The sequence below is a fragment of the Macaca mulatta genome, chromosome 17 (genome assembly GCF_049350105.2).
Source record: "Macaca mulatta isolate MMU2019108-1 chromosome 17, T2T-MMU8v2.0, whole genome shotgun sequence".
In the NCBI taxonomy this organism is placed as follows: domain Eukaryota; kingdom Metazoa; phylum Chordata; class Mammalia; order Primates; family Cercopithecidae; genus Macaca; species Macaca mulatta.
Window position 1 is genome coordinate 32,882,415 of NC_133422.1, and position 72,089 is coordinate 32,954,503.

Here is a 72,089-nt window from a genome sequence, read left to right on the forward strand (position 1 = left end):
TACTTATCTGCTTGTGTCTTATGTTCTATGGATTTGTAATGTTTTCATGTGTAGTGGGACCCTCTGACTCTTCTTATATATATTCAGCACCCACAATTACTGTGAAATTCAAATATCTCCCTTAAATATATTTGCATTGATTATTCATAGTTCTTCTGTTTCCTCAGTTAGCATCCCTTTAGGCACAAACCTGAGATGGCATACTCAGTCTAATATACTAATGGCCTTAGTGGTCGGATCTCAAAAGGAAGAAATGATCATAGTACTACTACTGTCCCCACCAACCAGCAAGACAACTACCAGCAGGACAACTACCATTTATTAGGCACTCTCAATGTGCCCATCATTATACAGGCACTTTATAAGCATTCTGTTTCTCAAATAACTCGACATGTGTAAATCACTTAGAACAGTGTCTGATAGTAAATTTTCCACAAATGTTTGCTTTTATCATCATCAACATAGTCTCATCATGATCTCAGTTAAGGCCTTCAATGATTGGTCAATGTAGATCTCATTATTCTCATTTGACAACTATGGAAACAGGTTCCTACAAGCTGAATTGCTTAACTGGTTAATAGATGGTAGAGACTGAATTTTGACACAGGTGTGTTTGACTTCTATAACTTTTTTTTTTTTTTGTCCCGCTCAGCTAGTCTATGTCCCACAGGTGGAAATAGCCACACACAAAAAATGTCTCCCCTCCCTCTAACCTTCACTAGCTGTGAGCTACTTCCTATCTTCCCTGGTGTAGCATGTCACTTCAGGAGACTAATCCAGAAACCATGGCTTATGTTTTCGCTACACAGTGTTGCTCAGAGAAGTCCCTGTGGCTTTGAAGGGAAGTGGCTGGGTTCCTAGGGGGCCCTCCTAATGTCTAAGATGTTTTGATTGCTCTGCTTATCCCAGGAAAGATAACCACTCACTCTTGTCTTCCCCAGGGCATTCTGATTTTCCACACAGAACTGGACTCTGGTTCTGTAAATGCTCATCTTGTCTTCTCCTTGTCGTTACTTCTTCTGAACCTGACACCAGCTGTATGCCGTCTATTAACCTGTCATATTCATTGATCTCCCTAAGAAATCAAACTGTCCTCCTAATTCCCCTGTCTGAGTTTTGCTTGCTGGAGTTTACTGACAAAATTGTCCCCTAGCAAAAGAAGAGTGTATTTGCTTTAGCTCTAATAGCCCCAAATGCTGTATATAGTCAATACAAGATTTTCTGTACATTTCAAACTTTATGACCTCTTTCAAAATGAAAACTGCTTGCAGATAACTCTGATTTGACCTCCAAAGGCTATAGGAAAATAGAGCTAAAGCAAGTGCTCAGATTAAGGAAGTTTATGAAGAAAAGTATAGGCTAGTCACAGTGGCTCATGCCTGTAATCCCAGCAGTTTGGGAGGGTGAGACAGGCAGACTGCTTGAGCCCAGGAGTTTGACACCACCCTGGGCAACACAGAGAGACCTCATTTCTAAAATTAATTTTAAAAAAATAGCTGGGTGTGATGGCACACACCTGTAGTTCTAGCTACTTGAAAGGGTTAGGTGGGAGGATTGCTTAAGCCTGGGTGGTAGAGGCTGTAGTGAGCTATGATTGCACCACTGCACTCCAGCCTGGGCAACAGAGCAAGACCTCCTCTAAAAAACGAACAAACAAACAAAGAACAACAACAACAACAACAACAAAAAGAAATAAAAGAAAAATGTAGAACCTTTCCACTGGCACTTGTATTTTCTTACATAAAATAAACAGGGTGTACTTTGTAACTCATAATACCTGAATTTAAACTGATTACTAATTTTCTCCCCTCTTATTTGTTGGAGAATGATGATGGAGGATTAGAAAATCGCCTGTGTAGCTTAATATACTTACGATAAAGCTCTGGTCATTCCATGTTTTGTTTAAGAATGTTGGGAAATTTTCCATTTTTCAGTGAAGTTGTTCTTCAAGCTTATGATGTCATTATAAATTTCTGACTTCTTCGCGAAACCTAGGCCTTAATTTTAGAATAAGTACATTCTCATTAATTTGTCATTTATCTGTTCATCTATTCATTCTTTCATCTATAAAATCTTTCATTATTTTGGACTGACACTGTGCTAGGAGCTTGTATTAGTCAATATTTAATCAAGATAACAGAAGTTCTTCTAGGCATTTCAAGCAGAGAGAATTCAACACAGGAAATTAGTTATACATATCAGAAGGTCAAAAGAGCAAAAGAAAAAAGCAAGTGGTTATTCAAAATTAGGAGCTGCAGCTGACCCTTGGCTGAAAGTTAGGGGCCAATGTTCAGGGGAGCTGGCCTTTGCTAGTACTGGCATCTCATTACTGCCATAGTAGGAAGCTAAGGAGCCTCCTCTCCCACTGATGCTTCTGAAACTGCTTCCAATGATGCTGGGGAGAGAAACCACTGGTAATGTCCCTACAAAGCTTTAGATGGCTATTTCCTGTGTCTGGAGGTCACTCTTCCTCCCTCTGCCTGCCACTTGACTTCATTGCCTCTCATTTGGCTAACTTTTCTATTTTTAAGAAAATCAGTTTGCTTTTTAACACCTAGTGCAAGATTGCTATATTGGAAAGTCTCTAACTTTGTCATTCCTTTCTCTGTCCCTTGCATTATATCTATTATTGCATGTGTCATGGTATATATCAATTTTTGTGTACCTTTTAGGCTATCCTATTAAGCTGAAAGTTTCACAATATCATATCTTTTTTTTGTTGTTATTATCTTCCCAATTAACACAGAATTTATTAATTCTCAACGAATGTTTGTCAAATTTATTGGAATTGAATTGAAATATGCAATGGGACAGACTTATGGTATATTTTGAAGCATCTAACATGCTGGATCAGGAATTAAAACGTTGTCATTCAGGTAATGGGTAGCCATTGGCACTTTGGAAGGCTTGCAGTGACATTATGTAATTTTGTGAGTCTGAGCTGGAGGAAGTAAGAAAAGGCGGTGTGGAGTGTGATTCCATGTCTGTTGTACACAATAGGAGCTGAGTGCATTGATTTTAGCCTGACTTTTCAGGAACTACTGTTCTTTTCTCATTTGAGATCTGGGAGTGTTATTTTACCTTCCTTTATTGTTGAGGTGATACTTTTTTTAAGATTATAAATTATTCCTTTTAGAGCTTTTGAAGGTGTCTGGCTGACAGGCTGGCTGAAGTTTTATAATCAACCATTTCTAATCATGAAATGTTCTAATTATAAAAAGTAATGTAGTCAGATATTCTAAATTATGTTCCCATTCACTTTGCCAAGTACCTTTCCAAAAAAACCTTTTTGCTCTGGCATTCTCTTTCTGCAACACAGAAAACTGAGGGGAATTCAACTTTGGAAACAAAATATTTTGGACCTAATTTAAAGGTGAGAGTGTAAGCAGTTCAGCATAAATCCCAATACAATACTCCTCCTCCCAAATATAAATGCCAATTTTTTTCCTGGAGACCCTTTTGGACACCAGAGCTGGATGGCATCTGGCTGACGGTAAAATAACCATGATGTCCCAGTTACCCTTCTGCTCCTCCCAAAAAGCCTCTTTATTTATTTTTATTTTTATTTGTTTATTTGTTCTTTCTTTTTGAGACGGAGTCTCGTTCTGACGCCCAGGCTGGAGTGCAGTGGTGCGATCTCAGCTCACTGCAAGCTCCGCCTCCCGGGTTCACACCATTCTCCTGCCTCAGCCTCCCGAGTAGCTGGGACTACAGGCGCCCGCCACGCCTGGCTAATTTTTTTTGGTATTTTTAGTAGAGACGGGGTTTCACCGTGTTAGCCAGGATGGTCTCGATCTCCTGACCTCATGATCCACCCGCCTCGGTCTCCCAAAGTGCTGGGATTACAGGCGTGAGCCACTGCGTCCGGCTTTTATTTTTATTTTTTGAGAAGGAGTCTCACTCGGTCACCCAGACTGGAGTGCAGAGGCACGATCTTGGCTCACTGCAAGCTCCGCCTCCCGGGTTCACGCCATTCTCCTGCCTCAGCCTCCCAAGTAGCTGGGACTACAGGCGCCCGCCACCACGCCCTGCTAATTTTTTTTTCGTATTTTTAGTAGAGACCGGGTTTCACCGTGTTAGCCAGGATGGTCTTGATCTCCTGACCTCATGATCCTCCCGCCTCGGCCTCCCAAAGTGCTGGGATTACAGACGTGAGCCACCGCGCCCGGCCTATTTATTTGTTTATTTATTTATTTATTTAAGACAGGGTCTCACTCTGTCATCCAGGCTGGAGTGCAGCAACCTTGACCTCCTGGGCTCAAGTGATCCTCCCACTTCCATTCCCAGTGTAGCTGGGACTACATTTGCTTACATTTTTATTTTATTTCAATTAATTATTTATTTATTTTAGAGATGGAGTCTCTCTGTGTTGCTAGGCTGGTCTCAAACTCCTGAGCTCAAGTGATCCTCCAGCCCCAGTCTCCCAAAGTGTTGGGATTACAGGTGTGAGAGCCACCACTCCCAGCCAAATATGTCACTATTGATAAACTTTTGGGTGCTCACGGGGATGGTTAATTTTATCTGTCAAGTTGACTGGCCTATAGGGTGCCCAGATAGCTGGTCAAATATGACTCTGGGTGTTTCTGTGAGGGTGTTTTTGGATAAGAGTAACATTAAAATTCTTTAACTTGAGTAAAGCAGATAACCTCCTTAATATGAGTTAGCCTCATTTAGTCAGTTGAAAGCCTGATAGAGCAAAAGGTTGACCCTCCTTTTATTTAGGGAATTCTCCTGCCTTTTGATGGCTTTTAATGTGGGACATTGACTTTTCCTGTTTCTACAGCAGTTCTCACCTTCTTACTTGAACTGGGACATCAGCTCTGCAGGTTTTGGACTTGCCAGCCTCCACTCCATAATCACATGAGCCATTTCCTTACAATAAATCTTTCTCTAAACTCTAAGTTATTTCTAGAATGTATATCTAGAATGTGTGTGTTTGTGTGTGTGTGTGTAGTTGGTTGTGTTTCTCTGGAGAATTATAACAAATATACCTACTGAGGTTATTTTGAAATATGTTCATAAATTATTTGACTTTCTTCCTTCCAAAAGGTAGAGCCTAGTTCCCCTCTTCCTTGAATGTGGGCTGGATGAATTCAGTGATTTCTTTTGGTGAATAGAACACAGTGGAATGACAGCATGTGGCAAGATCATAAAATGGCATTGTGTCTTCCTTCTGGTTTTCTCTATGAGATCACTTTCTTGAGGCCAAGTGAACTTCCATGTCATGAGGACACTTAAGTAGCCCTATAAAGAAGTCCAAATAATGGGGAACTGAAGCCTTCAGCTAACAGTCATGTGAGCCATCTTGGAGGTGCACTCTTCAGTTCCTGTTGAGCCTTCAGAATTCTGTAGTCCTAGCAGACATCTTGACAGCAACTTCATGAGTGATACTAAGCAAGACCTACCCAATTAAGCTGATCACAGATTTCTGACCCATAGAAATTGTGTGATACAATAAATATTCTTTCAAGCCGCTATTTTTTTAAAAAAAAATTTATTTATTATTATTATTATACTTTAAGTTCTAGGGTACATGTGCATAACGTGCAGGTTTGTTACATATGTATACTTGTGCCATGTTGCTGTGCTGCACCCATCAACTCATCAGCACCCATCAACTCGTCATTTACATCAGGTATAACTCCCAATGCAATCCCTCCCCCCTCCCCCCTCCCCATGATAGGCCCCGGTGTGTGATGTTCCCCTTCCCGAGTCCAAGTGATCTCATTGTTTAGTTCCCACCTATGAGTGAGAACATGTGGTGTTTGGTTTTCTGTTCTTGTGATAGTTTGCTAAGAATGATGGTTTCCAGCTGCATCCATGTCCCTACAAAAGACACAAACTCATCCTTTTTTATAGCTGCATAGTATTCCATGGTATATATGTGCCACATTTTCTTAATCCAGTCTGTCACTGATGGACATTTGGGTTGATTCCAAGTCTTTGCTATTGTGAATAGTGCCGCAATAAACATACGTGTGCATGTGTCTTTATAGCAGCATGATTTATAATCCTTTGGGTATATACCCAGTAATGGGATGGCTGGGTCATATGGTACATCTAGTTCTAGATCCTTGAGGAATCACCATACTGTTTTCCATAATGGTTGAACTCAGAGTCCTCATAAATAATACCACACATCTACAGCCATCTGATCTTTGACAAACCTGAGAGAAACAAGAAATGGGGAAAGGATTCCCTATTTAATAAATGGTGCTGGGAAAATTGGCTAGCCATAAGTAGAAAGCTGAAACTGGATCCTTTCCTTACTCCTTATATGAAAATTAATTCAAGATGGATTAGAGACTTAAATGTTAGACCTAATACCATAAAAACCCTAGAGGAAAGCCTAGGTAGTACCATTCAGGACATAGGCATGGGCAAAGACTTCATGTCTAAAACACCAAAAGCAACGGCAGCAAAAGCCAAAATTGACAAATGGGATCTCATTAAACTAAAGAGCTTCTGCACAGCAAAAGAAACTACCATCAGAGTGAACAGGCAACTTACAGAATGGGAGAAAATTTTTGCAATCTACTCATCTGACAAAGGGCTAATATCCAGAACCTACAAAGAACTCAAACAAATTTACAAGAAAAAAACAAACAACCCCATCAAAAAGTGGGCAAAGGATATGAACAGACATTTCTCAAAAGAAGACATGCATACAGCCAACAGACACATGAAAAAATGCTCATCATCACTGGCCATCAGAGAAATGCAAATCAAAACCACAGTGAGATACTGTCTCACATCAGTTACAATGGCGATCATTAAAAGGTCAGGAAACAACAGGTGCTGGAGAGGATGTGGAGAAATAGGAACACTTTTACACTGTTGGTGGGATTGTAACCTAGTTCAAGCCGCTATGTTTTAAGATAATTTTGGAGCAATATTTAACAAATACATCTACTATGTTGAAAACATTGCCTTAGGCCCTCTATTCCTGGACTCAGGATTGTGAATGGTTACCGGGCGAGGTAGAGAGTCAGTAAGAAAAAATTTCATTACATTGTTTTATTTGCTCAAAGATGTGGGAGATTAGCCAACATCCAGAAAGCCTAGATCAAAATTGAAATGCCCTTGTTGATCTGGGCAGGCAGTCAAGACAACCTAACTGAGGGGTCAGTGAGGGCAATGACAGAGTAGTGGACCTTGGAAGAAAAAGCAAACCCTTCATCAGTACAATGGAGAATAATTTGCTGTGTTAAAATGAAGGTCAGACTCTGTGTACACTTAAAACAGGTGTTCAATACATATGCATTGATTGATGTTGGTTGATTTATTTTGAATGCCAGACAGATTGTGAGTCATCAGTGTTACAATGTAGCTTAAATAAATGTGAGCTGTGCTTGGAAAATAGCAATACAACAATGAGAACCAAAAAGCACCATTCAGCCTCTCACTGTGCAGCCTTATTTGTCCCACCTGCCACAAGACTCTGATTACTGAGAGGGAGGGACTTCCCAGTTACATGATAAATAATTCTTTGGGGGAGAAATAAAGGGGAATCTTCAATATGAAAGACTTTGGCAGTGGGACCTGACCAATTTATTTCAGTGAAGGCCTGGATTGATTTCTTATGGGTAGACTAGTGGTGTCATTTGCAAAGATGCTGAGAAAGACCTTCCCCACAGAAGGTATTTGGTACAAGAGAACAGGGTGGGAGAGGGTGATTGCAAGTGGACAGTGGAAGAAAAATTTGATATAGTAGTTGGTCATAAGTGTATACCAAGATGTGGCTTAATTTTGTTTTATTACTTCCTTGATGAAAACCTCACCATCTGTAGGATACAGTGAAACAAATACGACTGAGGATTATTTTCTGGGTCATGTTTCTGTTTTGGAAATCAGGGCCTACGCGCAGTATTGAAGTTCATGCTATCATAGTGCTCTTATGTTTTGGTTTCCCTGGGGAGAAATTTCTGTACATGTGATGGTCTCAGTCTTATCATTATAGTACCGTATTTACTCAAAAGGATCCTGATTTTGACAATGAGTTATATGGCTAGTGAGTGGTGGAGTCTTGGTAGTGGAGTAGAGTGATTACAAATATGAACTCTAGCATAAAATTCTCAGAGAATAAATTTGAGCTCTGCCACTTTTTAGTCATGTAACCTTGATATCTCTCTACTGTGGTTACTGTAAAGCAGGAATAATAATAACATCTATTAAGGTGGTTGGGGTGAAAATTAAATGAGTTATTATGCATAAAGCCCTTCAAAGAGTGCCTAACACGTGAAAGCTCTATGCAAGCTTTATCTTGTATACTATTTAATCCTCACAAAACTCTTGTAATGAAGGTGTTATGATGCCCCTTCGTAAATGAGTACACTGAAGTATCAAAAGGTTTAGAAACTTTACATAAGGAAAAACAGCTAAGGGGTAGTAGTTGGAGTATTTGGTCATGACTTTGACCTCAAATGATTCATTATTCCACAAAGTAGTTTAACCTCAACACCTCTTTATGCCCTTTCTTCATTTTCTAGAATAAGTCAGAATAAGGAGCTATGTGTTCATTCTTATGCTCATTCAATTCTGTATTAATTTCTGGTTAAAACTCTCTCACCAGAGCAGATATTTCTCTGGGGGGCTGAGAGTGGAGGGGGGCAGATGATAGGATGCCATTCTTATCATGAGATGGTGTCTTGCACTCATCTTGCTTAACACATCTCTTTATAGGGTTCAAGAGGGTAGGGCCAGGCCAGCTGTATACCCATTAAGCTACTGGTTTTCCCTAAATCATGACTTGTTAACAGAACTCACAGATAAGTAGAGAGTCTAGGATCATTCTCACAGTGGAACCTAGAAGAAATGTCTATGGGGAGCCGTGGAAGCAGATCACAGAGCCTCCGCAACATGAGAAGAGAGGAAGGATGTTCTCGCTTCACCCAAGAGAGAACAAACATGGCTCAAACAGCCAACAGACCCTGGCTGTACAGACCAATCGGTTAAAGCACGTGCCTGTGTTCCCAGTGGCCAAAGGCCAAAGGGAATGGACATGCTTATTAATGCCAACCTGCATGAATTATCCACCAATGGCCAGGCCACACCCCTCCCTGTTAGTCCTTCTCACTGTAGATGCCTCTTTCCCAGCTCTTAAATGAAACTCTGCCCAATGGACAGGAATTTGGTACCAGAAAAATATAATATTTCTCCAATTTTAATAAAAATTTAGCTCAGTTTTGAAAAAAATACAATTTCAAAGCTTACATTCTTTGGTTTATAGACTTAAGATTTACAGATGTGTCATGCTACACCATCCTGAGAGACAACCTTATTGCAATTTTTGCAACTCCACTTCTTCCTGGCTTTGTTTTCTGTCTGTGAAGCTTAATTCCTCAAGCTGAACTTTTTAAAAAGATATCAAACTCTCGCTTAAACTCTGTATCCCATCTGTCAAATGAGAATAATAACATATATTAGGGTTATTGTGAGGATAAGATATAGTTTATGTAATGTGCCTGCTCTATAGGGCCTGAGACAGCATGTGCCCAAATACTGCTACTACTACTATGGTCATGCCTAATGGTAGTAACAGTAAATATCGTAATAACGGGCAGACCTGTTCTAATAGCATGGCCACTTTAATTTGTCAGGCTGGTATATTCTATTACATCAGCATTTATAGTATCTATACTAAGTTATTGAGGTTATCAGGTTAATGTATATACTTAGGACACATAATGCTTTTTCCACAATGGTAGGCCCCTTCCTTTATGCAAAGGAGCTTACCTTGTTCCTCCCTGAAAGGATGTGTTTCTCTTATATAGACAAGCATGCAGAGAACATTTTACTTTTTAAAAGAGCACATTTCCATACTTATCAAGGAAATGAGAGCTTTTCAAGCAAATTCCTGTGAGAAGTCTAAGACTATTAAAAGAATAATTATTGAGGCAAAAAGAAACAAAACATTTCACCTTTTTTCCTGTAGAAGCCAGACTGTGCTTCTTACAAAAGCCTCTGCAACCTCCAATTTTATTCAAGAGCTAAAGAAACTAGCAGTCCCCAAGGCTCCAAGATTCAATTTCCATTGCATAGGATGCCCCTCACATCAGAATTAATCAGTTCTCATTTCCACTGTCCCATTTCCCTTCAGGAATCCTGTGGTGTAAACCTCGAAGGTAAACACAAATATTCATCTACTCAACCTGTTTTGAAGAGTTAAACATTCAGGGCCACAAATCACTGGCAGCGATCGGTGCACACTGATTTGGGCACAATTCATCTCCTCTGTCTAAATGTAGAGAGTCTGCTTCGTTTCTCCCATGCTCATAAGAGCCAGGGCTTTGCTCCAAGATATCAGGCCAAATGATTGGACATTTATGGTGTTCGCTGCCTGTACACAGATGGAACACATGTTGATTTTGTTTCTTTTTTTAGGAGGAAAACAATCAGATGTATGAAATGGCTTTTAGCCTCTTATTTGCTGTTGGTCGCTTTCGTAACATTATCTACGTATTTAGTTTTGCTACTTCTATAAACCTTCATTTGTTTTACTTCATTTGTTGATATCCTGGAATTTTAAGAAAATCATTTCCGAGGTTGTAATTTCCTGTTAACAATGTGAACATTTGTGGACCTATCTTCTTTGTTTATCTCTTTGTTTGTAGAAGTTTCGGGTATTCTCAAAAGCAAAGTAAATGTCAGTGCCAGCTCCAGGACTGTGCCATGTTTACAGAATTGGGTACTTGTTTGTTTGTGAAAAGATGGGCCTGGTGTTGTGTATCCACAGTGGCTCAGATTTAGTCTTATGTGTGTGTGTTTATTTCCTATACTTGCTGTGGTACGCTTCACGGATAAAGGATGGGGCTTCCCAGAGTGACTTTTGTAGCAATAAAGGACTTAACGGTCTGCTTATCCTTTCTCTGTTTCTTGCTATTCCAACCCTTAGCAAATTCTTGCAGTTGTTCCAGTTCAAAAAGTGGACAAAGGATAGGGCAGTACTCATTTTCAAATCCCTCTTTTTGGAGAGATTGGAGGAAAGCAGAGAGGATGAAATGTAGCTTTAGAACCTTTCCTTCCCCAAGATAATTAGCATTCTCTTAAAATTCATTGGTCTCTGGGGGATTTGCTCTACCTTTAAGTTGGCTCCAAACTAAATACAGGTATTACAGGCAGAGAAGCTCGAGGGAGTTCAAGATGTGCCTTCAGAGCATAATAAATATCTTACTTAGAGAGTGTTTACTTAGTCCTAAAGGATTCACCAAGTTTTTGAAGTCATAAATTACTTCTCTTCAAATTTGGTTGTGCAAATAATATATTCCTTATAGATATTTTTTAAAGTTCATTTTGGATGTACAATTTAGAAATAATAGTACAGTTGTTTGTCTTTTTATTATTGAGTGTTGGCAAACCCAGGGAGGAAAATATCATATATGGTTCATTGCTGGAGACTAGTTTCAGGAAGAACCTAAATCAGCTACAGAAGTTAATTCTAACTTTGGTAGTGTCAGATAACAGGACTCCAACATGCACTGAAGTTGCTGGTTTTTCTAGGTGTTGCTGTTCCTGACACTTAAGTCTGCATAAATCCTAGAGACAGTAATCTGCCCAGCAAACACAGACTTCTGTGGAACAAGCTGTTGTATCTAGGGACCAACCAACTCTTCTCACGTAGGTGTGTCTAACTAAAATAAAACCACTGAGGAAAATGGCTTGATACTAAACTTCCCTAAACCAGGTAGGTGTGTTTTTTGTCCTTATACAGTAATTGTATTAACCTCTCCAAAATTTCTCTGGAAACACGGCCTTGAAATTGTTTGTATTCTTGCTTGTCTCCAACTGCACTGTAAGCTCTCTAAGGATTGTATTCACTGGTTAATACCTGGGGCATGACATTCCAATGTCTGAATGGGAGTAAGCCTTTGAAATATTAATGCATTTATTAATAAATAGGACTCCTTGTGTTAAAGCAAAACCTGACTCTCAAATACAGCTGACACTTTTCTAAATTGTTAAAATGATCAACAACAATAGCATTCAGTTATTTATTATGTGTCTGACACTGTGCTAAGTACTTTTCATACCATCTCTTTAAATTCTTACAACTGGTTAAACTAATGAGGCTCTGGCATCAGAGAAACCTAGGTTTAAACTTGTGGTCCGCCTCTTATTAGCTCCCTGCAATTGGTAGATCTATGTAACATACCAATCTTAATTAGCAAATAGGGCTAATCATAACTTTATCAAAGAAGGCTGGGAATAACATTTATGTTTGCCTAGCATGTAGCTTGCACCCGCTAATTGTTATTTCTATGTTTAAGATCATTACATTCGTGGAGTCAGTGAATACCAGAAAATAATTTTTCCATAGAAAAGGAAAGAAATCTTTCCTTTTACTCCTCTAGTATCTTATTCTTATGTTTATCTAAATATCCATCTACTTATTCTAATATTGGTATAACTTAGCAGCTTTTAATCAGTTTGAATCTACTATATACGACCTCAGTTTCATAAAACTATTTAATAATTACCCTTGAACAGAATCCCTTCTAATTGTCATTGGCTGTTCATTCTACCCAAGATCTTTTGCCAGTTTTCTGATACCTCCTTGTTTCAGTATGCTGTGAGTTTTAGATGGAATGTTGTTGCATGAGATCCTGCCATTATGTGTACATAACCCTGACTGTCCTACAAAGAATATGAAAAAAATGCACTGTGATAACAGAGACAACAGACAGTATGGGTGAATAACCAGTCAGAAGAAATGCCAGACAAACAACTGGTGCCTGTAATACAAGTAATGTAGCCATACAAAACCGGGACATTTGTATGTCTGTGCCAGCCTAGTGTCAGGCTAATGGTCAGTCACCTCTTTGACTTTCCCTGATCTATGTATAAACAGGCAGAATTTATTAACAACTGTGACAAACTCTACTCAGACACTCTTCCCAATGGGGCTTTCTGATTATATTTTTATACCACTTAAAATATTTTTTGCTAGGAGCCAGAACTTAAGCAGAAACCAGAAAGTACAGAATCACTATAGAAAATATATTAACCATAAAAATATTGCAACTGCTGCATTAAAACTAAAGTTTTCTTGCCATTAAAAATGTCTTATTAGGACCGGGCATGGTGGCTCATGCCTGTAATTCCAGCACTTTGGGAGGCTGAGGTGGGCGGATCACGAGGTCAGGAGATCAAGACCATCCTTGCTAACACGGTGAAACCCGGTCTCTACTAAAAATACAAACAATTAGCTGGGCGTGGTGGCGGGCGCCTGTAGTCCCAGCTAATTGGGAGGCTGAGGCAGGAGAATGGCGTGAACCACGGAGGCAGAACTTGCAGTGAACCGAGATCGCGCCACTGCACTCCAGTATGGGTGACACAGCGAGACTCCGTCTCAAAAAAAAGTCTTATTAGTATCCTATATGGGGATTAAACAATATAAACAACGAAAGAATAAAGCAACATTGTGGCCCAAACATTTGGGTCAACACCTCCTTATGAACAAATTTAAAAAATCTATGATCCTTGAGGAAAGTAGGTGCATCAGATATCTATAAATGGCTGGACTATGGTATTCAAAAAGTGTGAAGGGTCTCCGTTTCTACCCTGCTTGCAAGTTGACAAGGTAGCCTGCCACAGCGTTATAGAAAATGGTAGAAAATATGAGACTCGTGGGTCAGAGACAAAAGGCTTTGCTACTCATGTCACATCAAGCAGTACAAGCTTCATGTTCCCACTGGTTCCTCGTGATCTCCAGATCCCGCAGGGCGATACAGGTGGATATAGATGAATGCTGTGCAGGCAATATGTTTCTGTCTCAACTAAGGTACCCCAAACTGGGGAAACCCCACTCTTTTATAATGAGCCACAGGAAACCTGCTTAAACTTTAGCCCAGTACTCTTGTCAGTACTCTTGTCAGTAAACACACCTACCTTCTGCTCTGGAGGAAGACAGTTCTGTATCTCCCATGGCTGTTCTCTATATAAACATCCTCGAAAAGATAGCCCAGTACAAAACTTGTCAGTGCATCTGCTTGCAAGATGTGCACAAATGTGAGAAACCCTTGGAGAATTCTCTCTCAACATACAAGAGCCCAAGGAATCATCTGGCTGTGAACTAATACTGAAAAGAAGATTTGAGCTTTTCCCTATCAAATCAGACCACTTAGCATCCTCTCTTTTTCTCTCTCTCTTTTAATGTACTGATGAATTTTTTTTTTCTGGAAAGAATCAGTGCCAATGGCCCTTCTGATGGAAACTGAATCGTTGAGATGCCAATTAACATTGCATTGCTGAGAGTAGTCGATTCTTTATTTGTTTTTCCAGCCAAGTTTCTGCATTTGAGCTTTAAAGGTTTTGTTTTCATGGTCTATAGCACAGGGGGAAAATGACAAAACCAACTAAATCCTCTATAAGCACCAGAGAAAGAAAAGCAAAAGCTTGTTGCTGAACCAATTTTATCTCCTGTTTTTGTTTTCCAATCCCTGATTATTTATAGCTATTGTAGAAATCGGTAAAAGAGACAAATAAGACTAATAATAGGTAAAAAAAACAAAAAAAGCTGGAATGACACCAATGGGATAAAAAGAGAACTGAATTGTGTCAATGCAAAATGCATTTTGAAAGAACTTCAGAGAATCAAGTAGAGAAAAGGTCAGGATATGGTATTTCTGAGACCAGAAGTGAGCCATTGATGTGTCTTTATTACATTTGTATTTGTGAAGCATTTCTCACTACTTCTTAATCATTTGTTTTTCATTTAGAAACTTGGTTTTATTATTTCAGCAAACTTTATATCACACTACTGTTTCAAATGAGAAATATATTAATCTTAAATGTAGACTTTGGCACAAGAGCTCATTATATTTGAGCCATGCCAAATGTTAAGCTAACAGAGGAGAAAGAAGCTTGGTGTGACCAGGTTAATTTAATTAGCCAGTTTCTTTCTTGAATTTTATAATCCCTGTGGAAGCATATAACATTCTATCTATATATGCAGAAATCTTTTGCGTAAGTTATTTGAAATATTTTAAAAGAAATCCTTGTAATGTCAATGTATTGGGAGCCCTTTTGGAAGATATACATATATTGATATTTTCACTTTTAATACATATTAAGAAATAAAGAAAATATAGTTAGTAAAGACCTTATATAGTGTTCTGGAATGAAAAGATCATCTATGGGTAATGCATTGGCAATTCAGACGTAAATCCCAGATAATTTCTCACCTAGGTGTCATAAAGTTAAGTTTGTCCTAAAGCTCCCTCCTTGTACGTTCAGTCTAAAGGTTTATCCATACATAAAGAACTGTAACCTAACTGTATGTGTAAACAGACTGTAACCTACTCTTGTAACAAGTAGCTGGGCCTCAGCCTGTCACAGAAGCCATACTGCAACCACTCACAGGCGGCCAACTGTTCAAACCGCGTTCAGTAAGGCACACATGAGCTGTAATCAATGCCGCTGTTTCTGTGCCACTGTTTCCGTTTTCAGTCCCTAAATCCTCTCTGATCACATAGCAATGCTGGAGTCTCTGAAACTATTCATTCAAGAATTGTTCTTTTATCAATTAAACTGTGTTAACTTTGTCTAAAGTTTTCTTTTATCACTATGAATAAAAGATCTTTAATTATTGACCAATTTATCCATCCAACGTCAGCTGTTACGCTTTGTTTGCTTTTTGAGGCAGGTATCACTCTGTTGCCCAGGCTGAAGTGCAGCGACGTGATCGTGACTCATTGCAGTTTTGTCCTCCTGGGCTTAAGTGATTCTCCCACCTCAGCCTCTGAAGTAGTGGGGACTACAGGTGCATGCCACCATGTCCTGTTAATTATTGTATTTTTTCTAGAGACAGGGTTTTGCTATGTTACTGAGGCTGATCTCAAACTCCTGGACTTGAGTGATCCACCAGCCTCAGCTTCCCAAAGTGCCATGATTACAGGTGTGAGTCACTGCACCTGGCCTCAAAGTGAGCTCTTACACTAACAGCTTGTTTTCATGTAGCTGTTACATAAACAGTGTTTTCATATACATGGAAGACACTGATAGTCTCATCTGTTTTTATATCTAACGTTAATCAGAGTTAAATAAATGTTATTTCTGATTTTGTTTCAACTCTATTTTTCATATTGCTTTAAAGCAAGAGAAAAAGATAAAAATTTTAAAATTCTTTTTTCCAGTTAAATGCAGATAATGCCCTGACCATTAAAAATATTTTTACATCCTATAATTTAGGATGTATGTCTTTGTGTAAAGGGATGCTAAATGGCAACCAAAGTACTACAGATTGAATAAACTACTTTGCAATTTTATAGCAAAGAGTGTGGTACATCTAAATGATTTTCAAATTGTGCTTTCAGGGACCAGAACAGATATGCTTTCAAAATGAAGGTAGCTTTAAAAAGCAGTGTGTAAACCTTGCTGGTCTACCAAAGGAGCCAGTTAAGGTCCCTTTGAGGACACTTAAAAAGATTTTAAGAAAAAACAGCAATTAATTATAGAAAATTGTACACCTAAAAACTCTAGCTTCAAAGGACAAATAGCTCAGATTAAGGCAGGCAGGTAACAAAGTGATTCCCTTCTAATTAGGAGAAAACACAGGTGTAGCAGTTCTAATGGCATGTAAAGGGCAAGTAGAATTTTGAACAGATTTCTGTTCTTGCCCTGGTTTGAAAGGAAAAGAGAGATAGATGCACATTCCTGAAAACACCAAGTAGGCAAAGATTCAGGAAAGGTTGTGAAAATTATTCTTAGAAATAAAAATATTGGTGAATCAAATTCTCTCATTGGAGAGCAAAGACTTCAGGGATCTTTAGACCCTGTAGAACAGACTATGAATCTTAAGACAACTTCTGAGCAGCCTAGAAAAAGACTCCAGCTTAGAAAAGCATTTCAGGATTTCTCAAATGTTAATGCACATTTGAATCACCTGGGGATTTTCTTAGATGCAGATTCTGACTTTGTTGTTCTGGGGTTGGGCCCGTGATGCTGCATTTCTGACAAGCTCTGATGTCACAGGTTGATGCCAACAGTGTTAATGTGAGGACCCACTTTGAGTAGAAAAAAAATTAGATAACGGCTGAAAGTCAATTGACCTTAGATGTGTGAATCTCCTTCTGAACTCTATATTCTATTAATCTATATGCAGTATCTATCATTCTTCTGATCATATGAACTCAGTTACGAGCTTTACTAAAATCAGATACTATAGATCTTCAAACTTATCAAAAGTTTTTCCTTTTAAAATGGTTTCAATTATTCTAGAATGTTTGTATTTATATGTGAATTTTATACTGAGCTTGCTGATTGGTTTCTACTGCAAAATTTCCTCTGGTTTAATTATAATGGTCTTAAAATCTGTAGGTCAATTTGGAGTTAATGAAATTTCAATTTGGCTTAAATTTACATTTCCCCAAAGACTAATGATGTTGGACATCTTTGAATATGCTTTTTGTCATTTATACATCTTTTTCTAAAATGTTCATTCAAAATTTTCCCACTAAAATTAGTTGTTTTTTGTATATTATCATATTGTGAATATCTTTATTCTGGATACAAGTCTTTTGGAAGATATATATTTTGAATACATTTTCTAATATGTGATATGCCTATGAACTCCTTTAATAGTATCCTTTAAATAGCTAATTTTTAATTGATAATATAACCAATATAAAGTGTGTTCATGCTCTTGGAATTTTATCTCAGAAATTTCAAGGTTAAGAAAATTTTTCGTATTTATTCTTCAAAAAGATGTATGGCTTTACCATTTATATTTAAAACTATTATGACTTTGGATTGATTTTTACATACACAATGAGGTAAGGGTCAATACATTTTTTTCCATGTGAAATATAAACACCCAGTTGTTCCAACCTCATTTGTTTAAAGGATCACACTTCCCTAAATAAATTATCTTTAGCATAATTATAAAAAAATCCATTATATGTATGTTTATATCTATTTCAGGACCAAATATTTGGACTTAAGGTTAGATTAACATTTTAAAAAGTAACTAAATCAGTTCACCATATTAATACTAAAAGAGAAGAAAATATGATCATCTCAATAGTTGCAAAAGTATTATTGATCAAAACTCAGTATCCATCTGTGATAGAACTCTCAGCAAATTAGGAATAGATAAATCTTATAAAGATCACCTATAAACACTGTACAGCTAACATTATATTTAATGATGAAAGACTGATTCTTCCTAAAATTAGGAAAAAGATGTCTACTTTAATCATTTCTATTCATTATTGTATGTTCTAGCCTGTGTTTTAATAAAGAAAAAAATAATAAGAGGTATCCAGAATGGAAAGAAAAAAGTAAAACCCTGTTTATTTCCATTTGACATGATTATATATGTAGAAAATCCAATGGAATATACAAAAATAATATTAGAATTAACTAACGAGTTTAGTAAGTTTTCAGGATACAAGATGTATGCACCAAAATCAATAGAATTTGTATATACAAGCAGCAAACAATTTGAAGTAAAAAAAAATTATAAAGCAGAGAAAAGAAAGATAGATTTGTAGATATAAAAGATCTATACATAGAAAACAACAAAACGCTGTTGAAAAAATTAAAGAACTAAAGAAATGGATAGCTCTATTGTATTCATTGGTCAGAACCCTCATTGCTATTAAAATATCAATTCTTCCCAAATTGACCTGTACATTCGATGATATCCAACCATAGTCTTAACAGGCTTTTGGATGGAAATATACAAACTTATTTAAATGTTTGTAAATAACTCAATCTAACTTATTTATATTTAAATGCACAGGACCTAGAATAATCACACCACACCGAAAACAACAAAATTGGAGGAATAGCACTACATAACTTATGAATTACTATAAAGCTACAGTAATCAATAATGTCTGCTGGGGGTCTCAAGAATGACAAACAGATCAATGGAACAAAATGAAGAACTTTGAGATGTAGTAACATACATACGGTCATTAATTTTGACAAACGTTAAAAGGCCATTCCATGGAGAAAATTACTCTTTTCAACAAATGGAGCCAGAAGAATTAGACATGTATATACAAAAAAACTAATCTCTTCATGTAAGTCACACAATATAGGAAAAAAAAAAAAAAAGCTCTCAAAATTGGTAGACCTAAATGAAATCCCAAAGCTATAACACTTCTAGGGGAAATATGGAAAATAATTTTGTAAACATGGGTTAAGATTTCTTAGACACTCTTCAAACATGATAAAGAAAAAATTGATAAATTAGACTGTATCAAAAATAAAAGCTTTGTTTTCAAAAGATAACATTAAGAGAATCAAAAGACAAGCATGGGAAATTATTTGGAAACAATCTATTTGTAAAATAATTTGTATGCAAAATATATAAATAATAATCAAAACTCAGTAATAACAAAATAAACAATCCAATAATAATGGGCCAAAAAATTGAATACAAGGAAGAGATATTAATGGCAAGTAATAAATATTAAAACTTTTTCAACAATACTAGTTATTGGGGAAATGCAAATTAAAACCACAATGAAATAACAGTACATCAGAAGAGCTAAAATTCAAAAAACAGAAACAAAAACAGACTATATAAAGTATTGAAAAGGACATGAAGCAACTGGAACTCTTATACAATGCTTCTGGGAATGTAATGTAAAAGGTACAACCACTTTGCAGTTTGGTTGTTTAAAGCTGAGCATACATCTACAGTTTGACCCACCTATTCCAATTGTAGGTATTTATTCTAAAGAAGTGATAGTATAAGTTCAAATAAGGGTATGTACATCAATGTTCATAGCAACTTTATTTGTAATCATTAAAAACTGGAAACAGCCCAACTGTCCATCAATAGGTGAATGGATCATCAAACTGTATACCAATTTAATGGAATATTAGTTTGGCATAAAAAGGAGTGAATTATTGATATATAATATAATAAAGATGAACTCAGTATTCTGAGGGTTCATGAAAGAAGTCATACTAAAAGGAGTACTTTCTGTATCAATCCATGTATACAAATTTCTTGTAAGTACAAACAAATTAGTATTGGTGGAACCAAGATCAGTTGCTTGTGAACCACGGACAGGACAAAGAGGAAGGGCCAGAGGAAGAGGTTACAAGGGACATGGGGAATCATTTAGGATGACATCTGTGTTAATTATCTTAATTATAGTGATGCTTTTTATGGGTATATACGTATTAGAACTTACCACATTTTTCACTTTTGATATGTGCATTTTGTGTCATTTATATGTTAATAAAGCTATTAAAATAAAAATTAAGTCCTTGAAATTATATCAAATCACAGTACTTTCCCCATGTGTCTTATTTTGATCATTATCATTGCAGCTACAAATTGTATTTTAAAATACCAGCTATGAAGAGTAAAATCTGTAAGGTAACATACCACTTGCATTTTTAAAAAGGGTCAGAGAGAATAATCTCTGCTCTTAAATTTACAAAAGAACATCAGATTTACATTTAGAATTTCTGAATGAATTTTTAGAAATCAACAACTAGAATCAGAAGGAAATAACTCAATGTGGAACAAATTCAGTACCTGAGGGGATGCAGGTTTTAATGGTAATCAGCTGAGTTAAGGTTTTTCTGAGGAGGCTTTCGGGAGTGGATTTCCCTCTTGCCACAGGTTTCTTGTTTACCTTCAGACTTTCAAGCTGCGAACAAGTATTGCACACAAAGAAAGAAACTTACCGCAGCACTTGAGAGGGAATTAAGTAAACACTTTGGATTGACACCCATTCTGCACCAAAGTACATACATGCCATTTCCAAGCATCCTTCTATGTAAGCCTTTATATTAGATAGAAGAAGATACAGGATAGCTAGTTATCCTTAAAATGAGTTTTATTTTTCCTAAATGAGTCATAGTCTTGGTATGCAAAATGACAGCACTTTATTGCTTTATGTAGTCCTTTAGAAGCTAAAAATCAGAAATTCTACAGTTGTTTTGAGTTTAATAACAATAACTAATATGTATTGAATACTTTTTATGTACCAACCATTTCTCATGTATTATTTCTTAATTGAGCCTCATATTACTTTTGCCCCAATTGTTAGGGATTGTGATATTTGTATATATATTTTTATCTTTATTTATGCATGGTGTTTTCATTTCATTTTCTTCCATACGTCAAGGGCAAATGCATTCTTTATCCATAGAGAGAACAGAAGCATTTTTGTCATATGGAAATGTATTGTGATATAATAATAAATTTGTATACCCCAGTGAGATAAATTCGAACTCATAGTCACCCCATACCAGAATCAAAATACTAAATGTGTGAAGCTTGTTTATTCTTACATGTCAATGTGTGCCAGAGTATCCTACACAAACTATGTAAAATTCATTTGCACAAGAACCATCAGATTCAGAATAAACAGTTTCAAAATGCATTAGGGTTAACACAGCAAAGAATTTGGTACTCAGTAGAGATGAACAGCATTGAAATGCCTGTTAACTGTCTCTTTACTGAGGAAGCACTATGCACGTGCTATTTGGATGCTTTTTAGCATAGTAAATCTATTTCTATGCTTCAAACAACGCAACAAGAAAGACAACATGCTCTACTCTTAACTTAAGAAAACATATGGGCATGATGCTGAGTTTTGATGATCCATTCAACCTGGAATTTAGCCTAGACATGATTCACTAAATCTTAGATTGAAAAGAAACAAAACAAACCTCATCCTCCACAGACTTGTGTTAAGTTTTGCTTTAGAAACAGATGGCAAAGTAGAAAAGCTGGCTGGAAATTGATTGAATTTGAAAAATCAGATGTGGAAAAATCAAGTAATTCACCAGTCCAATAGACTGTTTTGAGGTTTCAGGACTATTCTTCACAGAATACTCTCAAGAGAGTTTTGGCCTCTATGTAATTAGGAAAAACAAGTGATTATTATTATTTCTTTATCCTTTCTTTGGGGAATCTTTCTTTCTTATTCTGAAGGTCTCCACTCTCCAAAGTACTTCCAGAAAGAAACTATATATTTTATTGTCTCTTTCATGCCTTGAATTCTACTTGGAAATTATTCTGACTCCTTAATGTGCATGCCTTACAACATTTGCAGATAGTTATGTCTGTCAACTTTAATCACTGCATAGCCAGACTGCATACACACACATGCATGTGTGCATGTGTGTGCATACACACACACATGCATGTGTGCATGTGTGTGCATACACACACACACAAACACTATGTCACTTCTGAGAGGGGTTTATAAATGAAACATATTTGTGTAATCTTTCTTTTTTCCCTTACTGAATTCATTTTAGCTTTCATTCTTAGATTTTACATTCTATGACTGTCTACCTCTTTTCAGACTAGCTTTCTGGGCATCTTCCAATTCAATTTGAGGAAAACTTGTAAATTTTAAGATAAGAGAGATTCAGATGGAAGCCAAAAGATATAATTTGGAAAATGTCAAAACCAATTTAAAAAGTAAAATAAAAGTATAAAAAATGTATGTTTATGCTAAGTCAAAAAATCAGGGAGTATTTCAGCTCACGAGTGGCCAGAATGACATATTAAAATCAATTCAGCCAGGCGCGGTGGCTCAAGCCTGTAATCCCAGCACTTTGGGAGGCCGAGACGGGCGGATCACGAGGTCAGGAGATCGAGACCATCCTGGCTAACACAGTGAAACCCCATCTCTACTAAAAAATACAAAAAACTAGCCGGGCGAGGTGGCGGGCGCCTGTAGTCCCAGCTACTCGGGGGGCTGAGGCAGGAGAATGGCGTAGACCCGGGAGGCGGAGCTTGCAGTGAGCCATAGCACTCCAGCCTGGGCGACAGAGCAAGACTCGTCTCCAAAAAAAAAAAAAAAAAAAAAAAAACAATTCATTTTTTTCTTGTACCATATGGAAAAACATTCATTGCTAGACCAATCTGTACAGTCCTTATGTCAACTTTGTGTCTGTCAGGAGTAGAAAAGCAGCATGGTGGCCCCTCGAAAGGACACATTTCCATAGACAGTCAACGGATTTGGCTATCACTTCTTGGTCACCGATGATCCCTGACAGACTCTTCTGGGGAAGTGATTGAGAAAAGAGCTAAAGGAATGGCCTCCAAAATGAAGAAAAGCATGTACAAAATATTCTGCTAGGGGGACACTAAAAGAGTACTAGAACTTACACATGTTTATTTGATCTACAAATTAGAAAACAAATTACATTTGACCATTATTCGATACTATGAGAACATATATGCAAACTCTAAATCAGTTTCTAAGTTAGACCTGAGCAATGTTAAAAACTTGAGATGTCCTGAAGGAAAAAGGGAAGTTTCAAGCTGAGAGGTCTATAGTGGTGTGTTCAGTTCTCTGCTCTTGGCATATTGAGGTAGATAATGATACATGTTTTACCCAGGTCCTGTCATGTAAGGTTATATTATCAACTAAATTAGTCCTCAGAAAATGAAGGTGTTGCTTGCAAAAAAGCAACTACATGGAAATTCCAGACTGAAGAACACACTAGTAATGCAAGGACAGTGAATAAGAAAATGGCAGAGCTGACTTATCCATTCTTTGAACTCTTCCTAGGCCACCTTATGAGATAAAGCATTTATCATCTACTCAGAGTGTATAAAGCACCTTGAAAAATTAGTTAATGGGCCCTACAAACCCAGAACAATTGAATCTTATAATATTTTCAACTATGTTTAACGTTTCTTGATACCCAACCTAGTATGCTATAAGTCTTCACTAAGCATAGGGATATGTGATTAAAAAGTTTGAGATTTCCCCTTTATTAACGTAATTCAGAATGCCCCTTGGATTATATAACAGAAATAGATGAAATAAACATGGAGAACAGTAAGATACAAGCTAAAACACAGTCTTTCCTCCATATCCTTGGGTTTTGCATCCTTGGATTAAACTGATTGTGTCTCAAAAATATTTGTAAAATAAATACGACAATAAAAATAATACAAATAAGCAATATAACAATTATTTACATAGCTTTACATTGTATTAGTATTGTAAGTGCATCTAGAGATGATTTAAAGCATACAGGAGGATATGCATAGGTTATATGCAAATACTACACTATTTTATATTAGGGACTTGAGCATCCATTAATTTTGGTATCCATGGACATCCTGGAATCAGTCTCCCACGGATAGCAAAGGATGACTACATCACTTTCCCAGTAAAAACAGACATAGAGGAAATATTGTTTAATATTGGAAGAAACAAGTACTAGAACAAATTCACTATGTGGGATATTTGTCATGCAGTTGGATAAAGGAAGAGATGTTTCCAATGCCAGAACTTATGGTATTTTCAAAATTCTGTTTTAATAATAAAATATAAAATTATTTTGTGAACTACACTACTAAAAAGCTGTACCAGACTTAAAACTTTTTAATTAAAACATTCTATAGACAAACAGTATAGGTATAAACTCATGTGGTGGCAGCTTGGCTGAAATTTATGAGTATGGGGCAAAAGGAAACAGAGTTAGCATCCTGTTTACAATATTTTCATTGCATGATAATTTATAGCAAAGCAGAGAAATTGAGGACAGAAGTACACAAAATGTTATGGTATGTCTCCAAACATATCAATACAACAACAATGATACCTGGCATTTAAAAAACACTACTTCATGCCAGGCTCTGTCCTAAGTGACTTGATTTATTTATTTATTTTTAGACAGAATCTCGCTCTGTTGCCCAGGCTGGAGTGCAATGGCATGGTCTTGGCTCACTACAACCTCCGCCCCCCTGGTTCAAGCAATTCTTCTGCCTCAGCCTCCCGAGTAGCTGGGACTACAGGTGCATGCCACTACGCCCAGCTAATTTTTTGTAATTTTAGTAGAGACAGGGTTTCACTGTGTTAGCCAGGATGGTCTTGATCTTCTGACCTCATGATCCACCCGCCTCAGCCTCCTAAAGTGCAGGGATTACAGGCGTGAGCCACTGCGCCCGGCCCTTAGTGACTTTCACACATTCACTCATTTAGTCATCACGACTCTGTGGAGGATGATTCAGTTATCATGTTCATTTTTCAGATGTGGACACTGAGACACAGAAAAGTTAGAAATCTCCCAAATATCACACAGAATGTGGTCAAACCAGGCCAATCTGGTCAGTCTGGCTCTAGAGCTAATTACTAAATTTTACTGCTGCTCTTATCGAGTTACCTTTGTGAGGCATCTTTTTTTTTTTTAAAGTCATAACAGCCATTAATATTAAAAATCAAAGTAAATAGACTTTATAAGCAAACTTTGAAATCACTGCATATTTAATCATATTTTCTAAAATATTTAAAACATTTTTAGCAAAGAAAGGAGCTACTTAATCATTAATGATTACAACCGACAAATAGAGTATTTTAGATTTCATCTTTAGGATGTCCTTAAAATTTTCTATTTTTTGTATTTTTCATCACATACATAGCATATTTGTACCCATATATAATATGCATGTTCAAATGTATCTCTGTATACACTTTTATTAGGCTATGCATACGAAAGGTATACTGATGGGGGTACAATAAAAAAAAGTCTAAGGATTGGTGAACTAAAGAAATAATTTGTACCAAATAAGAAAAGGGATTGTAAAAAGCAGGCGAGATAGAGGGATGAGGATTCTAAAGACTCTGAGGAGCAGGGGGAATCAGTAGAAATATTAGGAGATTGTGCCTGAAACATGGAGAGGAAGAAAAGAATGATGGGTGTGGTGTGAGATGAGGCCGGAAAAGGTGTCAGGGTGGATTAGAGGACAGGTGGGAGAAAGGTTTGTACCAAGGCGATGGCAAAATAAGGTCATTGGGAAAAGGTGAACTTTGGACTAGATAGCTGTCATTGAAATGAAGCGAAGATATATGGAGAAAAATGTATACTGAGATAGTCTATTTCTCTTTCGTCTATCTAAGAGAAAATGGTAGTCACAGTGATGAAAGCTGAGTCTATGAAAGGTAAAAAGGGGGAGGATTCAACATTTTGACAAAATAGGTTTTTTGTTAAATACAGTAAAGAAAAAATGGATATGTAAATGTTCATTTACTATAATTTTAAATTTGTCTTATAATTTCTGAGAATCAAGAGTGACTTCAAATACTTCAGCATTTTGTTTCTCATTGTATAAAGTTCTTAACAATCTCTAAACAAGCATTTAAAAGGGGTTATGATTTTTATCTTTTTAATAGAATGAGGAATCATTTTGTAACCGGAATTATTCTGTTCTCCAAATTATGAACCTATGGCTTTGCAAGAGATGTTAAGTTCTTTTTAATCCTATAAAAACTCTATCCCATTCAGAGATGCATCTCAGTTCACACACAAACACAATTTTCAAAATTCCTTCTAAATGAGGGCTTTTTTGTTTGTTTTTGGTTTTTTCTTTTTTTAAATCTTTTTCATCTGACTTCTGAGATTTGGGCCTTACGTCCTATCCCCACACTCACAAAAGTGAAGGAAAAAGCACTTCTCTTTTTGAAGTGGGAAAAAGGACTCTGTGGCTGAGGTTTCCTGGTGAAAGGTCACCCCAGAATGTTCAGCTGTCTCCCCTAGAGTGTTGATGGGTGACTCTGAAGCTCCAGAACGCTGACATTGGAAGTGCGGCCAAAGAAATATTCTTAACGACTAAAGAGTTATGTCCCTTATCAATGTTGCATTGTGAACATTCTGGAAGATTGCCAAAGCTTTGTAAAACACCCATAATAATTTAAATCTCAGACACATTGAGATCAAAAGTTAATAGAAAGTCTTCAGTTAAAAAAAAAGTAACTAAATAAGTATATAAATGAATAAACCAGAAAATCATAGTAAAAGAGAGTTTTATAAGCTTTGCAGTAGTGGAAGAAAGTAAAATTGTGCTTTGCAGTAGAAGATATTTAATTGATTGAAAGTTTAAAATAACAGGAGTTCTGTGAATTTTATGAGGACTGTGTACAATGAGTTTGTCCATGTACTTAACAAAAAACTTTTCTTAAACTTTCTGTATTCAATATGAACTTTAAAAATCAGCTTTTGAAGATAATTTTGGAAATGCACAGTATATTGACATATCCTAGGGAAGCAGACGGTGCAGGATCCATTAGTTCAAATCTGTTCTTTTGACTTGATGTGTTAATACAAAACATAATAGAAATAATAGTAGCTTCTCCAGATCTGGCATATCTGGGTGTTAAGAGTCCTTAAACCACCTCTGTCCCTCTAATGGGACAATGTGAGATGAAGGCACAAGAGTGTAAAGAGTGAAAAGATGTGAGGGTCATTATTCTTTCCTATGAATCTCTGCAACCCAATAGCAGATAGCTAATTAGGATAAGATTTTTTTTTCAGCTAGGTATCGGCCATTTTGAAGTGCCCACTGTCCCGTTTCCTTTATCTTTTCTACCTTATATCTGTGGATTTTCATGCTAAACTTATTTTAAGGGCCTGGCAGGGTGAAAATGGAGTTATTATCTTGAAACAAAACTTAGGTTCATCCCAGAATCGTGACTTACTACATTTTAAGTTTCAAGGATTTTTTCTTCTCACTTATGCCTCTCATTAGTGATTCATGAATAAAGACTTTTCATAGTGTAATACACTTTTTTCATATCTGGATTAGGTGATTAGATATAGTTCAACAGTGTCAAGAAAAAGGCACCAATTTAGGTGCAAGAAAAGGTAGAAGTTACTTCAGGCATTAAAAATTAATCATAGCTTTTCTTTGTTCTTGGCATGCAAGCATCACCCAAATATGAATGGAGGACTTAGTGTGCTTCAATCACTGTAGAATTGTAGGGCTGAATAGCACACGTGAGAGATGGCAAATAGGTGAAAATATGTTATTCACGTCAACTCCTCTCTCCTAGGGAAGTGGTGGTCATTGCTAATAAGGTCTTGACTTTCTTTCCTGCTGAACTGCAGTCTCCTTAACACAGAAACTAGGAATAATTGAGAGCTGGCATATAAATGACAACTCACCTTCCATTTCTTTGTTTCCAATAGGAAGTTTATAGTCTAAACTTTTGTAAGAAAGAGAAAGGGGTAAGAATATACATAAATACTGATTAGATGTACTTGTAACAGATGTGTGGTGCTAGGGCGATGAAGCCATTTGACTTACATCTGCTAATCCAGTGATTCCATCAATCTGACTGCTTTTCTTTCTCAGTTTCTTTTTTCTTTCTTTCTTTCTTTTTTTTTTTAAGTTCAGGGGTACATGCACAGGTTTGTTATATAGGTAAATTTGTATTATGGGGGTTTCTTGTACAGATTATTTCACCAACCAGGTATTAAGCCTAGTACCCATTGGTTGTTTTTTTCCTGATCTTCTCCTCCCACCCTCTGGGAGGCAGCAGTGTGTGTTGTTCCCCTGGATATGTCCATGTGTTCTCGTCATTTGCTCCCACTTATGAGTGAAAACGTGGTATTTGGTTTTCTGTTCCTGAGTTAGTTCGCTAAGAATAATGGCCTCCAGCTCCATCCATGTCCCTGCAAAGGACATGATCTCATTTTTTTTATGGCTGCATAGAATTCCATAGTTTATATGTACCACATTTTCTGTATCCAGTCTATCACTGATCGGCATTTAGGCTGATTCCATGTGTGTGTTATTGTGAATAGTGCTGCAATGAACACTTGAGTGCATTTATCTTTAAAACAGAACAATGTATATTCCTTTGAGTATATACCCAGTGATGGAATTGCTGGGTTGAATGATATTTCTGTCTTCAGGTCTTTGAAGGAATCCACCACACACTGTCTTCCACAATGGTTGAACTAATTTATACTCCCACCAACAGTGTATAAGTGTCCCTTTTTCTTCACAACCTGGCCAGCATCTTTTATTTTTTTACTTTTTAGTAATAGCCATTCTGACTGGTGTTAGATGGTATCTCACTGTGGTTTCAATTTGCATTTCTCTAGTGGTAAGTGATATATAGCTTTTTTTCATGATTGTTAGCCATGTGCATGTCTTCTTTAGAGAAGTGTCGGTTCATGTTCTTTGCTTACTTTTTTTTCTTTTGAGGTGGAGTCATGCTCTGTCACCAGGTTGGAGTGCAGTGGCATGATCTCAGCTCACTGCAACCTCCCCCTCCTGGGTTCAAGTGATTCTCCTGCCTCAGCCTCCCAAGTAGCTGGGATTACAAGCATGTGCCGCCATGCTCAGCTAATTTTTGTATTTTTAGTAGGGACAGGGTTTCACCATGTTGGCCAGGATGGTCTCGATCTCCTGACCTCGTGATTCACCAACCTCGGTCTCCCAAAGTGCTGGTATTACAGGTGTGAGCCATCGCACCCAGCCCTTTGCATACTTTTTAATGGTGGTGTTTTTCTCTTGCAAACTTGTTTAAATCCCATATAGATTAACTATTAGACTTTTGGATGGACTATTAGACTATTAAACATACAGATGGCTATTAGACTTTTATCACATACACGGTTTGCAAACCTCCCATTCTGGAGGTTGTCTGTTTACTTTGTTGATAGTTTATTTTGCTGGCAGAAGCTCTTTAGTTTAATTAGATCCCATTTTCAATTTTTCATTTTGTTGCAATTGCTTTTGGTGTCTTCATCATAAGATCTTTGCCCGTGTGTATGTCCTGAATGGTATTGCCTAGGTTGTCTTCTAGGGTTTTTATAGTTTGGGGTTTCACATTTAAGTCTTTAATCCATCTTGTGTTAATTTTTGTATATGGTTTAAAAAAGGGGTCCAGTTTCAATCTTCTTCATATGGCTAGCCAGCTATCTCAGCACCATCTTTTGAATAGGGAATCATTTCCGTGTTCCTTGTTTTGGTCAGGTTTGTTGATGATCAGATAGTTGTAGCCATATGGCCTTATTTCTGGGTTCTCTATTCTGTTTCATTGGTCTATGTGTCTGTTTTCGTACCAGTACTCTTCTGTTTTGGTTACTGTAGCCCTGTAGTATTGTTTGAAGGCTTTTGATAAAATTTGACACCCCTTCCTGTTAAAAACCCTCAATAACTAGGTATTAAGCTAACATACTTCAAAATAATAAGAGCCATATATGACAAACCCACAGCCAAAACCATACTGGATGGCCCAAAACTGGAAGCATCACCCTTGAAAACTGGCACAAGACAAGGATGCCCTCTCTCACTACTTCTACTATTCAACATAGTATTGGAAATCCTGACCAGAGTGATCAGGTAAGAAAAGAAAAAAGGGGCATCCAAGTAGGAAAAGAGGAAGTCAAACTATCCCTGTTTGCAGACGACAGATTCCTTTACCTAGAAAACCCCATAGTAGCGGCCCAAAAGCTCCTTAAATTGATAAACAACTTCAGCAAAGTCTTGGAATACAAAATCCATGTGCAAAAATCACTCATATTCCTATACACTGACAACAGTCAAGCTGAGAGCCAAATCAGGAATGCGATCCTATTCACAACTGCCACAAAAATAAATAAATAAATAAATAAATAAATAAATAAAATACCTAGGAATACAGCTAACCAGGGAGGTGAAAGATCTCTACAAGGATAACTTCAAACCACTGCTCAAAGAAATCAGATATGGCACAAACAGAAAAACATTCCATTCTTATGCAAAGGAAGAATCAATATCCTTAAAATGGTCATACTACCTAAAGTAATTTATATATTCACTGCTATTCCTATTAAACTACCATTGAACTATCACAGAACTAGAGAAAACTATTTTAAAATTCACATGGAACCACAAAATAACCTAAATATCCAAGTCGATCCTAACCAAAAGGAACAAAATTGGAGGCATTTTTTCATTTTCTATTAAACCTTGATCAGGGAATAGGAAAGGCTGATGAGGAAACTTGATTTGGAATCTGAGAAGATCTTTCGAGGGAAGAGATTCCATTCAGGGATCACCACTGATATTGTTTGGATTACATGAGTTTCTTCATGTTTTCTATAAATATTAATTTGCTTATTGATTTAAATCATAGATATCTTTTTTTTCTTTAAAACTTGCCATGTAATATTAAAATATCACGTAGTTAGGTAAAAGATTCTGAGTGGGTAAAAAGAGTAAAAATAAAATCATTGCCAAATAATGTTAGCAATTATTAAATGGTTTGTTAAAAATACAATAAGAACAGAATTAAGGCAGGAGAATTGCTTGAACCCAGGTGTTTGAGATCAGCCTAAGACCCTATCTCTGCAAAAAATTTTAATAATTAGCTGGGTGTGGATGTGTGTGCTCATATTCACAGCTACTGGGGATGCTGAGGCAAGAGGATTGCTTGAGCTCGGGAGCTTGAGGCTGCAGTGAGCTATGATCATACCGTTGCACTCATTCTAGCCTGGGCAACAAAGCCAGATTGTTTCTCAGAGGAAAAAAAAACAAAAACAAAAAAACACCCCAGAAAAACAAAACAAAATAAAAGACAACAAGTAATTTGGGAGCATTAGCTTGTTTGTAAAATCACTGTAAAGGACAATAAAATGGTGAAATGGTGAATTTCCACATGCTAGAATTAATGCCCTCCCAAAATCGTGGACAGATGTTCACAATACGGGGAAATTCCTACAGATTCAGAAACAAAGTAGTTAGTCAATGATTCATGAATAATCGTGTTAAGAGACAGTGCGGATTCCCTGGGAACTCTCTACATGCGAGTGTCCCAACAGGCTTCCATCACCATGATTATGGAAAGCAAAACAAGGAAATTCCCTGATTGTTTTCATATCACTTGGGCTTTAAGTCCTCCCTTAGCTATATTTCTTCTCCTTCACGTTGTCTTTGATTATGATTTTAACCAAGTGTTACCTGTATGCAAATATTTTGTACTAATATTTCCACTGAAGAGACAAAATAAAAGTTTTTCCAGATAAAAAATTTCATAGGATTGGCCCAAAATGGATAACATTTTTATTTATCTCGAGACAGGGGCTCACTCTGTCACCTAGGCTGGAGTGCAGTGGTGATCACAGCTCACTGAAACCTCCGCCTTCTGGGCTCAAGGGATCCTACCTCTCAGCTTCCTGAGTAGCTGGGGCTACAGGTGCCTGCCACCTTGTGCCTGGCTATCCTTTTTTTTTTTTTTTTTTTTTTTTTTTTGTAGAAACAGAGTTTCACCATGTTGCCCAAGCTGGACTTGTACACCTAGGATCAAGCAACCCACAGGCCTCCACCTTCCAGAGTGCCAGGATTATAGGCATGAGCCACTGTGCCTGTGTAACATTTTAGATGGTATATTATTTACCTATTGCAGTGTAAAAATTACTCCAAAGCATACTGGCTTAAAATAACAAATATTTATTATGTCAAAGTAAGTAAAAAATCTTGGTGTATTTCAGCAGAGTGTTTGTGGTTCAGAGTTTTTCACAAGGTGTTGCCTGAGATGCAGTCATCTCAAGGCTCAACACGGGGAAGTTCCGGTTTCACATTCATTCAAGTGGCTTTTGACTGGCCTCAGGTCCTCACTAGCTATTGGCCAGTTCCTTTCCATGTGGGTCTTTCCATAGGCAGCTTACAATATGGTAGCTGGCTTCTCTCAGAGCACGTCAGCAGAAAGAGTGAAATAGAGCAAGCAAGATGGAAGCCAAATTGATCAAAATCTAATTTCAGAAGTGCCATCCTGTCACTTTTGCTGTATTATATCCACTAGAAGTCACTAGATCCAGTCTACAATCAGAGGAAAAAATTACACACAGCCAAAAATTGATAAATGAAGGCCATCTTAGAAGTTGTCTACCACAGGAGGTATGAAATGCATACAAGGTTTAAAATGTATTATATTTATTAATTTATTTAGATATTTTATTCTAATAGTTTATTTTTCAACATTATCAGAAATTAATCATCCTTTAATTATTTTGTTTATTAAAGCTAATTGGAGCCATTGGGAAGTAAATTATCTAATTTAACAATTAATTTGGGATATATGAGAAACATTTTTACTAAGTGCAGTCAGGAGGAAAAAAACCACTACCAAAGTTTTCCTTAAAATAATATTAAATGAGGTTGTCTTCATAGAAAAAATGAGTTTATTGATTTTAGAATTTGTATTCTAGGTAACTATACAAATTTTAAGATTTTAATATCTCGAAATAGATTCACCGAGGTAATGTGAAATTTTGTTAGCTATCTTCTCTTATAACCTCTATCAGATTTTCCTTTTCTCTATTCAATCTCTAGAAAAGAGATTTTCTTTTTCATTTTTAAATAATTTCTCAGTTTAGATTAAAATTGCTCAAAGATAACTATTATTTGTACTTCTGCATAAGAAACTGCGTAACCATAATTCCGAAAGAATAAACAATGATGAATACATGTTTGACGGTAAAAATTTTTATATTTTGAGAGTAGATTATCCTTCAAAAAATTAGCATAATGCAATAGTCCAAGAATACTATATACTACATCACTTATTTCATTAGCCATTATTCAGTATAACATCTAAAACATACCTGTAGTTTTGCTCTAATATCTTTACCAGATACCTCAAAGTCTTCAGAGTCCTCAAGACATATAGAGGAAAACATTGTTTTCCTCTATACTCCTAGGTTCTCTGGCAGGACTCTGAACATTAACTGACAAAAGACAAATTAACAAAATGAAAACAAACAGTTATTAACATGTGCAGCACAAATTCCTGTGGGAGAAACTCGGTGATGAGTAACTCAAAGGAGTGATTAGAACATGAGCTTCTATAGCATCTTAACAAAAGAACAGCACATTTGTGGAAAAGTAATCAGACAAAAGAAAAGGGCTTTAAGGCTTTTCGGGGCCAGGAACTGTGGAGTGTTAAATATAGGGGGCAAATCTAATGGGTTATTTTAGCAAGGTCCGTTTGTGCAAGTCCATCTCCCTGCCGTCTTGTTTTCAGTGATGTTCTTTTTGGTATGCGGAAAGAATGGGAAAACACCTTCACAAAGGGAAATTATGTTCCATTTTTAGGCAGATTGGGAAAGGGTAGAAATCTCATCTGCTTTTTCTCAACTGCATTTAACTCAAAATAATTCTAATGCCAGAGTAGCCTGTTTTGGTATAATATACTCTGAATGTCTTTAACTTCAATAATTTTTAATGTTCCATATTTTAAAAAAATTATATCCAACTATGTTCCATTTGATAACTTCAACTGTCTTCTGAGACGTATTTCATAAGAAGTTCTTTTTCTGTTTCAGTAATACTACTTTCATGATCAGACATATTTTGGCTGTGAAATTTGCATTTAGCACTGATACCTGTTTTGTCTACATTGAGTGGAAAATTATTAATATATTTCTAGTTTTTAGTCAATTTATATTCTCTACATCATTTCCTCACTAGTTCTCGAATTAGCAGAAGCTATATTTGGAAATTAATTTCTCCAAACTAAAGAAATTATCTGCTAAAATTCTCTATTTTTCCCGTAATCCTAGCTTTTAATTACCTCACATTCTCCTCATTGATAATAATTTTTTATCCTCCTCATCTTCCTAGTTATTTATTTGAAACCGATTTCTTTTCTAAGAAAATAAAGGCTTGAGTCTATTTAAATCTGGATGTGTTTTGATATCTAATTTAAATTTAATTATGTAAAAACAAAATATAATTATCATTCCTACCCAGTGTTCTGTCTTTTGGAAACTTCATTCATATAATTATCATAAATCTGGAAGGAAATCTGAAAATTGAAAATTGTGTTGCTAAATTTGGTATTTGATTTTGATATAAAACAATATTAATCCAAGGATCGTTCAAAAGACTATAAGGCGGTAAGTCCATTCTTCAAGATTTTTATCAATATTTAATTTAGGACCAAGCTAACCAGATGCAGCAGCATTTCTAGCAAAATAGAGCTCGAGAAAGAGAAATCACCTGTTTTACTAAGGTAGAAAAAGGTCCAAGGTCTTCAATACTTTCATAAAAGCAGGATTTAAAAATAACCACTGAAAATACAGTAAACTTTGTCAAAAAACTTTGATTTAGCAGTTTCTTACGTCTGAAATTGCCTTGAAATGTATTACCATACCCACAACAAGGTCTTATTTAAGTTAAAATGGAATCAAATAATATGAGGACCGAGAGCATACCTCACCATGATCTTGTAGGGTAAGTGTGTTTTATCAAGATACAGGTGCTACGGTCACTGGGGAATCTCTACCAGACTCCCTGGGGGATGTTGGAGTGATTACCAGTCCGATGATGAGGAGTGGGAGTCTGCACACAGGTAGGCTTGTTCTGAGACTCCTGATGAGGCAGCAAGCATGGTCAGCAGCCTCAATTTTCTCTTCTCTGAATCCCAAGACCAGAAGAAAGCCACAGGGCTAAGTTGTCTCTGAAATGCTTTTGTGTGCTTTTATGCAACCTCATAAATTTCCAAATGTGTTGTGCTCAAACCAAACAGAATATATTTCTAATTTACAATTGCTGCTCTGTGAGATGGTGGCCAGTTTTCTGTGCAATAAAATGGTACATCAAGATTTGTAGGCAGTTCTCATTGTGAACATAGTGCATTGGGACAAACATAAATGATACCATTAAAGATTCATTCCACAACCCTCACTAGAGTTTTATACAGCTACATGGCATTACTTTTAATACAGATTTAGAATATATTTTTTCTTTCCTCTCATTTTACAGCTTAAATATTTGTGGTTTGTTTTGGTTTAGTACCTGTTTCTATGTTAATCTTTCAAGATGGAATACCTCCCATTAAGGTTTCTTCTTAGCCATTTTCTCAAGACCCTCATTAAGAGAAATGTTTGTGAGAGTTCCCTTAAAAGTAAGTGCAGCTCGTCTCTTCTACACAGGACCTTTGCAGAGACTGAGCTCAAACACAAGGCTAAGCTGAGCTGCCTTCTTTCAAACTATTCCTCAAGTAAGCAAATTTGCTTAATATTCTCAGTCTACTTTTGGTTGAGATACAAAGTCATGTGTAAAAATAGAAACAAAAAGAAAGGGAGAGAAAGGGTCAGAAATCATGATATTAATATTAAATTTCTTTTTGTCAAAAATAAGGGTCTGTAGTCAAGGCATATGTAATTTGCCTGGCACTTCGTGTGCTAGCAAATAAGCCAGAAAACTAGATTTACTCCACTCTAACTTAGCTATCCCAGAACTAAATGAAGATTGCCTGAATATATTCAGTGCAATACACTTTAGGGTCTTTCAAAGCTTCTGTTTTTTTAGATGTAAATATAATTTCATCAGTTTGAACTACTTATTAGCTTCTCTCTTGATTTTATCGTTAAAGATTCTATTGAACAGTTTTGGGTCACAGAACTCCATGATTACTTGATTAATCCACTCATTCAATCAATTTTCAAACATATATATCAGAGAACTTTGAAATCTGTTTTCCAGAAATACTAATTTGCACACGATCGTATATATACAGTAGTTGTCTACAGCTTGTAGAATTTATGGATCCCCTACAGACCATCTAGACATTTCTCAGATTAAAAACACTTTTTATATTTCTTCTTTCTTGTCAGCATGTAAATATATCCTGGAGTGAATTTCCCCTAGTTAAAACAAACAAAAACACAAAAGTATTTCTTAATTTGAATGTTTTAGCCTCCCCCATAGCTAAAGTAGGCATTCCTCTTTGAACATACATTGTCTTCTAGGTAACATTCTGCTCCTCTTCCTCCCTTCTACAGTGTAATCATTATATCTGGTTTCCTACCTCCCATCTATTCTTCAGTCCGTTGCCTTCTGGCTTCTGTTCCACTGAAACTGCTTTTGTTCAGATCACCATAACTTCTTAGTTTTTGACACTAATGGGCACTTCAAAAATCTTTATTATACTTTTTCAGTATTGAACTTTTACATAGGAACAAAGAACAGGAGAAAATAAAATACTTTCTAGGTCATCTCAACTGCTCCTTCTTGATTTCCTTTATATTTCCTGATCATCTTGACACAGTATTTCCTGGCATCTCATCAACATTTTTTGCCACTTATATTTCCTGGGTGAATGCAGATAGGCTGATGGGCTGATTATATCTCTATTCCTCACCAAGACTGCTCGGAGTACTAAACTGTGAAGTCTAAAAATTACTGTGCATTTTCTCTTGGCAGTCTCACAGATACCTCAAAATCAAAATTTCAAAATTAAACCTATCTTCTCTGAAAAACATTTTCTCCTTTGTATTCTGTGTCTCAATCAAAGACATTGCTACAGACTCAGTTATCCAGTGGAAAATTCTGGAGCCATTCCATATTCCTTTTACCTCATCCTACACATCTATCTGGTGAGCAAGTCTTATATACTCAAACTCTGTGTGTCTTTCACCTGTCCCTCTTATCTTCATTTCAGAGTCATTTGTAAAGTAGAATTGATTGATTGGATAAGGAAATGCAAGAGAAAGACTTCCCAAATCTTATATGTATATGTATTCGTGTGTGTGCATGTGTGTGTATATGTGTGTAGTCTTGTGGCAGAATTTCTTTTCCAGAAAAATTCAGTTTTTGCTCAAGGTCTTTCAACTAATTGGATGAGACCCAGTCACTTCATGGAGTATAATTTCCTTTACTTGAAGTCAACTAATGCTAGATGGTAACCACATCTGCAAAATACCTTCATAACAATACCCATATTCGTGTTTGATTAAATACTATTGCCTAGTCAAGTCGACACATAAAACTTATCATCACAAGTTAGAAGAGTTTTCCAGCTTCCAGAGCAGATTTGACCTACATGGGTTGTTATATTATCATGTTATCATTTCCAGTGGATTCTTATTAGTTTTCCTTGGGGACGGAGGTGAAAGGAGAGGAGATAGAACTGGGTTGAAGGTGTCGTTCCTATAAATGGTCTGTGACGTTTTGCTTTCCTTGTCATTGCAATCCCAGAAAAAAGCAAACTGATTAATGACTTCACATGAAATTACTTTTGTGCCTGTATAAGTTTTTTTTCCTCTCAAGTGTGTTCAAAAAGTGAAAGACTAGCAGAAAACAAAGAAGAATCCTGAATATAAGAATGGAACACTTTAATAATAGACTGCACTGCTTATATCACAGCATGTGGCCATCTACTCTGCCTACATATGTGGCTGAGCCAGTAGGGTACACTCATCTCCTCTTCAGGCCTGACAAAGCTCAAAGGAGCAGCTCAATGTCTTCGTGGGAAAGAAGATAACCCAAAGACTTTTAATTAATAATGATATAGTCATTGAAATCAAAGGTAAATAAATAGTAGGTCATCAGCATGCTACAGGTAAAGAAGGAACTCCAATAAAATAAATGTATAGCTTGAAGGATGTGGTGATGATTACGTTCAGCCGATGATTTTTTTTGTCAATTTGTTTGACTTCTCCTTTTTCCCCCTGGTAGTTGAATTGTCTGCTTTTTTCCTTGAAGCTGTTAAGGCTTGAGAAAGAAAACAACATAGGCATTTTAATTAACTTAGATGCAGTGTTTGCTTGAAAAGTAGTCACTCTGAAATAACGTGGTCTCCTCTGCACTGGCAGCAGCTGTTTCAAAGGGTGTACTGGAAGAATAAGGGAGGCTTAAGTTTAAACTAAAAGTAACACGACAGTTACAAGCTCTGCATTCATGCTGTGTTCAAAAGCTTCCTCTATTTCAATTTCCCTTCCTTTTAGAATAAGTAGGGAGGAAAAGAATAAATAATATCTTCTAGAAGGTTTCCTCCTGTGGGACTCCATCTTTCTGCAGTGAGCTACTACACATTCCCTACTCAAAGAACATTAATGCAGACCTCCAGGGGAATTTTAAAGAAAAAGATCACCAGAAAGGTGACACTTCTAGAAATAGTATCATGGTGTTCGCTCATTAGCCTTGGCTGGTGCAGAGCTGTTCCTCTCAAAGAATTCCTCTTAAAATGCTACACTTCTAAACTTGGCAGCATAAAGGAAAGTGGAAACTCCTCACTCAAAAACAATTTATATTCTCTTGCTATCTGACCTGCATTAGGAATAAAGGATCTGGAAAGCACTGAATCTAATTTACTCACTCTATATTCTTAGATGTTCTTTCCTAGTCACTTTCTACTGATCTATGTGTTAGTGCCTCTTGGATAATCCTTAATGATCCTGTTTCCTAGGATCAACACCCTTAGGTATTTCCCTTCCCTTATGTGTAGGCTGGATCTTATGACCCTTTTCCAGTGAAAAGAATGTGGCAAAAATGATGGGATGTCACTTCCAAGACTGGGTTACAAAAAGACTGTGGTTTCCATCTTAAATACCCTTTCTTGCTTTTCACTGGTTCACTTTGAGGGAAACCAGCTGCTGAGCTCTGAGCTGTTCTATGAAGAAGATGATGCAGCAAAAAAAGTATGTCTCTGGTCATCAGTCAGCAAAGACTTGAACCTCTCAACAGCCTCATGAGTGAGGTCAGAACTGTGTCCTACTCCTCATCAAGTCTTGAGATGGCTGCAGCCTGAACAACATATGGACTGCAGCCTTGTGAGATATTGTGATCGAAAGACCCTGCTAAGCAGTGCATGAACTCCTAAACAACAGAGAATTTAAGAAAATACGTATGTGTTGTTTTAAGCTGCTATATTTGGAGGTAGTTTTTTTTCAGCAGTAGGATGAACAATATGTATAATATAGTATATTATTGTTAAGCACCAAATATGTTTGCTTCTACCTGGCACAATAAGGAAGAGGATGGGCGGATATCTAGATAATCTGATCAATTTAAATAGACCAGTTTTACTGTTTTCGTTCACTAAGTTTACTTAATGATAGCCCAATTATTTGCTTTACTTTTTTTTCTGGCCTATGTAAAGAGGCTATATAATCCAAGACACCGACAGAATGTTTTTTTGCTATTCTTATTTACTTAGAAAAAAGCAGAAGGTGTCAACACTGGTAAAGACTGTATAAAAGGGTATTGAGAAACATGCTAATGTCACTGATTTTTTTTTAAATAAAACATATTTGAATATGAAAACACACAGCAGAAAAACTTCCAAAGGTAAAGACTCCAGGGAGTAGAGTTTCCAAGAGAGTCATTTGTGTAAACAGATGTTAATTAGAAGAAGCTTGAGATGGGATATATAATCGTGCAAGTGGGTAGAAAGGACAATTGTACTGTTATATAAGTTATCACCATCATGGCTGCTAAGTGATGGAATCCGCTGAAGAAGTTAGTAATATTTACACAGCATAGTTAATAATAACAACTAACATTCTGAACACTTATTATATCCTAATCGTTGTCATAGTTAATCTGTAAAATACACCTTTGAGACAGGTACTATTATCATCTTAATCTTACAGATGAGGAAATAGAGGTTAGGAAAGGTGAAGTGACTTGTGTAAAATCAAGCAGTGAATGTCAGAAAAGGGACTGTAACCTATTTTTCCTGCTGTCTTGGGGTATATGAAAGCTAGAGTGCAAATAAATTGAATTCAATAGTAACTGGAATCTTCTATAATTGTTTACAGATAGGTCTGTGATCCGGTCTTAATTTCCACATTTGTCCATTCCTAACTTCACTTATTCCAGATGAGATGAGCCCATCAAATGAGATTTCTGTTGGCCAATGATATCTTTACATCTGACAAAGGGCCCGTCTAATTTCCTTCTGAATAGAAGGTAAAAGTGACTGATAATTATGTGCTTTGAGACCAGGGAGGATATAGCATGTGTAATTCCATCCATCTTTTAAGACAACATTTCAAAACCAGAATTATTTTTAAAAATAAAATTATATGCCTTTTTAAAAGCCTAGCAAACTTATCCAACCACATATGTCAATTCAGAGAGCACTAACCCCTTTCTTTCTCTAAGTTTTCTCATCCTAGTGATGAGAACACTTTACTCAATGCTTAAAGCTTCATCAGTAGGGGCAGGTGCCAAGTCTTCTGTTGGAAAATACTTAGATTAAAACAAAATATGTGAGTTTGATATCTGGCTTATTTTGAATGCTCTTGTATACTCTTAGGCAAGTCACTTAGACTCTTTTCCATACAATGAAGATTATGCTTAGGGTACGTGGTCATTGTGAGGTTTAAATAAAGTAAGGAAATAGAAGTCCTTATAACCTGTTCTGTACTATAAAAATCTGAATTATTATACTTATAACTTTATGAGTATGATTAAAATCCTTCTCAAATGCCTAAAATTTCTTTCCAAAAAGTTTTGGAATCAGAACATACAAAGTGAAAATTCTGCTGTTCTGGTTCACTCTACTCTTTGATCCCAAAGTATGTTTCTTTAACATTTCAGGGAAATTTTTAGTCGAGTAGAACACATCTTTTAAAAGATAATAGAAACATACCTAAAAGTAGTTTGTCCACATAGATATAGATTGCAAAATTGTGACTGGGTAAAATGATACAAAATTCAGTGTGATGGACTTGTGATGTTTTAGTTCAGTGGTTCTTGACTACAGGTGATTTTTACTCCCCAGGGACATTCAGCTGTGTCTGGAGACATTTTTGACTTATCACAACTAGAGGGGTTGGGCCTAGGGATGCTGCTAAATATTCTGTAGTGAACAGGGCAGTCCCACAACGTAGAATTACCCAGCCCCACATGTCAGCATGCTGCTGTTGAGAAACCCTGCCTTAGATGACACTAGGCAACCTGTGCTCTTTCAGGTTCAACCGCTAGGGCTCCTAACCATTAAGAGGCTATTATGACTACTATGGAGACCCTGTTATTTGCTCCTTTCTCCTTTTGCTGTCTAACTTAAGGGCCTTATCTTCATCATCCTAAAAGGCTATTTCATCCTTTTATGTCTCAAGTCAAAATTTATGTGGAACCTCTATGGAAACTCATGGGACACCATGGACTGTGGAGGCATTAATATACTACTGACACCAGCTGTAAATCTTCATCTCATCTGCTGCTGTCAATGCTATCTCAAATATTTCAAAGAGCCTGAAAGAAGTAGACTCCAGAGTAAAAACAACAACAACAACAACAACAACAAAGAAACAAAAAAACAGCTGTCCTATGATCAACCTAAGTCATATAGAGGTAGTGCTGCCCGGCAGGGAAGGTGTTTTGAGAGCTTATCTACTGCTGATGTCACCCATGGTTGAAGTTTATGCTGTCCTTTTTCTTCCCAGATTTCTTCCACTTATTTCTCTCTCAAGATTTACCACCACATATGATGGATTTGTTCTATTATAAAGGCCATTATAAAGCTACAACAACGTTGCATGCTTTGTTGGTGGTTTCAAGACTGGCTATTTCCCTGAAGTTAAACTACCTGGGGTCATGGAGAGATTTTTAACCAATGACAATTATGGCAAGTCTGGAACCTTGAAATGGAAGTCCAGTGAAATGCAACTTTTTGAATTTCAATTTTTATCCATATAGCCTAACCCTTGAATGAACTTGATTCAAAGGATGCCACAGTTAGATATTGTGTTACAGGAAAGATGGCGAATTAAGAAAGAAAAACTTTGTCTGAGGAATGAGAGTGCTCTTTAATTATCCGGCCCAGAAAGGTATTGACATGCAATAGTAGTCACTTCTTGCTCCCCAGCTGAGGTACATATTTACCTCTTGAAGCTACTGGCTATGTGGGTTCTCGGATAACTGATGCCAAGTAGCCATAAAATTCCATACTATAGACACCATAACTTATACCCTATAATTCAATAATGATAGCCGGTTATAACCAATGTAAACCAGTGAGAATTCCTGACAACTTTGTATCAGCCCACACCTTGTTCCCTTTTTGCCTTTAAAAACCTGCTTGTAACAAAGACTAAACTGTGTACTTCCCAAGGCAAATTGGAAGCCTGTTCTGGGCTGCAGTCCTCAATCCTGGCCCAAACAAACTCTCTGTGTTAATTTCGAATCAGTTTCTGTCTTAGGTCAATAGGATGAATGCATGTGGAAAGTCTACATGTATGACTCAATTTTTAAATCCCTCTCACACTTTACAGAATGGTTTAAAGGGAGCAGTCAGTGATTATTTTCCTTATTATGTTCTTTTGATGAGGTTGTTATTCAAAGCATTCATTCAACAACTTGACCAGTTGTATGGTAGTTCTTGGAATGTCAAAGAAATCTGAGGAAGAAAATTAGTATTTTTTTAAAAAAGACTACTTTAATCAATTTAAATGAGAAAGAGACATTTTGGCAACTTCATCTACTTCTGAAATTTACATTTAAAGGGTGTACTGTGAAATCAGAATTCTAACAAGGAGTCAACATCATTTTCCCAGTGAAAAAATGACTTTTTAAAAATTTGTTTGCTGAAGCTGAACAGCTTTCAAAGAAGATGAAAAGGTAGCCAATAAATTCAGTGTCTCACTGAGAGACTCAGCAAACACTGAATATCACTATCCTAACAAATCTTAATGAAAAGCCAAATCTACCTGTGAACAGAGGGAATTGATTGGGAATAAATTTACTTCATACAGACTAAAATCAAGTGGTCATACAGTACTGGTTTGTCAAGTTTGGAAAAGCTTTCTCATTAAAGAGAAGAGAGCTCTGTTGTACTTTATCTTCAGTGTTGCATGAGGGTCCTGAAAAGATTTTGTTACCAGCAGCATGACCCAATGTCAGCAACTAGAGAAAAGGCAGGAGTAATTGAGACTTGGAGCTAAACACATCTCACCTTTCTCACAAAAGTTGATGGTATAAATAAAAATGGTCCCGAGAGTCTTCCCTCACTACATTGCCCCCAAAGAATTAATTATAGTGTCTGGTTTAAGGATGTCTTTGGGAAGGGAAAGTGCATTCTTTCAGACCTGTGTGGTCTCAAAAGCATATTAGTGCTTGCAGTGGCAGATGGAGAAATTTGAACCACTCCATTTTAGAAAAATTGTGCACTGGACTCAAAGATAATTTAGCAAATAATTTAGCATCTTTTCTAGGCTAAAGAGTAAATTGTTGATCCAAAGGTTGATGTTAAGTCACCTGAAGTTCAAAGGCTTATATATAGTTACAATTCAAAATATTATTAAATTGAGCTCTGTGTATCTAAGTTTATAAGTATCGTTATTACCTTCAATACAAGATAAATACTTTTTTGTGGACCTACACTTTAAAAAATGTATCTGGGTATTAGGATACTTTTAGAAACCTTTGTCACACCTAAAACTTGTAGTTATATAAACTGAGAGCCACCAGATGAAAATTAAATGGGCAAAAATGAAAACCAGGTTAAGATTGTTAATAATTTAGCACGCGTAGGACATGAGATATCCAAAGAATGGGCTAACAAATTGTATATTCATTTCCACCCAGTTTAGGAGCAAGTTCAGAAATAAGAAGCAAATAAAGATAAAACAACAAATTTCCCATTAGTAAAGTGGATTTCTAATTAAAAACTCCCATAGTTTGGCACACTGACACCCCACACTCCTAGATAAGCAGATCAAAAGCTTAGACACGGAGGCAGCATTACTCCCAAAAGAATGAAAGACAATACTAAATTGCGTATGCCCAAATAACTACTCTTTCTACATTTACCAATCAAAAAGACCACTTCCCTAGGAGTAGGATCAGTCAATGGACCAAGAGAAGCCTTGAATGTGCTTAGACAAATGTCCCCAAACCAAAGTGGATATCTTTCACAATTCAATTTTTGACTTGGTGTTTATATGTCAAGATATTTGAGTTTGCAATCTTTACCTACATTCAAATGAGGTTTTTTGCTAGGAATTGATGTGAGGGAAGTGAGACTTTAAAAAAGAGTTAAACTATAAAAATCAATGCCAGATCAGAGTAGAAAAATGTAAAATTTCCATTATGAGACTTAGTTATAAATAGAGTTGCATATTTCAATACAAATAAAAAAAGAATATGTCCATGAGTAGGAGGTTCACCTGAGGAAGGAAAGATGAAGAGAAAGGCAGAGCAGCCCCCATTTCCTCTGCTGGGGTCATTAAAGCACTGTTGAGGGAGAGGAAACCTTAGTCAGCAGATGCAGAAAATCCGACCCCATTGATGTGGGTCCTATTAATCATTTGGTTAATCTCTGGTCCTATTAATCATTTGATTTCTCTGACACTGATTGCAGGTCTCTTGGCTGTTGAGCTGCCTTCGACTGCAGTGTTGCTGCTGACATAGGTTCATAGGTTTGCTGAGGGAGATAATATCCCATTCATGGAGATTCAAGTTGGTTCAGTACCTGCAAAAATAATGTTTCAATGGCCTCTGATTTTCTCTTCCCTACATACTTTGTCAACCAGAGAATGTAATGATCACATTAATGTCAGTGTCCTGATCCATGTAATAGTTATATTTTCTTTGGAAATTAGTAAATTATCTCTCCAGTTTTACACACCCATTCTTTGAGCCTGATTGAGGAGATTCTACCTCGGGTTGATGTGAATCTACATCCACTATTAGTATGCTGATCGAAGGAACTTTCTGTGCATGTGTGCATGCAAGGCTAAAGGAGAAAGTGGTAGCAAAGTAGGTCACATGATTGGAGCAGATATTAGACTACGAAAAAATGAGGTGTAAAAGATCAAATTATACAATGATTGCAGGAATATAGCTGCATAATTACATGGGCACAATTCCATAAAATGTACTAAAACTTCTAAAACATTCACCAAATGTTGTTGCTACAACAAATTAGAGAAACATAAGGAAGCATGGTCTGGTCATGCAAATTAGAGGAACATAAGGACATCAGTTAAAAATTCAAAGACCTAGAGACCATTCCCAGGTGCCTCAGAATTATTGAGAAGGCTAAGCAGACATCATATCTCTATATTAATGGAAGTTTAATGCTTAATAGTACTTTCTATGGAGTTTCATTAAAAAACGGTCTGAATTTGTTACTGAATGCTTCAGTGTTTTTGGTTGGAAACATTTATTAACAGAAAAAGTAGACATAGCAACAAGGAGACATTATTATTGAGATAACACAGAATATGAAATATGGTAGCGAAGAAAAAATGGGTTGTAGAATATAAAACATGGTAAGGAAGAAGAAATAAAGTGCGATTAAAAAACAAACAGAAGGGCCAGGCACAGTGGTTCAGGCCTATTATCCCAGTGCTTTGGGAGGCTGAGGTTGGAGGATTGCTTGAGGCCAGGATTTCAAAAAACAAATATAAGTATGTGATTGTGAGAGCAATTCATTATATCCATGTAAAATGGATATCAGTGATATTAATGGATAATACTTGATATTTATTGAACTCTTATTTATGGCAGACAATATAATAATTTTCTTATATGTCTTATTTAACACTCAGAATTTTATGAGTTAAATGTTAGTATTAGCTCCATTTTATAGACAAGGGAATGATGGCTTAGAAGGGATATCATTTGACCAAAGTCACATTACTAAAAAATGGAACTGTTGTTTGGACCCAGGTTTCTAACTCAAGAGCTCAGGAGCTTAGCATTATATTTTCTGACAAAAAACAGTAATAAAGTATATAGAGAAATATACTAGTATTTGTGTTTTATGGGGCAATGTATCAAATTCATTTTTATGCAAGAAAGTTGATGTGGAAGACAGACTGATAACTGGATTTTGAGCAATACTTTGAAAGATGAAGCTATGCAATTTAGTAGATAAAAGAAAATAGTATTTTCTTTGTTTTGTAAGTATGGGCGATTTATCAGAGGCTTTTCAAGGAAAAGCAAAATTTAGCAAATAAATTGCACCGATAATTTTGAGTCTTGTGTCTGTCCTTTAAAACCATACAGAGGTCACCAAGACAACATAGAGAGAGAAAGAAAGAAACAAACAAAAATTTATGGTGCATTCTTATAATTCTATAGTGCTTCATAGTTTTCAATGCATCTTAATATATGTTTTCTAAGTAGATTCTGCTGAAGCAGATAGCTTGGATATATTATTCCCATTAACTTTTGATTACACTGATACTCAGAGAGATTAAATGACTTGTGTAAGGTCACACAGCCCCTAAGAGACAGACCTAGGGCTATTGCTAAAAGATTAATTCTCAAGCAAAGTGCTGAATTACTGAGTCATTGCTTTACATGAGTCCACAATTTAGTGCAGAGAAATAAGGTTAGACATAGATGTAAAACCAATTAGGCAAAATTATCACATCTGAGAATATAAAGCAGAAAACATAGATAACTGAGGGTGGTTGGAGAAAAGCTGATTGTCCTTGTGACCTAGACTCAGACATTGGCTTCTTCTCATGGTTACTACTCACTTTGTTTCCCCTTATTTTCTGAAGACAAGGTGCTTTCTAAAGGTTATTTTTACTCATAGGCCTATGGGGGCTCAATGGGGTGAGTTAGGGACACAGCAGCGTCTATTTTTCTAGGAACACTTTTAAAATATAGTGTTCTAGCATTGTACAGTTATTAATATTGAGAGCATTGTCTGGTTGAATAACAACTCTACTACAAATTGTTTCTGGGGAAGGTACAAAAGCTTTCTAAGCTTCACTTTTCTCATAAGTAATACAAGTATAAAATACTAACATAATTGTGCTGCAAGGATTGCAAAGCACGCTTAGTATGATGTATGCAAAGTGCTTAGCCCAATAACTACTATGAGAAAGTGCTCAATAAAATGTAACTATTAATACTATTTCTTTTACTAGAAGATGAACATGGCACATCAGAGCTTCACTGAGTCCTAGGAGCCCTAGGATATATCTAAGAACTTGCCTACCAAAATATTTCCATATAGGTTTTCCAAAGGTGCATCAAACTTGACATTTCTAAGACTGAACACATCTTTCCCCCTCAAGCCTGCTATGTGTCCTCCATTCGCTAATTTATAAATGGCATGACTGCTCATCTGATTGTCCAAATCAGGTAAATGGCTGTAGCAAATAATGCTTCATTTCCTTCACTCATAATTTAGAGATCTCACTGTTTATAGTTCTACTTCCAAAATGTTGAATGGAATCCAAACTCTCTTCTCCATGCTCTCATCTTCATTGAAGTGCTCAACATTTCTTGCTTAAACTATAGCAATGTTCTTCACCTGATCACATTGCATCCAGTCTCCCTTTCCTCCTAACTGCTCTATGTGCTACTTTAAAAGTGATTTTTCTAATATAAAATTTGATAACATCATTCTTTCCTCTTGAATAGCTCTCTATAGGCAGGTGAATAAATTTGAGTTTCAAAGCCCAACATATAAAAGCTTTCCTGATCTGATCTACTTTTACCTCTCCAATTTCATTTCACTTCATGGCCTCTCTGTTTCACTGCATCACACTCGTTTGTGATTCTGTGTCTTAGGTCATGCCATTCCCATTGTTCATCCCCATCTTTTTGGCAAATTCATTCTAATCCTCCAGGACCACTTCAAGCATCCCCTTCTTATGAAAGCCTTGTTCAGGTTGCCTCAGAACTGTCCACCTCTCAGTTCCTGCAGGCTTTTTATAATAAAACTGATTTCAATAGATTAGCTATATTTGACCTCTACCAATAGACTGTGAGTGACCTGAAGGCAAGGGTTTATTCCTATATGAATTCACAAATTAATACCTGATAACCAGTAAATCCTCAATAAATATGTTAAATAAATGTATTGATTATCAGGACTCTTTCATTAGATAGTTGCTTCTTCTGAGTTGGTTACATTAATGCAATTGTTTTAAGAGAAATACGTGCCCAGTAACTTTTAAAAACATGGGTATATTTAAAATATAATTAAAATACAGAAAAGTGAATCATTTGAAAAGTTTTGACATATACACACATCCATAAAACAATTACCCCAATCTAGAAAATGAATGTATTCGTGCTCAATAGTTTTTTAACCCTTGGTAATGCTGTCATCCTACCTTTAAAACTCTCCAATTTCCTACCAATCAATGATCTGATTACTGTCACTATAGATTGGTTTGCATTTTCTAGAATTTTATATAAATGAACTCACACAATATGAATGCTTTTTTGTCCCTCTTCTTCCACTAAGTGTATGGACTTTCTGAGTAATTTATGTTTGTTATGTGTATTATTATTCCTTTGTTTTGATTAAGTTGTATTCCATGTATGGAATATACATATATAACAAAATTTGTTTATCCCTCCACCTATTGATGAATGTTTGTATTATTTCCAGTTCTTTGGCTATTACAAAGAAGGCAGTTTTGAACATTTGTATTCAAGTCTTTGTATGAAGATATACTTTTGTTTATCATTGTTAAATATCTAGAAGTTGAATGACTGAATCATAAAATAATTGTGTTTCACATTTTAAGATAGTGTCAAATGTTTTGCCCAAGTGGTTGTACCATTTACCTTGTAACATAAACGCCAACAGTGTATGAGAGCTCCAGTTTTTCTCCCTTAACATTTACTAACCATTGGTATAGTCGGTCTTTTTAGTCTTGGACGTTCTAATAAATTGCAGAAGTATCCCATTAAGATTATGATTTGCATTTCCCTAATGGCTGATGATGTTGCACATATTTTCAATGTTCTTTTATGCCATCAATATTTTTTCTGGTGAAGTAGTTTAAATATTTTGCCCATTAAAAATGTGTTTGTTTGCTTATTATTGAGCTTTGAAAATATTTCGTGTATTCTAAATTCAAGTCTTTTATCAGATACGTGATTTGCAAATGTTTTCTCCCAATTTGTAAAGTATCTGTTCACTCTCTCAATACGATCCGTCAAAGAATAGAAGTTCTTAATTTTGATAAAGTTCAATTTATCAGTTTTTTTTATTTTATGGATTATCCTTTGGTTTCTATCTATTAAATGTTTGCCTAGCCCAAGTCACAAAGGTATTATCATATGTATTCTTTCTTCAGGTTTTATAGATTTAGAGTTTGCATTTAGGACTATAACACTTTTTTAAAGTTTATTTTGGGATATGGTACAAAATATGGATCAAAGATTTTTTTTATACAGATAGTCATTTTTTCCAACACTGTTGAAAATATTATCTTATTTTTACTCAATTGTATTTCCATCATGGTTGAAAATACAAATTTTTGAATGTTGAACTAATTTTGCATTCCAGCTATAAATCCTATTTGGTTATAATGTAATATCCTTTTATGTTTTAAAAGTCAACTTACTATTTTTTTTCTAGAGATGGGCGTCTTCCAGCCTGTTGAGCCCAGTTAGTTCAAACTCCTGCACTCAAGTGATCCACCTGCATTGCCCTCTGAGGTGCTGGGATTACATGTGTGAGCCACGGTGCCTGGCCAAATTTGCAAAAAATTTGGTGAAGTTGTTTTGTATCTATGTTCATAAGGAATATTAGCCAGCAGTTTTCTTTGTAATAAGTTTTTAACTATAAATTTAATATCTTCAGTAAATAATAAAGCTTTTTAGATCATCTGTTTCTTCTTGATTGAGCCTTCTTTCTATATTTCAAGGACTTTTTTATGTTTGTCTACAATGTCAAATTTGTCATAAAAGTGTTCATAGTATTCCCTGCTTCTCCTTTTCATATCCATAAAATCAGTAGTCACATCATCTCTTTTATTCCTGATATTGGTAATTTGTGTTCTCTTTCTCTTTTTAGTGATTAGTGTAGTTCATTCTTCTCAATTTTATTCATCTGAGACCAGCTTTTGTTTTCACTGATTTTTTGCTATAATTTTTCTCTCTTTATTTCACTGATTTCTGCTCTAATATTTTAGCTTTCCTTTCTTCTGGTTATTGAGGTTTAATTTTTTTTTTTTACTTCTTTCTGTATTTTTCTAGACTGTTGAAAATATTATCTTTTCTTTACTCAATTGTATTTCCATCGTGGTTAAAAATTAATACCAACTTTTGAATGTTGAGCTAATTTTGCATTCCTGGCATAAATTCTATTTGTTGAAAATATCCTTTTATGTTTTAAAAGTCAACTTACTATTTTTTTTTTCCTAGATATGGGGTCTTCCAGTCTGTTGAGCCTGGCTGGCTTGAACTCCTGGACTCAAGTGATCCACCTGCTTCGCCCTCCGAGGTGCTGGGATCACATGTGAGCCACAGCGCCTGGACGAATTTGCAAAAATGTTGGTGAAAATCTGTTCCTTCTTAATTTCCTTAAGAATATTTTCCACAAGTGGAATCACTGGTGCCAGGAATATATATATTTTACAATCTTTGAATATTCTTGAAAAAATGTCATGCCTCATTACAATTTTATCCATAAACCATTCTTAGATTCTTTTTAACCTCACTTAGAATGCTTTAAAAAATAGTAACATTCAAATGCAGAAGACATATTCTTCCAAGATATTACTATTAGCGTCTTATTTTGAGGATGAACCTATATGTATGTATATACAGTCCCTTGAGAAAATTTTATTCATTAGATTCCCCCGCCACCCTGCAATATAAGAGTCTATGATTAAAAAGACTGACTTCATTTTTGATGTTTTGCTGCTGAGGCTTTCAAATCCCACCTCTGCCCTTTCCTCTTTTCTCTCCATCAGGGCAAATTGATAAGAAAGCCTGGTACTTCCTCCTTTGGAGCCTGGTGGGAGGTTCAAATCATTTTTGTGGGACCCTCACCCAGCCCACCTAGTAACCACAAAAAAGGCCAAACCAGTTTCCTCTCCCTGTTCTCCCAAACTATTTTTGACTCTTCTTAGAAAGCCTCTCCTACTCTTCCCAGAAAGCCTTATTTTGTTTCATACCATTTTGGTATATGTGTGGCATACAGTCTCAACAACCGAAACCACTTTTGGGTTGGGAATTTCATTCCTATGCTATGAAGTATCCATGGCAACGGAATTTTTAATATAACTATATTTTCTTCTCTTTATTTATTATTTTACAGTAGCACCAATGGACACCTTTAAGCTACCAATTAGTTTTAGAAAAAGAGAGGATTCAAAATTGGAAAAGAAAAATAGCTAACAAATTATAAAGTACTTAAGTTTTATATCAATTTATAGTTGAATTTTTATTTTAAATACTGTGGCTAAGTGGTTATTACATATTATTAATATGGGAAACTATATTCAAAATAGAAATTTCTTGATTTTGTAATAGATATATGTAAGATTTGTTATACACTTCTATGTTAGATACTATATTTAGTAGACACTTAGCTCATTTAATATTCACACCAACTCTATGAGATACAGAATATTATTATCCATATTCACAGATGAATATGAGGCTTGGGGAGGTTAAGTAACTTGTTCAAGATTGAATAGGTTGCAAATAATAAAGCTTGGATTTAAAAATCATACAATCTAAACCCAGAGTCTATACTTTCAATTACCAGCCTTACTACAGTAAGCCTCTGCAATAGGTACAGCCTCTGCAATAGTTAATGGGAAATGCTTTTCTAAGAAATCCCTTGTTTCTTTATTCAATAAAAGAAATTAAGGGGGCTGGTGGTTAGTCTTTAGATTCAGATACACACCAACAATGTTGTTTTACATTGGAAGAATTTTAACAAAAAGGGGGTTTGCTTTTATTTTCAATAGTGCTGAGAAGAAAGCATAAAACCTAAATATCACCAAGAAAATACAGTATCTACATCTAGCTTTATTTGAATAGCAATGGCCTTTCTTTTCCTATTGTCAAAGTGATAATGATTAAAAATCTATTTTCATCTTTTGTTTTAATAATTATAAATAAACTCAAAAATGGCATTTCACTTATACTCTTTTTTTTTTCACTATTTGAGAGATATTTGTTCTTGATATCAACCGCCTGATTGGTCTCAGGTTACATATTGAGGTATAAACACAGGTAACCTGCAATATCCAAACAATGCTCCCCAGGAAATTAATCACATTATCACAATTTAGGTTATGAAAACTAGCTCCAAATGAGAAGCAACTGTAAAGAAAGGATTTATTATTTTTTCCTAAGAAGTTGCCATGAAAGCACTTATTTTGACCCATTACAAGAATGTATTCATCTACAACTAATAATAGAGATATTTATGTAGCCAGATTACATAAAAATAAAATTATAACTAGTAATTATAACTTTGTGAGAAAGCAATGATTATGTACGAATGTGTATATGTTGGGTAGGGTAATCATAAAGTATTCACATTTCCCACCCAACTCAATTTTGTGGAATTCTTTTTATACAAAAGTTTAGAAGATTTTTGTGAATGCAAAATGTTAGATGTTTTCCCCTATCAATGGCAATAGAATTTATGGCCAATGAAATGCAATGTAGTACAAAAGCTATGCGAACTAGTTTTATAAGTCTGGAAATGAATTAGAAAAGGGTTAAGAAAGAGGCCTATAAAATTATGGCTAGGTCAGCCTGAGCCAATCTACTTACCATTTCTTTAGCAGAAAAATTAGAGAATGCTAAATGAAATAGGGGCAGCATCATTGAAAGGAGTGAAAAGAAAATACTTTTTTTTTTTTCACACAGAAGATTCTGTAATTAACCTATGGGACTCTATGTGATTCTAAATTATAGCAGTAAATTACTGAAAATGACTCAAAATAAGACACATGGAAAACAGTATCTGAGTAGTTCCTGAATTAAAAGAAAGACGGTATGCAAGAAGCTGACCAGCTGAGGTCAGGAATGAGATTTCTTGTTATCCTTTTCTTGTATGTTATAATATTACACAATTAGGGCCCCAACCTTATTTTGAGGATCAGACTGTTATGGAGATGAAACACTGTACAGAAAGGCATTTGTCACATTTTTAACATTTACATAAAAGAAACCATTAGCTTTAAGAAAATTACTAACACGAAAGGGTTTTCAATCTTGCTGGATAATGCAGAAAACACACTTTCAGTCTTAGAATTATTATTTTTTGCATTCTAATGAGCAGCAAAGGTGAGAATCTTTAATATGTAAAAGGAATCTCTCAATACCCAAGAGAAGTACAGCTTCAGTGGTGAATATAGCTCTTCTTTACTGTCTTTCTGGATTTAGTGGCTGTCATCTTGCTGGATGCCAGAGGAGCTGTAGGTAATTAAAAGCCTATATTTTAAATAAGTGCTTGTTTCATTTCACCACAAAGCAAATTTTTTTTCAAAGTATGAGAAAGAGAGGTTGACTAATGGGTACAAACATACAGTAAGATAGAAGGAATAAGTTCTAGTGTTCAATATCACAGTAGAGTGGTATAGTTAATAATAATTTATAGTACATTTCAAAATAGTTGGAAGAGAAGATCTGAAATGTTCCCAACACAAAAGATTGATAAGTGTTTGAGGTGATGGATATTCTAAATGCTCTGATTTGATCACTACATATTGTATGCATGTATCCAAATGTCACATGTACTCCATAAATGTGTACAACTTTTATGTCTCCGTAAAAAGAAAATAAATAAAACTGTGTGTAATTATTTTTAAAATGAGAAATTGTATTTCTAGAGCCCTGTGTTTCACTTCTGATTCCAGTGTTGAAATTTTACATATAATATATGAAATATGTATAATATATTTATAATTGTTATATATTATAGATTTAATATATAATTTATTATAGTTATATATAATTATATATTTATATATAATATAATAAGTATATTATGTTATGTATAATTATATATAGATACATATAGATATATATATATAAGATGTTTTCGCCTATCAATAGCAATAGAATTTATGGTCAGTGAAATGCAATGTAGTACAAAAGCTATGAGAACTAATTTTATAAGTCTGGAAATGAATTAGAAAAGGGTTAAGAAAAAGGCCTATAAAATTATGACTAGGTCAGTCTGAGCCAGTCTACTTACCATTTGTATAGCAGGAAAATTAGAGAATGCTAAATGAAATAGCATTTAATATTTCATTAAATATATGTATGTATTTGTGGAGAAGCTTCTATTTATCAGATTTTGTGTTATGTTCTGGGAACAAGATGGACCCTGTCCTTACCTTCAGGAAATACACAAAGAAGGAAACTAAAGCACAGTTCCAAAATATTACGACAGGAAGGAACACGACAGGGCCTCCTTCTCCTATATATGTGCTTCTTGGAGGTCACTTGACTGAGAAGAACTAACTAGATGACAGGGGTGGGGACACTTATTGAACGAAGCTTTAGAGGCAAGAAAAAAATGATATGATGTGGAAATTAAAAGAGTTTAATATTTACGGTGTAGGCTGTGCGGTACAGTGACAGAGCTGGAAAGGAAAGTGTTGACCAGACCATTCAGAGATTTGTAAGGGTTTTTAGATTTTATCCTAATGGCAGGTTTTGATCTTATCTTAATGGCAAGTTTGCTAATTTACTATTACAGTAGAAAATTTTAGGATAATGCTGTTAGAAAGAATGACAATCATGTGTCACTTAAGGATGGGAATACATGCTGAGAAATGCGGTTAGATGATTTTGTTGTACAAACATCATGGAGTGTACTCACACAAACTTAGATGGTATAGCCTACACCACACCTAGGCCATGTGGCATGGGCTATAGCTGTATGGAATGGCCTGTTGCTCCCAGGCTACAAACCTGTACAGCATGTTACTGTGCAGAATACTGTAGGCAATTATAACACAGTGGTATTTGTGTATCTAAACAGAACAGGTACAGAAAACATGATACAAAAGATAAAAAATGGTACATCTGTATAAGACATTTACCATAAATGAAGTTTGCAAAATTGGGAGTTTCTCTGAGTGATTCAGTGAGTGTGTAGTGAGTAATATGAGGGCCTAGGACATTACTGCACACTATTGTAGATTTTATAAATAGTGTACACTTGGATTGCACCAAAAGTATTTCTTCAATAATAAATTAAACAGCTTACTGTTATTTTTTTTACTTTATAAGCTTTTTAGTTTTTAATGTTCTGATTATTTTATAGTAACACTTAGGTTAAAACAGAAATGTATTGCACAGCTGTACAAAAATATTTTATTTATATCCTTATACTACAGCTTTTTTCTATTTTCAATTATTTTAATTAAAAATTTTAAACTACTTTGTTAAAAACTAAGACGTAAACACACACATGACTCTAGGCCTACATAGGGTCAGGATAATCAATATCACTATTTTCCAACTCCAGATTTTGTCCCACTGGGAAGTCTTCAGGGGCCATAACACTCATGGTGCTATTATCTATGATAATGATGCCTTCCTCTGGAATTCCTCCTGAATGACTTGCTGAGGCTGTTTTACAGTTAACTTTTTTTTTTATAAGGGGAAAGAATACACTCTAAAATAACAATAAAAGCTATGTTGTAGCAAATGCATAAACCAGTAACATGGTCATTTATTATGTATTACTTACTGTACATAATTGTATGTGTTATATTTTTATACAAGTGACAGCAGAGTTGGTTTGTTTACACCAGCATCACTAAAATCAAGTGAGTAATGCATTGTGCTATGATATTAGGATGGTGACAAAGTCACTAGGCAGTAGGAATTTTTTTGCTCATTATAATCTTATAAAACCACTGTGGTATATGCAATTTGTCATTGACTGAAATGTCATCAAGTAGCATATGACTCTACAGGAAACAGAGAGAAAACTAGATAAGATAAAGAAAATCTGAAATAGTAGTTATTCAAAAATATGTACCATACAGATTATGTGTTCTGATGTTTAAATGAAAACAAAAAACTTATGTTTGTAAATATTATAATATACTACTACATTTCTCTTAGATAAAATTAGAAATCATAATGAAAATCAGTATTTATAACTGAATATAAATGTGAGTTACTACATATCAAAACTTATAAGATTTGCTTAAAACTTGTTTGAGATGATGGATATTCAAATACTCTGATTTGATTATTACATATTATATACCTGTATTGAAATATCACATGTATCCCATAAATAAGTACAATTATTATGTATCAATAAAAGATAAATCTGTAATTAGAGAATGATTTTCAGCCTTAAATAGTTTATGTTAGAAAATAAAAGCTGGAAATTCATGAAGAGCTCTGAAAAAATAAATGAAACAGGTAAAGAGATACAATAAATATAAGGTGTTAAAGTTAACAAAATAGAAAGCAGTTACAAGAAAGAGGATCTTTATGAAGCTCATTATATTGACACTTTATCAGATAAAGTATTCAAGGAAAAACAGAAATTCAAAAAAGCAATATTATGTGGGAAAAAGACCTAATTACAGAGAAGACTCCTCCCAATACTATGAATAAATTTATTTAACTAAATTATGCTAATAAATTTTACCACTTGGAAAAAATGAATATCTTCAAAATAAGTTACCAAACAAAACTGAATCAAGTGAAATTTAAAAATCTATATAGATTTGTATTCACCAAAAATATTGACTCAATGCTGAAAAACCTTTCCACAGTAAAAATACCATCCCCAGATAGGCTGATAGGCTTCCAAAACATTAAAAACATAAATAATTCCAAATTTATACATTTTTGTGTGGTACATAAACAGAGATTTCTTTCCAAGATATTTTTATAGTAGTACAAACTTTATGCCAAAACAAAATGAGAAAACATTCCAAAACATAAAAAGAAAAATTACAGTCTACTTTGTTCAAAAATACTAATCAAAATATTAGTTAACTAAATCCAACAATGTATACTAAAAACCAATCTTGGCCAAGGAAGATTACCACTAGTATTGCACAGATGTTTTATATTAGAAAAATGTATTGACATAATTAAACACATCAACATATTATAAGAGGTACCCATGTGATTACTCCCAGGAATAGAAGAACAATTATTTTAAATGATAAAAATCATTTAAATAAATACTTAAAGCAAACTAAATATAGAAAAAAAATTTTCTCATCACCCTTTAAAAAACAGCGGTGCCTACATAGTACAAGCACACACTGTCTTCTATACACCCTATCCACTACAATAGTACTATGTATTATATAGTATGTAATATATAGTATAAGCATGTACATGGAGCTGAACTGCCTTGCCTCAAATAGTGTCTCTGTCATTAAGTGGCTATGTAACATTAGACAAGTCATTGAATCTTTCTGCTTTCGTTGTTTTGTCTATTTAAAGGAGATAATGGTAGAGATTAATTTTTTTGGGACATTTTGATGATTATCATAAGAATAAATGCATATACACAGGGGCCTGACATAAGTGAAATAAATATATTTGTGTTAACTATTATTTTGAAATCTTAAATGTCCTTTTATTGAAATCAGGCAAAAAGCAAAAATGTTTGCTGTTGTCATTTCTAATTCAGCATTCTACTGGTGGTTCTATCTCACAAAATAACACTAAAATATAAACAATGGCTATGAGCATTGGAAAGAAAGCTCTCATTATTTGTATATTATATGATTGCCTATGTAAAAAATCCAAGGGAATCTCAAAAAAAATTGAAACAATAAATAATCCTGGCTGGACATGGTGGTTCATGCCTGTAATCCCAGCACTTTAGGAGGCTGAGGGTGAATTACGAGGTCAGGAGTTCAAGACCAGCCTGGCCAAGATGATGAACCTCCATCTCTACTAAAAATACAAAAACTAGCCAGGCATGGTGGCCGGTGCCTGTAATCCCAGTTACTTGGGAGGCTGAGGCAGGAGAATTGCTTGAACCCGGGAGGCAGAGGTTGCAGTTAGCCGAGATTACTGCACTCTAGCCTGAGTGACAGAGCAAGACTCTGTCTCCAAAAAAAAAAAAAAAAAAAAAAAATCCTAAGTTTACTGAATGCAAAAGTAACATTCCAAAAAAAAAAAAAAAATTATTGCTAGATACATACAACTAGGAAGTGTAGTTAAAAATAACTCAGGTGATAGCAACAGAAAGTATTGGTTCTAGAGAAAAATATCTAGCAAAACCTTACAGAAAAAAATGTAAAACATTTAATGCATAAAATTGGGCTAATAAATTGTGGAGTATACTATGTTCATGGATGACTTGAGGTATACCATGTTCACTGATGATTTAGTACCTATGTCCATCATTGCCAGTTTAATCTGTAAATCCATTGAATCCTACTCAAAATCCCAACAGTTTACCATAAAGATTGACTTTAGTGAACATAGAAGATAGACGCACCTATGTACAATATGGAAATATATGGATAAAATAGGATTGACAATCCATGGCTATAAAGACATAGTAAATAAAACAGTCTTATATTAGTCCAGGCAGATATATATTGACCAAGAGAACAGAACAAAAGCTTAAAAGGAGACCAACAAATAAATGTGGAATTACTGTGTGACACACTAAATATGGGGGAAAAAATCTGAACAATTTTTATGGCATTGGAGGAAAATAATAAATTTGTATTGCCATAAATAACAAGTCAAAGATAATCTGACAAAAGATATCTAAATGTAAAGAAATGTTACAGATGAGAAGAAAACATTTGCAGTGAATGTTAAAAGGTTGATTCAAGGAGTACATAAAGAATCTCTAAGTTAATAAAATAAATAACAAATTACCAAGTGAAAAAATAGACTAGAAATATTCAACAACAATTCACAGGAAAGGATGCATAGAGGTCAATAAATACACACAGGGCCAGGTGCGGTGGCTCAAGCCTGTAATCCCAGCACTTTGGGAGGCCGAGGCAGGTGGATCACGAGGTCAGGAGATCAAGACCATCCTGGCTAACAAGGTGAAACCCTATCTGTACTGAAAATATAAAAAATTAGCCGGACGTGGTGGCGGGTGCCTGTAGTCCCAGCTACTAGGGAGGCTGAGGCAGGAGAATGGCATGAACCCAGGAGGCGGAGCTTGCAGTGAGCTTCAAGATTGCGCCACTGCACTCCAGCCTGGGCAACAGAGCGAGACTCTGTCTCAAAATAAATAAATAAATAAATAAATAAATACATACACAAAAACACTTAGCCATGCTAAGAATCATAATAATGCAAATTTAAATAAACATATACCATTTCTTTCCCAACAAATTGGCAAAGTTAAAATAGTCTTATAATGTCCTATTTGACAAAGAGATGAAGAAATAGAAACTCATATCCAAAGGGCTTGAATGTAAACAAATGGGATGATATTGAATTGAATATTCACATGATGTAAAATTCAACAACTTCACTTTTAGCTCCTTCATAAAGTCATCCAAATATGGAAAATAATGATATTTTAATAATTGTTTTATAACATCAAAAAAGTAAAAACAACCTGTCTATCAAAAGGGAGCAGAATATACAAAACATGGTTTGATTGTACAATAAAATAAAAAGTAAAAGCATGAACTGGATTTCTATCATGGTAGAAACAAGTTACAGAACATTATACAGAATGTACTTGCCACTTAAGTAGAAATTTAAAACACAATAAATAATAGTAGAATGTTATTTACGGATAAATATACATATAAATTATCAAAATATGCATTTGAATCTTATACACTATGGATTAATGCTTATGTATAAAGAGAATTTGAGAGGCAAAGGATGATAGAGTGGGTCTTAAACTGAAAGATTTTCTATATTTCCTAAATCATAATTTGAATAAATTATTTAAAAATTTTAACATTTGTGCAATTGAGTATTGAGAGCCTGTTTTGATGTTTAAAATGTTCCATTTTGTTTTTAAAAACAATAAATTGATGTAAACTCTAGATTAGAAAGAGGCGTCATAATATTGGCAGTTTCTAAAGTGTCAAAAAGGTTTTTTTTTCCTGAGTTTTAAAGCTCTTCTTTATGAATATGGTTTTGGCTATTCTAAGGATTTATAATAAGCTATCAGGTTATTTATAATTATTTGTGAATAGGTTATATTGTTTTTAAAATTTTATATAGTGCTTAGAATAAATGCCTGCACAAATGGATATTTTATAACTATTTTGGATAATAATGTTGGTGATATTGATTGCAATACTCATAAATTAATAGCCTAGAATTATAACTTCATATCTATTGGCAATGCGGAGGCTGACTGTAGATAACCTCTTAATAACATAATGTTGTAAAGTCTGAATCAGAAACTTTCAAAATTTATAATGAACATTAATTGAATGAACTGGCTGTATAAATGTTGAGACTCAACTTCCATGCAGGTAGCTCAGAATACAGACCACTAATGTTTCAAAGAATTCTGAATTCTTGTGATGATGGCTATTTAAGAAATCTCTCGATGTGTTTTATAGGTCCAACTTTGGTATACACATATGGTTAAAAGGGAAAAACAAATGATCACTTTTCTGTTATGCAAACTCTGCAGATTTTGACTATTTTCTTTTTGTATCATTCAGAAGAATCGATATCAATTTAAACGTTATAACTGCAAAAGAGAACTAAGAAAATCACAGTTCAATTATTCTTCTCACCTGCTTCGCCAGTGTATTTTCTGTAATGACAGTAAACTCAAAGACCTCTTTAAAAAAGTTAACATTTCTTCTATTTTCAAGTGCTCATAAACTCTGTGTAGGAATTTATTTTCCACGGTGGAGTTTGCTGTGATGTAAAGAATTGAGAAGGTTTTCAAAATAACTAGATTTCAACAAGGCAACAAATGTAGGCAATTCATTAGGGAAATTGATTGTAACAGTGAATGCAATACACTTAGGGAAGAGCAGCCTATTTGTTAATTTATCCAAACAGCAAATATGTGGATCAAAGATTTATCAAAGAAATGACTGAGAAGTAGGTTTTCTTGAAAATATAATTTTCTGTATATTAGGAGAGTATGTTGTAAGACAGCACAAGTGATGAGAACTTAGTGAATAGAAGTATAAAGACTATATTGCCAATGAAAATCTATCAACAGAGAACATAATATTTATAAAGATTTGATGATAACAAAGATGCAACTACAGCAACTGCCCTGTGGTAATTAAGGGAACAGATTATCAAGCATGACATAATGAATGCCTTGTTTTCCATCAGTTTTTATAAACAAACAATGATAGATCCATCATCCAAAATTAGCAAAAACAACATATGATGCAATGAGGATTTAATTAATATAGGCCGAGTAAATGGATGCAACAAAAAAATGAATGCTGAACAAAAAGTAATATTCAAGCAAAATATTTTGAAATAAAAATATTGGAGAATATTTTATATATAAGATACAATATATAAAATAGTAGTATTTTGGTAGTATATAAGATACTATTTAACAAGCAAATAAATTGAAACCAAGGTGTTTCAATTATTACCATTACAGATTTCACATTTAAGTTTGAATAAAAATACAATACAATTATAATTTGAACTTAAATGAACAATGGCACAAACATGGAGATAATACTTTTGGCTAGGTTTTACTATATATATAGAGTAATATATATAACATATATATAAAATACATATATATATATATTTTTTTTTTTTTAAACAGAGTCTCGCTCTGTTGCCCAGGCTGGTGTGCAACTTCCTGGGTTCAAGTGATTCTCCTGCTTCAGCGCTTCTGAGTAGCTGGGATTACAGGCACGCACCACTATGTCCAGCTAATTTTTGTATTTTTAGTAGAGATGGAGTTTCACCATGTTAATCAGGCTGGTCTCGAACTCCTCACCTCGTGTTCCGCCCACCTTGGCCTCCCAAAGTGCTGGGATTACAGGCGTGATCCATTGCGCCTGGCCCGAGTTGGTCTTTTAGTATCAGACTATGTTCAAAGTATGAAGATAAGTTTTGGGAAAATAATATCTGATATGGTTTGGCTCTCTGTCCCCTCCCAAATTTCATCTTGAATTGTAATCTCCATGCATTGAGGGGGAAACCTAGAGAGAGGTGATTGAATCATGGGGCGGTTTCCCCCATGCTGTTCTCATGACTGTGAGTTCTCATGAGATCTGTTTGTTTAAAAGTATGGCACTTCTCTCTCTCTCTCTCTTTCTCTCTCTGTCCTCCTCTGCTGCCATGTTAAGTATGCCTTGCTTCCCCTTTGTCTTTCACCATGATTGTAAGTTTCCTGAGGCCTTCCCAGCCATGTGGAACTGTGATTCAATTAAACCTCTCTCCTTAATAAATTACCCTGTCTCAGATAGTTCTGTAGAGGTGTGTGAAAACAGACTAATACAGAAAATCAGTATTGGGATAGTGGGATACCTCTAAAAAGATAACCAGAAAATTTGGAGGCAACTTTGGAACTGGGTAATGGGCAGAGGTTGAAACAGTTTGGAGGCCTCAGAAGAATACAGAAAAATATGAGAAAGTTTTGAACTCCCTAGAGACTTGTAGAATGGCTTTAACCAAATTTCTAATAGTGATATGAACAATGAAATCCAGGCTTAGGTGGTCTCAGATGAAGAAGAAAATTTTATTGGGAACCAGAGCAAAGGTCACTCTTGCTATGCTTTAGCAAAGATACTGGTACCATTTTGCCCCTGTCCTAGAGATCAGTGGAACTTTGAACTTGAGATAGATGATCTAGGGTATCTGGTAAAAGAAATTTCTAAGCAGCAAAGCATTCAAGAGGTAATCTGGCTTTTTCTAAAAAGTGTGAAGTCACATGTATTCACAAATATATGATATGAACTTGGAACTTACGCTTAAAAGGGAAGCAGAACATAAAAGTGTGGAAAATTTGCAGCCTGACCATGTGGTAGAAATGAAAAACTCACTTTTTGGGGAGAAATTCAAACTGGCTGCAGAAATTTACATCACAAATAACAAGGAGTGGAATGTTAATAGCCAAGGCAATGGGGAAAATGTCTCCAGGGCATTTCAGAGATCTTCATGGCAGCCTCTTGCATCAGAGACCCAGAGGCCTTGGAGGGAAAAATGATTTTGTGGGCTGGGCCCAAAACCTTGCTGCTTTGCACAGCCTTGGGACATGGCACCCTACAAACAAACTGCTCCAGCTCCAGCCATGGCTAAAAGGGGCCAATGCAGAGTTGGGCCATGGTTTCAGAGGGTGCAAGCCCCAAGCCTTGGTGGCTTCCATGTTGTGTTGGGCCTGCAGGTGTGCAGAATACAAAAGTTGAGCTTTGGAAGCCTCTGCCTGGGGTTTGTCATTGATGGTTCTATGTTCCCTCAATACTTAGTTTGTTGACACTTTTTAACATGAGGATGTTTAATTTTATTGAAGGACTTTTCTGCTTCTATTGAGATAATCATGTGGGTTTTGTCTTTAATTCTGTTTATGTGGTGAAACACATTTATTAATTTGCATATATTTAACTAGCCTTGTGTCCTGGGGATGAAGCCTGCTGGATCATACTGGATCTCATCTGTTGCTGGATTTGGTTTGCCAGTATTTTGTTGAGAATTTTTGCATTGATGTTCATCAGGGATACTGGCTTGGTTTCCTGTTTTTGTTGTATCTCTGCCAGGTTTTGGTATCAGGGTGATGCTGGCCTCATAGAATGATTTAGGGAGTAGTTGCTTCTTTTCAATTTTTTGAATAGTTTCCATACCAGCTCATACTATAGAATAGTATGGTACCAGCTCTTCTTTGTACCTCTGGTAGAATTCAGCTGTAGATCCATGTGGCCCTGGTTTTTTTTTGTTTTGTTTTTTTTTTTTGGTTGGTTGGCTATTTATTATGGCCTCAATTTCAGAACTCATTAATCTATTCAGGGATTCCACTTCTTCCTTGTTCAGTCTAGGAAAGGTGTATGTGTTCAGAAATTTATCTATTTCTTCTAGATTTTCTAATTTATTTGCATAGAGGTGTTTACAGTATTTTTTGATAGTTGTTATTTCTGTGGGGTCAGCATTGATAACTCTTATCATTTTTTATTGTGTCTATTTGATTCTTCTGTCTTTTCTTCATTAGTCTAGCTAGTGGTCTATCTATTTAAAACAAAACAGCTCATGGATTTGTTGATTTTTTGGAAGGTTTTTTTCATGTCTCTGTCTCCTTCAGTTCTGTTCTGATCGTGGTTATTTCTTCTCTTCTGGTAACTTTCGGGTTTGTTTGCTCTTGGTTCTCTAAATATTTTAGTTGTGATGTTAGGTTATTAACTTGAGATCTTTCTAGCTTTTGGATGTGAGCATTTAGTGTTATATATTTCCCTCTGAACACTGCATTGGCTGCATCCAAGAGATATTGGTACATTGTATCTTTGTGTTTATTAGTTTCACAGAACTTCTTGATTTATGCCTTAATTTCATTATTTACCTAAGAGTCATTCAGGAATAGTTCATTCAATTTCCATGTAGCTGTGTAATTGTGACTTAATTTTTAATCTTGAGTTCAAATTTGATTGTACTGTGGTCTGAGAGACTGTTACGATTTCAGTTTTTGTTTTTGTTTTTTTTGCATTGACTGAGGAGCATTTTACTTCTGATTATGTGATCAGTTTTAAAGTAAGTGTCATGTGGCAATGAGAAGAATGTATATTTTATTGTTTTTGGGTTGAGAGTCTGTAGATATCTATCAGGTGTACTTGATCCAGAGCTGAGTTCAGGTCCAAAATATCTTTGTTAATTTTCTGTCTCAATGATCTGTGTAATATTGTCAGTAGGGTGTTAAAGTCACCCACTATTATTGTGTGGGAGTCGATGTCTCTTTAAAGGTCTCTACAAACTCGCTTTATGAATCTGGGTGCTCCCATATTGGATACATATATATTTAGGATAGTTAGTGCTTCTGTTTGAATTGAATCCTTTACCATTATGTAACGTCCTTCTTTGTCTTTTTTCATCTTTGTTGGCTTAAGGTCTGTTTTGTCAGAAACTAAAATTGCAACCCATGATTTTTTTTTTTTTTTTTTTTTGCTTGTTAGATGTTTTTCCATACTTTTTTTGAACCTATTTGTGTCTTTGCACATGAAATGGGTCTCTTGAAGACAGCATAGCGATGAGTCTTGTTCTTTTATCCAACTTGCCATTTTGTGTCTTTTAATTGGAGCATTTAGCCCACTTACTTAGTATTGTTACGTGTGGATTTGATCCTGTCATCATGATGCTAGCTGGTTATTTTGCAGACATTTTTATGTGGTTGCTTTATATTGTCATTAGTCTGTGTACTTCAGTGTGTTTTTGTAATGGCTGGTAAGGGTTTTTCCTTTCCACATTTGGTACTTCCTTCTGGAGCTCTTGTAAGGCAGGTCTGATGGTGATGAATTTTCTCACCAATTGCTTGTCTGAAAAGGATCTTATTTCTCTTTCTTTTATGAAGTTAGTTTGTGTGGATATAAAATTCTGGGTTGAAATTTATTTTAAGAATGTTGAATTTTGGTACCTAATCTCTTCTGGGTTGCAGGGTTTCTGCTGAGAGGTCTGCTGTTAGTCTGATGGACTTCCCTTTGTAGGTGACCTCTTACTCTTTGCAAATATTCAGGGCATGAGAAGAATGAAATTTGGTCTGAGAATTGGATGAAACATGATTATCTAAAAGGAATAGCTTTTTTTTTTAGTTGGTATACATGGAAGAAGATAGAGCATCTAGGCTTTGATGAAATTACATTTCAAAAGGGATGGAGAAATACATAGAGGAGAAGACCCAATGAAGTACAGTTTGCATAGAATACTGGGGTTCAGAAAGTCAGTTTCCACTCCCAAATCAGACAGTGATTTTTTAAATTTCTCTTCGTCTGCTCTGAGCCAAACACTGCTCTTTCATAGACTGAGGATTCTACCATGTGGACTGTCAGATTACATCTATTCTTGCTCTTTGCTAGAACATTTGAGGAACTTTATGTTTTGTCCTGATTTTGTGATCTTGGCTTATGTCATCTTTTTTTAATGCATTCATTCTCATTTTTACCTTTGTTCCTTGCATTGTTTTTTATTTACTTGTCTTGTGAATTGATTTGGAAAGTAGGCATTTTAAAATTTTAACAATTTTTGATAACTTATATAACAAGTATTTAATATAGCAGCCCTTCAGAGACAGTTCATTATCAAATTCAAGAATAAAATGGCACCTTTTGACATTTATTTTTTATGCACTCTTTATTTCCCTCTTATTAGCTTTTCAGTCTTTCTTAACAGAACATGAGTTTGTGAATATATGTTTAATATATTCTATTCTATATTATAATAGAATATGAATATATGTTTAACAGAATACGAGTTTTGTGAATATGTTTGTGATATCATTTTCTAAATAAATGTTTCTTTTTACCACAGTGTCCTGCGTTTTATTGACAGTTATACCATATATTTTAAATGATGATAATAACTGTCAATATTTTTCTCTCATTTTGTTATCTTGTGATTTCTTGCTCGGTTGAATTTCTCTTTTCCTCCAAGAATTGTGAGCATTTAATTGATTTAGTACATGTGAATGCCTTTCATTTACTTTCACCAAAAGTTATAAACTGTGTAAAGCACATTGTGTTCCTATAGTTTTCATGAAATATTTGCAGACATTTCCACTACCTTCTGGCCTTTAGTATTGCAACGGAAGAACATGTGATCAACAGTGGCTTTGATTTTTTTGCAATCTATTTTGTTTGCCCTCATATATCTGAGTTTAAAAAATTATTTATAATTCAAAATTTTGCTTGGATTATATAAATCACATTCTCTTACTTTTGGCTGGAATATAACTCCTTTTACACCACAATATCCCCTCCCCCGTATTTTAATTTAGAAAATAAAAGGTTTATTTAAAAAGTGGAAAGAACAACAACAACAAAAAACACCTTTATGCCTCACATATATTTTCCATATTGTTACCATTGCCACATTTGCTTCATCTTTCCCTCTCCCTCCCTTTCTCTGTGTTCTTATATATGGATATATATGCACATTTATGTGTGTGTCCATGTGCACATACATGCTCATATGTATGAGGCTCAATAAGTTGCAAGTAAGTTGCAGACATTATGGCATTTTATCCATAAGCATTTTGAGTACATTTTAAGAATAAAGACATTTTCTGATATAACTATAATATCATTACTACACATAACAAAGTTAATATTAATTTAATAATTTAAAATATGCTATATGTATCTTCTCCAATTTTATATCTATCAAAATATTTCTCATCATTTGAAACTCTTCTGTTTTTCCTCTTGGTTCTAAGAACAGTTCACAAGTATATCCTGGCCATCTTGTTTCAATTTTATTCAGTACTATTCTTGCTCTTTGACTGCCTACGTGGATAATTTAATCCTGCATTGAAGAATAGTATTTGCATATTATCCAGTTTTTCCCTCTCATTTTAGTAGCATTTGGTCTCCTTTTTTTTAATGGGCATATTCAAGTGCATTTTGCTGAGAATTCAAAATAGTATTATAGACTTCCTGTGCCGATATTTAATAATGGCTTTGGAATGAATGTTTTTCTCTTCTAAGCATCCAAGATGATTACTTTTGCTATGCACTGGAATAAATTATATTTTTTCTAGATATTGTTACTTCAAGAAGGATGAATGTATTCATACCCAACCCTGATTTTGGATTGTCCTTGATCTTGCTCAATATCTCCTTGTTTAATAGCTGACTTCTTTGATCTACATATGGAAGACAGACTGGATTTCACAACTTTTCTGCCGATGTGCAGAATCTAGAAATAATTTTTTTAGATTGTTTCTGCTGGGCTGACTTGGCAACTATTAACGTATTGTCTAGCTCTCTGGCACTGAGAATTGCTATAATTTATGAAAAACTAAATTTCCCAAATATTGCTAGCAAGGGTCTTCTTTCAGAATGTTGCTTAAGGATACTCAGAATTCAGTGTGCTCACATCATTCTTTCAATCTCTACTCTGTCTTTCCATATTTTGCTCTGTTGAGTTCTGGGAGCATGAAAATTTCTAAGAAATGATATATAAAGATGTGTGGAGGCAAGATTCTTATCCTGCCCCTCTTGTATATTGTATACAAAACAATATAATTTGATATGATATCATACAGAATAGGATGCTACGTGATGGAACACAACAGAGCACAAGACAATACCCGTGAAGCTGAAGAACAGGTGTCTAGTTTTCTGATGGGTACCCACCCTTGATTTCTGGAGTCTTGGGAAGAGAGGCAGGAGGAAGAAGTATTTTCGTAAGTTTCTTTCATGAGGTAAACCTGAGTACAATACTTATTGCTTTTCTTCATCAAATTCCAATGACCATGATAAGCTGATCATTTTAGATTTTTTTCAGTATTTCAAGTTGTGGCATTTTCTGCATTTTTTATAGATGTTCTGAGAGAGGAGAGGCAATGTGATTTGTGAGTTAAGAGCCAAACCTATTTTAAATGGAAAATTCAGAGCTGGCATTTGAAATTAGTAAATCTGACTTTCAAGCGCAAGCAATTTGCATTTCCCCACATTTTCACTGTTTCAAAAAAATTATTTCCTCAGAACCTCTTATTTGAGGAGGTGTTTTACAACCTCTCATTTTATTTATTTTACAAACATCTATTTATTTATTTAATTTACAAAATCTCATTTTATTATCACAATGTTGTTAGGTGGGTCTTAATGCTGTTTTCAATTTTTACATGTGTTTTCATTTTTACAGTTATGGAAAACAGGGCTCAGAATGTATGTGTTATTCCCACCGCCACCCCCCCCCAAATTCATAGTGGAAACAGATCTATCTAAATGTAAGGTCCATGTTACTACTTCTATAATGATATTTCAAACAGAAAACAATTTTATTTGGTATAACATTAATTTTTCAAAATGCACACAGGTGGCAAATGTGAAATCATTATCAAAGGAGATAATATTGAGGAAATACTATCTGTTCTCTGTTGTACACTTAGTTTGAAAGTAGTAATGACCTGAAGATATCGATTATTATTTGATACATTGAACTTTCCTAAAGAGATCTAACAGCCTGGACATTTGAAATGTTAAAAACTACTTTATATAGATAAATGAAAATTGAATGTATACCAAAAATTATAATTTCTTTGTAGACATCCAGATTCTCCCAATTCTTTCAATTCTTTTTCTGAAAACATTATTATAAAACTGAATTTATGAACCCTCTGTCTAGAAATCTCTTTAGTAAAAATATATTTTGAATTGTCCAAACCTAAAGTGAGTGTATTTAAAATGAGTTATGGAAATGCAATGGAAATAGTATGGTCTTTGCAATAAAAAGCTACTGGATAAATATGCATGTAGAAAAAAATGAACCTTGTTTTTTAACTCACATCAAACACATGCGCACTCACACACACACACTTTCAAACGGACTGCAAATCTAAATGCAGAAGTTAAAACAATAAATATTTAGTAGAAAATTTAGTAGAATACGTTCATCAGCTTGGAATAGTAAATATTTCTTAAAGATAAAAGAGTAATAACTAACAATAAAAAATGAATTGATAAACTACAATGTTAAAACTCAGAACTTTCTGTTCACCAGAAGACACTATTAAGAGTGAGAAGATAATGCATGAGAGGGAAAAGATACTTACAATACGTTTAACTGACATAAAACTCCTATCTAGAATATATAAAGGACTTTTATAAGTCAGTAAGAAAACTATAGACATATAATGCAAAAACTGGCAAAAGAAATGAAGACACTTTCTACAAAAGAAGATTCTCAAGCAAACTTTCGTTAGTCAGGGAAACAAGTTTAATTCCACGGTATGATGAGATCACACACCCTTATTAGAATGGCAAAAAAGAAAATGACAAAAAATTACCAATCTGACTAATTGGTCAGAATTAGAAAATGTAAACAGATATAACCACTTTGGGGTACTAGATAACAGTATGTACTAAAACTGAATGTACATATTTCCTGACCCAACATTCTAACCCCTAAGTATGTAACTGATTGAATGCATACTATGTTCACCAAAAGACATATACTAAAATGATCACAAAGGTACTATGAGTAATAGCCTAAAACTGAAAGTTTCCAAAAATTCATTGGCAGTAGCAAGGATGAACAAATTGTGATAAATTTACACTGTGGAATACTAGAGAGAAAGGAGAACAACTGTATGTGTATCTATATGCAACAATATAAACCTCGGAAACATAATGTGACATAAAAGAATCCAGAAATATAAGAATATAAACTGCACGATTTCATTTATAGAAAGAGAAAAATAAAGTAAAACTAATCTATGCTGTTACGATTCAGAAAAGAATTTGTGAGTTTTGGGAGGGGGTTTTAGTGACTAGAAAAGGCTGGAGATGAACTTCTAGATAGTGGCTCTTGATCTGGGCACTTGTTACACAGTTTTCACAGTTTGGAAAAAAACATTGAACAGTATATCATGGTATGCTACCTTTTCTGCATTTATAGTCAATGAAATGCTTTAATAATTGAACTTTCAATCATAAAGTTGACTGGGAATTAAAGTTTCGATTTTTCACAGGAAAGCAAATAATACGAAATTCTTTGAAATGTACCTGATGCATTTATTATACTCTGTGATACATACTATTACATTGGGTAGCCTGTATGAGAATTCTATAAGGAATACTATCAGAGAATCCTAGAGCTGAGGCAGACTGTGAAATCCTCTATTTCATACTTGTGGTTTTCCAACTAGTTACTGTTGATTTTAAACAATATTGATTGGACAGACAGAACTCAGGGTTGTCAATAGCTTACACAGATGATGGGAGTAGTATGTCAACCTACCTGAGGCCTATAGAAGTACTGCTTTACAAAAGAATAATAGAACTGGCTGATTCTATTTGATTGAGTGTGGAGACTTCATTTTAATCTAGTTGCAGTATAGTTCAGTGTCATGGAGGAGTTAACTTCTTAATGTACTGGAGGTATCTCCAAGGACTTATGATGTACTGATGAGAAGATTTAACAAACGCACATAAAATCACTATTGTGTCAGTAGAGTATGATAAGCATTGTAGGCTCTCCATGCTTGAGGATCTTTCTAAATGTTGTTATTTTGAAAGTAGCCAAAGGTCATTAATAAAAGAAATCATAATATAAGAACAGGTAGATTAACATATTCTCTGTTAAGATAAATTTCTCATTGTCTAGCTATAACTGCTGGAACACCTAGTAGAAATAAAACCACAACAACATCAGTCAGCAGCTTCAGAACTTTGATTTAGTCTAGATTAAATATTAGCAAGTGTGTTATCATAGGTAGTTGTTAAAATTTCTTAGGTCATAATTTCCCTTACTGATTAAATGAAGAACTTGAATTTGATGATCCTTAATTTCCCTTCCAACTTCGAGATTATATAGTTCTCAACATTGCACTAGCTCTTATGTAACTTAAGTGTATTTCATGCTTACTTTTACAGAAGTCTATATCTCTTTACCCTTATTATTTTACATTATGTGGACCAAAAATTTATCTCTGCTGAAGCCTGAAATTCAGCTAAATTCAAGCTTATTCATTTAATGCTAAATACGGGACGGATACACAGAAAATTACTAATTTTACAACTAATTCAAGTACCTCTAATGATCGGCAATTATCAGAAATAAAAGGATGTGAGTAATACTTTATAAGTCTGGTTAATTAACGAACTGTTTGCCTGTACTTTACAAAATTGAATACATGGTAGACATTTAAAGATAATCTCAGAATTACCACAGTAAGCATATTTATACAAATGTCAATTCAAGTTCTGGCTAATGTCAAGAATAAGTGAATTATCTTGACATACACCAGAGTTTGAATAACAGTAAAAGTCAGTTCATCAAGTATTTATTATACATATTCTACCTTGAAATTATGGGCTTCACATTT